The following is a 65236-nucleotide window of genomic DNA, read 5'->3' as shown; positions in this document are numbered from 1 at the left end:
TTATTTAAAGAAATCTGGCATTTTTCAATAACATTTTTTACAATATTATCAGCAAGATGACCTAGCCTTTTATGCCACAAGCTAAAAACATCATCAGTCGGAGAGCAACCTTGAAGAACAGTACTGTGAACAGAAGAGAACAAATTTCCTAAACCTGCAGAGAAATGGTAGAGCCCATCACGTACTTGGCCCCGCATTAAGATTTCCTGTGTCTGGATTTCCTTAATCACATAATACGAGGGGTGAAATTCAAAAAACACATTGTTATCAGTAGCAAACTTAGATATAGATAGTAAATTCTTTCGAATGCTTGGCACAAACAGTACATTCGAGAGACATAGTAATTTCTGCTTCGTAGGTATAATTGCACTCCTAATAGAGGAAATTTCAGTGGATACCCCATTACCCATTAAAAGAGAGGATTTACCTAAGTACGGGGTGGAACTATGTAAATCTGAAGTATCTCTGCAGACGTGATGAGTAGCCCCTAAGTTCGGGCACCATTACGTACTTCCTACTGGCAATGGAACATAAGAGTCAGTAGTATTAAAATTGGAATCATATGTTGTAGCATCAGAATAATCCGAAGCGTACAACTCAGGAAGCTTGGGGGGAATCCCAACAAATTGAGATGAATCATATGAAGATGAATCCATATTAAAAACGCGAGCACACGGTTTTGTTCGCCACGGAGCCTCAGGAATAGTATGCTAGGATCTATTAACATTTACACAATTAGCAGAGGGCCCAAGAAAATTTTGATCATCATTTGGAAGAGACCGGACTGACCCACTAGGCCCACATGATATGGAAGCCAGCCCACCATACGGGTGGCCCAAAAAATCACCACCAAATTGTGGACCAAGAGTACGTCGTCCAACATTAAAATCACGTCTATAAGGTCCAAAATTTAAATTTGGGCTATCAATATTATTCTGCCCATTACCATATTGGACAAACGGATGGAAACCACTATTTCTATAGCCTACATGTGGCCCACGTGGAACAACATTATCCATTCGACCAAAATTGAGACTTCTAATTTTGACCAAGAGACCCCCAATTTTGACCATACTTAGGAGGTCTGTTCTCACGCTCCAACTCTCCCCTAACCGCACCAAACACAGATCTGCCATGTCGCACCACCGGTGCTTCCAACTGCGACTGCTTATCACGATCATATATGTAGTAACACCGCTGCGCGAGATGACCGAACTTACTGCAAATCTGACATTGGTTTCATGGACGGAAGTTTCAACCATGGCCACGAACAGGTGAGCAATCACCACGAAAGGCCCCGTCTGTCGGCTACAACCGAGTCCCCTCAACAACATTCGCAGCAACTAAAACATCCTGAACGGACCGAATTTGTCGAGCTTCATATTCAAGCAGAGCATCGACAAGTCGTTGAAAAGGTAATGAGACCGGGGAGAGCGGCGCAGAAGAGATGATGGCCTCAAACTCAGAGGAGAGTTCGACAAAGAGAACCGCCATCCGTTCGGCCTCTGAGGTCAGAGATCTAGATGCTACTAGGAGAACGCATAAGTTTTTGATCTTGTCAACATACAACCGAATAGAGAGATTACCTTTCAGGAGAGAATGAAGCTCATGGCGCAACTGCGACTGCGTCGCACTAGTATCGACCGCGAACAAGCTATTTGCCATGATCCAGACATCACTGGCAACCCGAACGTCCATGAAGGAAGACAAAAAATAGGAGCTTATCGTGGACAATAGCCACGAGGTAAGTAGATTATCTCGTTGATCAAAAATTGATGCAGACGGATTGGTGACAAGAGTACCAACGGAGGACTGGACAAACCTCGGTGGAGCCATCAATGTACCATCAAGAAAACTGAGTAATCCGTAACCACAAAGAATGAGACGGATTTGCTATTGCCACTGAATAAATGAATCAACATCAAGTTTCAGAACCTCATGCCGAGGAAACGAGGTGACCACACGATCACCAAGAAACACTGAGCCATTAGGCTCAACGGAATCAGATTCGGCGGAATGCGTGGTAGCCATGCCCGAGAATCATCGTGCCACTGATACCATGATAGAAACCTAGTAAGCTAATAAACTCTTGAAGAAAGTTTACAGAGAATAGAAAAAGATTTATTCAAAGAATATTATTCAACTTTGCTTGCTTTGTATTGTGCCCATATACACATTTATATACACTTGAGAAATCCTTCAGTGCTGTTAACATTTTACCAGCTTGTTAACTGCCTAACTACCTAACTAATCACACATTAATCACATATGTAGTCTCATACTGTAACAGATGGAAAGAAATTACTTTCATGTGAATTTAACAATTGGAAAATGATTATAATATTTGATATATCAAATTTTATTTACTTTCATTAGAATCTAATTTTCCCTTATAAGTTACTTTCCCATGAACATGACAATGTAATTCCCATGATAAAATGTGAGAAAACTACTTTCTCATGTAGATTGGAAAGTTTAAAAAATTAAGACAATATTAAACCTTAATTTATATTGGTTCAAGGTATTGGTCCAGTAATAAACGTAAAAAAAAAAAAGAAGCTATCATCTCATTTCTATTACTTGATTTTTCCCATTATTTCAATAGATTCTTCGTAAGTAAGTTTTTCTCCGATTTTATTTCTTTTGCATCTACAAATTTGACCTAACACTTTTATTTGCACGAAATACATATATATATATATATATATATATATATATTATAAAACATGGGTAGAATTGCTTCATTTAAGTTATATAGAAATTGTAGATTAAACCACCTATGGGTTAGCCTTTAGTTAACCAAAACATGATTTCAATTTTTTTAATTTATTTCAAAACAAATTTTACATCTCCATGATTTTACATATGCATTATTATGTTTACAAAATACATGCAAGATAAATTTAAAATAATTTTACTTTAAATTAAAATGATAAATTAAAAATAATTTAAATTTTATCAATTAAAATTTATTATTAAATATTTAATCTAAAAATTTGTCAAGAATAGTTTTTATAAATAAATACATATTATTTTTAGTTAATAAAAATAAAATCATAAATTATTATTATATTATTAGGAAAGTATTTAGTCAACCTGTGATAATATTACTTTTCTGATATTGTAATAAATATTTTTAATATATACTAAATATTATAAAGTAATTTTCTGACAATTATATTATAATAAATTACATTTGAACGAAATCAAAATACGATAAAACACCAAATATTACCTAATTATCAATGAGTGATTCACATTGTTGAATAAGGTTGAGACTACAAACCTTAAAAATACGAGTATAAAATTTCTGAGTTATATGCATCTCTCTAGAACACTTAAAAATAAAGAAAAACCAAACCTATGTGTCAAATGATGGATTAACGTGGAAGGAGTTAAGTGTCAAACATTCCAATCTGCGCGAGTGGAAATAGTAATGAGGGGAAATTTTGAATAAAAAAAATATTATTTAAAAGTGGAGAGATCAGTGATGAGGTCCACCTACAATGCAAAGCGCGTAAAAGTGGAGCCCACGCCTATGATTTTAGGAACATGAGATGGCGCGGGAGTCGCGGCCTAAAACTGGTTTTAAGCTTTTTCAATTTTCACATTTGCTGACCTTTTATCTTTTTTTCCTAGTTTTTATCCAATTCCTGGTTGATTAATAACATTACTTGCGCAAATTGTAAATAGGGTAGCTTGAAAAATTCAATTTTTGAATTGGCCTACCTTTAAGCATTAGCTCTTTAATTTTATCAACAATTTAATTATACCTTTATTGACATCTTCTCTCTTGTTCCTATTTATTGACATTTTTTTTAATTTTATTATTTTTTTCATAGTTGACGACAATAACATAATTTTATATTTGTTCCTATTTATTGACATTTTCTTTTTGTTCAATTTTACTGTCACTTGCCATTTAACAATACCATGGAAGTGGTACCACCGGATCTAGCGACCAAATTGCTAATTTGGAAAGTCATTGATTAGTAATTTAATATCGCAGACAGGAACTTGAGAGTTAAAAGATTCACATTGGTGGACCATGCCCTTCGGCCCACCAAAACTTTGTTTAAAGAAGTTGTTCCGCTTAATTTTGAAATTTGAATGAAGTTAACATTTGATTTGATAATTTCATTTTTAAAAGAAAAGATTAAAAATAAGCATTGATTTAATCGGATTTAAATATGATATTAACATGTTTTATGTAATGCAGTAGAATTATTGCAAAAGATGTCTTTCAGCAAATGAAATTGGATAATGATAATTGAAAAAAGTTAGTCCCATATATAGGTTCAATAAATCAACTCATCGAAGTAAAGTGGTCAATTACATTACGAGTTATCATTGAATAAAGAGAGCACAATGTCACAATAATGATGAAATTTCAGGTGGTCGACCAACCGTTAACATATAACATCATATTTGGTCAACGGCTGATGAAATAACTTAAGGTGACTCTGACTATATTTTGCACGAAAACAAATATTCCCACCCTAAGGGAAATTGGGACATTGTAAATGGACCAACGTTCAACAAGGTAATGCCACACGATGTTGTTATGAACAGTGTGACTCTTAATTACAATTGTAACAAATAGAGAAATACCCAATACCCTTCTAGAGAGACATGCAATATGAAAAATATATACAATTAATAAGACATTGATGAAATTAAAAAACTAAAAAAGTTTGGGCGATAGAAGGGAGATAAGCTAACATGAGAAAGGCCTCTAGATGAGGCGTATCCCTAGTAATGCATTCAAGTTGATTGCTTCAAGGACAGTCACCAAGGTCAGCGACTGATAAGTAGGTAACGTTGAAGGCGGAGTATCAATAGTCAACATAATCAAAACATAATGAGTTGCGACAACTGGCATAAAAGTAATTAGGGGAGTAATCCTTGGAGTAGGAGTCAGTGTTGTTCTGCTTGGTGTAGTAATAGTGCCAACCTCCCCACTAACCTTTTGGTTTTTTAAGAACAGGGTGTCCTCCCTACAAACATTTGCAAAAATATTGTACAAGTCAAATCCACTAGATGCTTTCAAAGATAACCGTCACATATGATACAATCTTATTAATGTTTCTGAGTTTCTAAGCTCACCAAACTCATGTTAGAGTACATCTAGGCTATACCCTAACTTAAAATTAAATTGAATTGTATTAAGAAAATATTCACAATATGAGAGATCCTATTTAAACTCGCTCTTATAAATATATTGTTTTCTATGATTAATGGAGATACAAATAAAGCTATTAGGCATCGCTCTACTAAAACCATCACATTAAACCTCCATCATTAGTGGCTCTCCATATCAAGCACTTTGTGATCCACTACCATAGTCTCCCCCAACACCTCATGTAATTTAATTGTTATAAAAAAGTCCGTTATAAATATAGAAAAAAAAATAGTTATATAATAAAATTTAAACTTGAGACACTTAAGCTTCATTTGTTTTTTTATATAATTTTTTACTCACATCATGGTGAGTTATAAACTAATAACTTATAAAGTTCACTTGGATGAAAATAATAATGTTTGCACGCAATGAGGGGGATGCTAAGACTCCGATCTCCTTCATTCTTTGTCTTTTTTTTAAAATTGATTATATTTTTAATGCTAATGTATTTAAAAATAATAAATGATTTTTATTTTTAAAATCATAATTTAATATATATTTTATTTCAATCTAATATAAAAATTTTGAGTTTGTTTCTACAATCTAAGCTACCATTTAAGTTTCTAATTGAGTTAGTGCTACGAATCAATAGAGCACTAGCTCAGTTAGGAATGTTATGAAAATATCTTTTGTATTTAAAATAAATTATATCATTTTAGTCTTTTTATTAAAAAAACAATTTGGATGTGATGAGATTTAAATCCATACCATTTATGTTGATAAAAACTTAATTTGACCACTTAATAAAAGTTTTATTTTAATTTATTTTATAGACTCTAGGTTTATCTTGCATATATTATTACTTCCATCAATTGTATTTCTATATTATTAGATAAACCCATGATTGAGTCAACTGAACGCTGACTCGATTGGAAAAATTACAAAAATATCATACTATATTTAAAATAAGTTACACTACCATGAGAACACTTTCACCTTTTTTATTTAAAATGAATAACTAGCTCACATATGATGTAATTTGAAGCTATGACACTTTATTTGCATTAATACAACTTTAGCAACACTACTTAATCAAAACTTTATCTTAAAATGTTTTGTAAATTTTATTTTATTATGTATATTTTATTATTTCTATTAATTGTATATATATTTATTTTTTATTTTAATCCATAGATATTTTACATGTATTATTATTAATTAATTTTAAATCATAGATTTTATTATTTATTATATGTTATATATATATATATATATATATATAACACGTGAACTAATTAATATTTTCAATGAAATGTTTAAAAAATTACACGCTACATTTTGCAATGATAGATGCCAAAATCTCACATGCCAATTACCAACTCAAACATTTGCTACTTAAACATAGTGAGGTTTCAGATGCCAGTGAAAAGTATATAGATATGTGGGGGGAAGAAGGACCAATAGATGACACCTAACATGAATGGAATGACTTCCTTCGAAAGTAAACCAAATACGTGGCGCTGGAATTTAAGTTGAAATACTTAATTTGGATTAGCTTTTTTGTTTTTGTTTGTTGGGGAAAATGAGATAAAAAAATTCACCCATCATTTAAAAAAAGAAAAGAAAAGAGAAATAGAGGCATCATGTTGCCCTGCCTTGCTCAGTAGGCTCAACTTCCCAGTAGACTATATATATAAAGGCTATACAATGCACCTGCAATCCGTGGCATTTTCTCAGCGTCTTTTGTCGTAGCAGTAGAATAAAAGGGTGAAATTGAAAAAAACTTGTTTGTTTCATGCGCAGGGCATAATTATTGCATACTTCATCATTGACTTTTAATTCTCGAGTGATCTCCAATGTTTTATTTACTGGTATAAAAACCTCAATATAATAACATATTGAATATCATAAAGTTGGGATTCAGTTCTAAGCAACTGTCAATGGAGCTGAACAAACATCGACTGTAACCAATGTGAACCACGCTCGAAGCAGCCATAAACTACAAGAAAAAAAAACTTGTGCTTTCACTTGCTGTATTCACCAACACAACAAAGAAACGTATGTGATGGTAGAAATTGAAATAAATACCAGAAAAAAATTATACCTGGATTTGGTTGATTTAATTATTAACCAAAACAATAATTTTTTTAAAAATTTATCCATATCTGTAAATAGTAAATAAATCTTATTATGAAAAAATACTACAAAGTCGTGAGTCGTGATCCGGTTCGGAGTGGGACCATTGAGGTCTCCTTTGGGCAAATGAATAGCCCATGAAAGGCCCAACAAGCCCAAATAAACTGAGCTGCTTTTTACAATTCAATTACAAGCGAATCTACTAAGACCCTGATGAAAGCTTTTGACTCAGTCAGCAGTCAGTGCTCCAACAGCTAACCCGAAACTTAAGGGTTAAAAAGCTTGTTTTGTTCTTCGCTATGTTTGGTTTCTTCTTCTTCTTCTAGTTTCTGCTAATTATGCAGTGGCATTTATTTCCACTTACTGATTTGTTTTCGTTTTTGGATTGGATGTGTTGAGGAATGGAAACTGGAAAAGTTGCCTCCAAGTGGAATCCTTCTAACGGCGGCCTTGGCTTTAGGAGGTTCTCTTTCAGTCTTTCCTTCTCCTTTTTTTTATTTATAATAATTTAATTTTTTTCTTTTAGAAAAGTCTGGAATTGTTTTGTTAAGTTTCTCTTCCGAGTTAAAACAATGTCTATTCTAAGCTTCAAAATTATGCAAGTGAGTTTGAACTCCAAAATGGCTATCATTTCGCGTTTGTCGCATATACATCTATGATTAGTCAATTAATAGGTTTTATTAATAAATAAGAGCTCATGAATAATTTTGATTGCCATATTTGAAACTTGGCTTTTGGGATTCAGTTGTTGTTAATGGCGCTGTGCAATTTATTTGATTAAATTGAAGTGCTTATTGTATTATTTTTCTTGTTTATGAATAGTGATTTAGGAGCGTGTAGGATCATTCATGATGTAGGATGTTAAAGGTGTCACCTACTCGTCTCTGTCTCTTTCTAGATATTTCTCACAAGTTCTATCATTTCTATATTTATCCTATAATTAAAATGATAAAAAATCTATTGTATACATCTCTCAGTTCATAAGTGTAGTTTGGAAGCAGCCAATCAAGTAATTAAGTTTATGTATTTCAATTACTTTCCTTGTTCACTCTCTTGGTAATATTATCTTTTTGGCATCTATATTTAGTGACAATTATATTTCATCCCATATAAGTTCACGTTCTTTCATTGTAGTTCTCCCTTAGTTGTTAGTTAAGTTATTATTATTTTTATCAAATGCTCGTTCAATTGTTTTAACAAGTAGTATCATAGTATGGACCATATTCAAGTGTGCTTCTGACATACCTCATTATTCAATGTACTGCTTCTAAGTGAGGTGTCTTTGGTTGTCAGGGTGAGATATATCAGACTCTCACCGGTTGTTTGTGTATATCAAAGATAGTGATTTTGTTTAGCCTCAAATAACGAGGTGTGTGAAAGGCACACTTGATTATGGTTTATACTTTGAGAGCAAGGTGTCGTGTGAATTAGTAGGACATTATGATGCAGGTTTTGCTTGGCAATCATGACACAAGACCATCAACCACAAGATCTGAGGTCCATTATCGTCTTTTGGTGCAGTACGAGATAAAATACAGTGTTGCTATCAAGCACAATAGCCCGAATACAGAGCAGCAGCAACAGTAACAACTCAAAAATGTAGCTGGTTAGTACAACTCTTGAAATATCTAAATCAACCTGTTGACATGCAGTAAAAGATGTATCGTGGCAACCAGTCAACAATTTGGTTGGCAGAGAATTCAGTCTTTCATGCACAGACGAAGTATGTAGCAATAAACTCTCAATATTCGCATGAAAGTACATAGCAGTGAAATTTAGATAAAGTGCATTCAGACGGAAACAAAGTTGCCAATCTGTTTACCAAAGGACTCAATGAACACAAGCTTGAAGAATTTTGCAAATGACTCGGAATGACCTTAAGGGCGATAATGAAAGAGAAAAGTCATTGGGGGGAAAAAAGCTCACTGGTTTCTCTCTCTCTTTCTAGATATTTCTCACAAGGTCTATCATTTCTTATTTCTAGATTTTCCTATAATTAAAATAAATAAAAAATCTATTGCATAACCGACTTATGAAGCCTATAAATAGGCCACGCGTCTCTCGTTTATCAAGTGTAGTGTGTAAGCAACCAATCAAGTAAATGTATGTATTTCAACTACTTTCCTTGTTGGCTTTCTTGGTAACATTATCTTTTTGGCATCCATATTTGGTTGCAATCATATTTCATCCCCTATAAGTTATCGTTCTTTCATTTTAGTCCTCCATTATTTGTTATTTAAGTTATTACATATATACCCTCCATTAGTTGCAATCACATTTCATGCCATATAAATTATCGTTCTTTCATTTTAATCCTCCTTTAGTTGTTATTTAAGTTGTTACATGTATATATATTTGCTCCTTCAATTGTTTTAACATAGGGTATGTTGTCTAAAACTGCATTGGTGTTTTATAGTGATCATAAAAGCTATGAGGGTAATTCTTACATTCTATATGCATAGAGGGTTATGATGTATTTTCTCTTATGGATGACAGAACCATGATCATTTTGTCATGTATTATTTATAGGTTCCATAAGCATTTCCCTTTTTTATTGACTTTTGTAAATAGCACGGTTAAAATGCTGACACTTTTTTGCAGCTTTAATTCTAATTCAGAAGAGCATCAACCAAGAATCTAACACAAAGCGATGTGAATCACCTTTTCTAGATGCTGCTCCACGATAAATCTTTTTCTACCTATGTTTTATAATTGCTGAAATCTCTGTTGTTATTTTTTGCAACTATATGTTTTCAAGTTTTCATTAATATGATAGATTTTTACTTGGTACTATTCATCCTTCATTTTTTTTTCTTTCTTTTAAAGCATTAATATGATGGTTGAATTTTTATACTTTTGATTCTTTTTCCAATTATAAAAGATGAGAACAAAGAGAGGGTTAAACTGGAAACTCCAAGGGAGGTGCATTCTATTGATCCACATATTTCCTTCCATCTCTACTGTTTATTAGGTAGCTTCTAAAGAAGGACAAGGTAAGCAGGGAAATTCTGACTGCAATTGCTTGATATGCACAGCCTGCAATTTTGGATAAAATATCCTTCTATTAATTTGCGGATGAGCAATGCGCAAGCTAGATCAAGCACTCACTCTGATCCTCGTCAGAATCTTCAATGTATAGTCTTTGAAAGGAAACAAGGTTTGTTGTTGTTGTTGTTGTCCCCCCCATAAACTCATATTACCCAGCAATGCATTCTCAGCTTTGATATTAGGATAACTGTAATTTTTTCTTTTGAGGGGGGTGTGGGAGGGGAACTGTTTTGGTAGAAAGTGTCCGACAACTGTTTTCTCTGTGACATTGGAAATATTTTTTGGTTTTGGATGCAAAATTCAGGTGTCTCACGTCTGTGGTCTTTTATCCCTTAAGTTAGTTATCCTTTATTCTTTCTTCACTTCTCTGTATGATTATCCAGTGATCTTATTAATTGCTTTCAACTAACATGATATTTGATAATCTTCTTCTTATGTCTGATCATGTTATCTCCAAGGGGTTGCAAGCCACAACATGAATGCTTTTGTTTGGCTTTGACTAGACTCAGTTCAATTTAATTTAAGCATTATCATGGGCATAAAAGTGGATGACAATTGATAATTCATAATGCTTGTGTGTAAGGCATAAGTTGATATGACAATTTCAATTCCCTTTAACACAAGCATATATAGGATGACAAAAAAGAATCTTGACTATGTACTACTGGTTAAAATTTCATTGTCATACTCATAATTTCTAAGGTTGCTTCATAAGAAGTACAACAGATACATAAACCCTAGCTGAGGTGGTTGTTTTCTTTTTCCTCTCTTTTGGTTACTTGTGATGGCCGCGTTGGTTGTTTGCTTTACTTGCACATAATTGTAAATAAAGAAACATGTTTGTGGCTTCAACGTACCTTGTCTTCCTTGTTTGATCCTTGCATCTTTTCTGTGAGTTTTAACAAGCGAAGCATATACTATGAGGGACTGAGGGCATCTGTTCCTAATACATAGTGATAAAGAAAAATTATTTGAAGGTGAATTTTATACTTTTCAAAAGATTTGGGGAACTTGGTAATGTCCTTTTTTTGATGATTTCGTTCAGTAAAGTTTGACTAGTAACTTCACCGTAAAAACTTAAATGTTGCTATTAGTGTTCTAAGCTGCCTGTTTGGTTTATTCTGCAAACTCACCAACCATTATATATTTTTCTTGTCAATATGTTATTGCTCAAGCTCTTAGTCCACCACTAATAGCAGAGTTGATTCGTATATTTCATCTTATTATTTATGTACCAGCTGAATGTCAGAAACCAAGACCTACCTGCCGCCTTACATGCTCAGGAGTCAACCTCACTGTTAAAAACCATGATAGATGTTGCATTAGTCATATTGGCTAATGCACTAAACAGCATTGTTCTTATGTTTTACAGCTTATTCTTTTCTTTTATTGAAATGTAATGTAATCTGTGCTTGTTCAGTTGTTATTTTCTTTTTTAATTTTCCCAAGTCCATCCACAACTGTGTCAAGTATTCCATTTTTGAAACTAGGACAGTGCAAAGCACTTCTCAAGGGTTCTACTGCTATGTGGATAGAGGAGGGGAATCTAGCAGAGATGCCTTGTAAAAACAGTCAATTTCTGATAAACATGCTTTCACCAAAGCAAGAACAGACAAACATGCTGAGAAACCTATCATACGATGTATTTGGTCATTTTAGCTTTTATATTTTCTTTTAATTGATAAGGAATTGAAAGCTACTGATTTATTTTAATTGATAGGAAATAAAAGGTGCTGATATGTTCTGCAGCCATTCTTTGTGAGTTAAACTTCAAAACCTTTTTATCAGATCATGTAAACCATTACTTGGATCAGGCTAGTTGGAGAAAGGAGTTGAAAGGAAAGGAACAACATCATAGCTTTCTTTTGCATGAACTGGCATCCTATGGTCTTCAGGCTCTTCATGAGCTAGTTTCTTTAGTTCATGACCATGTTAATGGTTCTGATAAAAAATCAACCAGTTTTGTCTAATGAAGAAATTTTTTGATGTGGTCTGCTGACAAATGAGCAAAACAAAACTTTAATGACTGAAACATTTTCATTTACAAGATGATCCAGTGACAAAAATTGACGGGATCCTTGAACCAGGCATCTTTTTGGCTATAGTTCTTGCCATGGTGGTGAGTTGTAATCCCCTCTAAATAATATTTACACTTTTAGCATGTGCTTGGGATTTTTGTTAATGCTATTTTGAATTGGTGCTTATCTAAGTGAGGCTTCTGTCCTGTTTTAACACTTCTGAAAAACTAAATATGAGAAGATTGAGTTCTGCATGAAGGAACTTAAAACAATAGCATGATGAATGGATTACAGGTTACCTATTGGTTGCATTTATTTTTCTACCTTTCTAGTTCTTTTGTTGTTCTTACTTTTTTATTAAGGAATGGTAATCCACTCGCGCGCTGTCAATTTCCAGCACAACTTCCTCCTAACTTGGGAAGCTCTAATACTGCACTTGCTTTCACCAATGGATGCAGAAGTCCTTACATATGAGATAGATAAGCAGAACAAGGAAGAAGATTGGTACATGTTGATTTCTTTTCTTGTTTTCTGATGTAATTATTCTTTTCTAAGGTATGTAATGGTTTTTGGCGTCACTATGTTATTCATATTCATGGTTTTATGAACAGACACTATGAAGTGTTCTATGGTGTTTTGATAATCTATTTGCAGCAATAGATGCCATTCTAAATGGGAAAGAGTCATTTGCTTGCCTGGGGATGCTTTAACCTTGAAGAACCGTTTCTTTCAGAACAGAATATCAGTAGTTATGATTTTATGGTTTCTGAGATTTGAGATGTCATCTTTAATGAGATATTCTTATAAGAAAAACCTTTCTCCTCAATTTCGGGTCTAACAAATGTTTCATTTAACTTCACTTTTCAACTGTGGGTGGGGTGGATGGTTGGGTGGTTTGAACTGATTGGAGGAATAAATGCAATCAGCCTGAACTGCAGTTGGTTACTAAAATCAATCCATCATTGTGGTTTACTGTGATGGGCCTAATTGGAGTTGCATAAAGGTTTAGAAAATTGTTTTCAAGGTTAAAACAAAATAGATGCTTGCTAGGTTAATTGTTTCCATTCTTCCAGCAGTTATAATCTCTGTTGTCTAGCTTCTTCAGTTATGAGGAAAGTGTTGAAAACCCTGTAAATTGCGTGTTTCTTTTTGACAAAGAAGTGGTCACCATTTGATTCTACTTTGTACTGCTCTAGATAGATTATTTCAAATAATGTTACTCTTGGACCATTGTGCCTAATCATATTAATGTTTATTTCCATGCATAGTCATCAGAATTTAGGCTCTACTGGTTATTATTTGGGCTGTCTTTCCTTTCTTACAGCTGGGCAGAACAAATCCAATTTATTTTGAACCTTCATCCTCCCCCGCCCCCCCCACAAAAGAAAAAAAAAAAAGAATAGTCTTTATCTTTCCCTATAGCTGCACTTCTTTTCATTTTGTTCTTTATTCTTTTCCATCATTATTTCCCTAGCAGGAGTGAGTGCCTCATTGCTTTAGCATGTTCTACAATGGCACAGATCAAAATTATGCAGGTTGACTGTAAAATTCTTCCAGGCTGGTCCAATGACATTTTAGTGCATACATTTTGAAGATTTGGAATCTTGCTCTGAGAAAATTGGTGATCCAAAATTAGTAAATTTTGCTGAAATCTGATGCATCCAACCCCATAATATATTAGATTTATAAACATTGCATTCTTAGTCTAACACTTTTATAATGCAGGTATTAAAAAATGTTAGGTTAAATATTTGGAGGCTGGATTTTGAGGCACCAAAACTGTGTGTTGGGCGAGACATTTTGACACATTTTTCTTTATGGAATTGGTCCCATGATGATCTCGGGATTGTAGATTGGTGCATACTCATTTCAGAAGCTTTCTGTCGCAATCAGTACTTTTACATGTGAGTCATCAACAATTTTATAGAATATGAACCATCATTAGTGCAGCATATCTCAGTTATGCTTAGATGCTGTATGATTTAAATTACAAAACTCTTTTGTTTCCTTATCTGAATGTTCCATTAAGACTGTATAGGTTGCATAAACAACAATTTTAGGAAGAAACTCTCGTGCATAAACTAGATGAAAATGGTAAGCACAATGTGGGTTCTGTTAATTAGCTTGAGATGAATATGTACTCAATTGATCCTTGAATTGCATTGAGGAGAAGGAAGTAGAGGTAGAGCAGTCTTCCTATAAGTGGTAAACTACCAACACACGCAATAAAACCAATCTGCATTATTTTGTCTTTTAGAATGACCATGGAGATTGCTATAATGCTGGGGAATTAGAAATGAGTATACATTAGTGTCTTTGATTTAGGTGCCTCTCTTATGACAGTCTTTTGCTAAGCTTCTATTAGCTAAATTCATAAAGTTTTTATGGATGAAAATAAAAAAGAATTGATGAAAATGGGATTTAACAGTAAATGCCTTAAGCAGCAGTGGATAAAGATGCTATTATGATTATTATTATTATTATTATTATTATTATTATTATTATTATTATTTAGAATGAAGAAACCATGCAAGTATCTATTTCATGTATTCATTGTAGTGCAAATGTTAATATCGAGGGGGGTGTGGAAAAAGAGGGGATTTTGCAGCAGAAGGTAAAAGAAAAGAAAAGAAAAGAAAAGAAAAGCATAATAAAAATAAAAAAGAGAAGCGTTTGGTAATTATTAGGACTGGAAGGGTGAAAGTAAGGTTTGTTGAGATGAGATTCCCTCATGGAAGGTGACATAAGCAGAGTGGTATTTGAGAGAGGAAAGGGGAATAGAAGAGAAGCTTTTGGTTTGTCTGATTGTGTAGCAGAGTGAGATTTTAAATAAAAAGAAAAAAAAGAGGCAGTCTTTTTTAGTAGGCAAATGGGATATATATTGTACCTTAACCCTGCAACTCTCACATATACTTTCTAAAAGCTTGGGGATAATACCCATAAGCACTGAATTTCCACTTTCATTAATCCCAAGGCTCCTCTCGGCTTTTCTTTCTCTCTTTGGTTGAATATTTTAACATGGATTGTTAGAATCTTTTTTTTTTCCTTAGTAACTGGTTAAAGTTGTTAAAGAGTAGGTAATGGATTCGATTGATTCCCTAACAATTGACTCATACACCATTTGTTACTAAGCAAAAGTTGAGCTTCTCTCTTTAACCTCACTTTGGTGCTTTTACCTATTTGTAGTACTAATAATCTGTGTGTAGACCGAGCCAGTGTAAAAGCAAGATCTCAAACATGCAGATACAGGGAAAGAAACTGAGTTGGGATCAAGCACTTAGATTTAAGTTCTTGAATTTCATTTTTGAACTTCAAATTATATTTGAGATGACTCGATTCAACATTTGATAAAAAAAATTGTTTTTGTTCTCACGTTTGATTTTATTCAAACTCAATTATTTGAATCGAAATTTTTGTATGATAATTGAAATAATATAAAAAACCTGATTTAAGTTCTGGAGTTACTTGTAACAAACATATGATTTTTCAAATTTGATTTGCTCGATAGGGTCAATTCGATAATTGATGAGATCAAATTCAAAATTTTATGTTGAAGCAAAGCAAATGGATTGGATTAGTTTGTGATTCAATCATAGCAAGCAGGGAGAAGAGGCCAACATGTTATAAATGCGAACGTAATATAATGAATGTTGAGCAGCCAGCCAAAAGCTGTTGGATATGGGGACGTGCACAGAAATTGATAAAAGGCCTTCAAGGGAAAAAAAAAAGTGACTGAAATGTTGATCCAAACTTTGAAGGTTTTAGGGAGCATCTTTTTCATAACCGTTGACATTTGTTTCCCTCTTCATCTTTTGGTCATGTAAGTAGCGGACCACCAACACACCAACTGCACAATTTCACACACCACTCAACTTCGCAGACCTTTTCACTCGTCACGCTTGCAACATGTCTTTACACAGCCTCTTTACCAAAAGCCTACTTAAGTTTCGTATTATATTATTCGAAAAAAAAGAGAGAAAGAAATCATTGGAAATTGATTTCACATTAGTATTTAATAGGTTTTCTAAGTGTGATGGCTAGCTGAGGTGGAAATAAGAAAAAACTGATGTGATTGATTTTGAGAATTAGCAAACTACTTCAACACTATAATAATGGTGTGGTCTGTTTGGTTATATTCTATAATTTAATTTAATGTCTAATTTTATTAGTATAAAAATCTACAATTCAAATTCGACATTGATTAAAAATAATTGAATATAAAAATTGGGTTTATTTAGTAGATAAATTAACTAATTAAATTCTAAATGTGAGAATGAATTGAGCCATCCTAGTCGTGGATGTAAATGATGTTCAAATTGGAAACTATCTCTTTAATATAGGTTAGTCAAGAGATATCGGGTAATTGGGTATTATTATTTATCAAGACGTTGCTTTCGTGGCTCCTCCTATTGGACCTAACTTTTGTATCATCTCTCTAGAAAAAAGATGGACAGAACCTGCATTATTATCAGTTAATTAATTCAGATACAGGCTGCTGCTATGCAAATATTAAATATTTAATACTCACAGACATCCAAATTCAGGGTTACGTATCATGGTTCATGTAGGATCACCCAATTTCTTGATGAATGACAAATAATGATTATTCATTATTATACATTACAAACATTTAAACTATCGTTTTCCATTGGGTATTTAAAAAGAAATGGGGGGAATTAGTGATGAGCATTCGTGTTGGTAGCTGTGTCCTCTTTTTGTTGTAAATGAAGGGTACAATTGTAATTGGCGTGCATGCATGACAAGTATGGCAATTTCCATGAAACGTGTAGGGTCGGCATCATTGAGAGAGAGAATAGTCGCATTATCACATGCAAGAAAGAGCAAAGACCGAAGAATATTCTTTCCTTTACTTGGTTTCTTAGGAACCCAAAAGTTTAGTCACCATGTCCCTTGAATATATACATAGCAACTTAAAATATTAATCGTGGCTATAAATCTTAATTTTCAAGTAGTTTCCTGTCGAGAGAGAATCGACAGTCGAACTTATCATTGACTTATCGAGCTAAGAGCTTGTTATCGACAAAATTTCCAAGATATTTTCATAGGATATTCAATTTTTGCTGGTTATAGCTAGTAAAAAATTAAACTTCAAACTTATTGATGGCTAATTCACAAACCATTCGTCTTTTTTCTCCATCTTTCAACCCAAAAAGTCGACCTGACATAGATGCTCAAGATGAATGCAACTTATAAATTTTAAAAAAGAAGAGCAGAAAATAAAATAAAGTAGAAATGGGATTTTTTGTTTCTACCTTAGTTTCTCTCGAATTGGTTATAATAATAAATATGATTCATGTCATGGAGAAGGCAGAAAATAAAGTTTGAGAGGCATTTACATAAATGGTTTTACATTTGACGCACAATTTTTTTCCAACTTGTAAAAATACAAAAATGCCACTACCATCATCCATTCATACACACATACATTTTTTTTCCTAATTAAATAAAGGATTCTGACCTTCATGAAACATGTTTGCCACCATTAAACATTAATCCAAACATCAAGAGAAGACAAAACAATTTAACAAATGCAAATAAATTACTTAAAATTTCTTTTCTTTCCCCGCCCCCGGGGGGGGGGGGGTTTGAAGAGGAGAAGCTGGCTAACTACGTACTCTAAGGATTATACGTCGCCCTTATAGGGAAGGGCATTGTTGTCATTCTAAAGGGCTCTCTAAATTATTATTTTCCCTTTTTTTTATTCATTTTTTTTTAACAATCACCCCAGGTTTCCGAAGTAGCGGCGTAGGGCTCAGGGAATCCAAAACCTTGGGGCCTCAACAGGGGTTGGCCTCTCTCAAAGTGCTGCAACTCCACTCCCCCGGTGTAGCTTAATACATCTCTCGGGTTCATGCTAAGGTTAACGTTCCCATTGCCACCTTGATTGTCCCTGGTCAATCCTAGAAAGTCCCTGGTGAAACGGTCGCTGCTCTTTTGCCACGTGGCCAGGTCTGCAGCCGTGAAACCCGAGAAATCTGGGTATAAATGAGTCGCCATGCTGTAGTAATAATTGTTGTTCTTTATCTGCGTGGCGGTGGCACCAGTGGTGGTAGCCTTTTGAAGGAGTGCAGTGGCTGACAACTGAGGAGTGGCCGACGTGGCAGCAGCATTGGAGGGAGGATTGTTGCTGACGTGGAGGCTTTGGAAAGGTGAGGTGAACAGGGCCTTTGGAGGCGGGAGTGGCGGTTCTTGGAAGTATGGCGTGAGATGGTGAGACTCGGGCTTGACTTGAAGTGGGCCATTAGGGTTAGGGTTAGAGGTTTGAATAGGGTCCCATGGGTTTTGGAAAGGGAAAAGCGAAGATGGGTTGAGAGCTGGATTTGCGGCGGCGGCAAGTTGGTTGGCAGAGAGTCTTGCACTTTCTTCAGCCAATGCATCGCAAAACGCTCTGTGAGTTATGAAGCTGTCCTTCCTGCACGAGTTTCACAAGCCTTCATCCTTTTGACTTGATCATTAATAATATATGATTAAGCAATAATAATCTGTAATTTGCATTAACCAGCAAAGGATCATGTGAGGAAATGAATCAAACAGTTGTGAAACAAAGAGAAAGTGAAGGTGGGATTTTGACAGAAGAGAGGAATAGAAAGAAAGCTAAAAGAAAAGTATAAGCCTAGGATCGTGCATGCGCATTGGATAGACTTAAAATGTCATAAAGTTTACAGAAAGATAAAGGAGAAACTACCTTTGTTGGTCAAATGTAAAGGTCAAGTGAAAGAGAGACATATGGACGGCAGTGAACTGATGTGTATGCATGGCAAAGATGGCTCAAATTTTCAAGAACTTGATAAAAATCATGATGGAAAGCTAGTGCTCTTTCATGCATGTACACAAAGATATGCAATTGAAGCATGAATCTAATAGATGGAGGGGAAAACAAAATCAAAATCAGCAACAGATATTTTTGCAGATTTATCAGTTTTACATCATGATGAAAAAAGTTCAGAGTTTCAGTGATTTCTGCAAGTTAATAATGGCATACTACATGAAAATTTTCGTCACGGATTTCTCAAACTATGAAATCCCAAAAGCAATTATTAAACTTCTTTTGCTTTTTCTTTGGATATATCCATCATTGTTTTTGAGACTGCAGTCCCATTCCATTACAATCTAATCAACGGGAAACACACAGGGTAAAAGATTGCATGAGTTTGGTCTGATAAAAATCCATGTTTATTAGAATGAATAATGTGTAATATTCCCTTTTCATTAAATATAATGGGTGTTCAAAACTAAGATTATCCTACAGAATATGATGAATGTTCCTTATCGTTTAACTATCTAGTTTAATTTTTTTTCAGATAAGAACATGGCATCTGGTTCAGATTTCAGAGATATATTGCTTTCAGTTTCTCTTGCAAGGGTTACCCAGTAACAGACACTTGTCTTTAATGGTGTCCATTTCGATGAAACGTAACCTGGCACTGCATTTAAGTTCCAGATATGTTCCATGCATAGCTTACCGACTCTTGTGTAAGAGAAACAACTACAAGAAAACAAAAACCTCGACCCCCCTCTAAACAAACAAACAAAAACGGCCCTAAAGACACAAAAGACTTCCCACATGAAACTAAAGACCAAGAGTTGTATGAATCCTCCATTGAAGTCCAAAGGGATGAATGGTAAATAAAAGAGATAAAAGAAAAAGTGATCAAACATTTCAATTAAGTGTTTTTTTTTTGTTGGGAGAAAAAAAAAGGATAAAAAGAGATATACCTTGAGAAAAGGGTTCCGCAATCACATCTGTATTCTCTTGTTCCACAGGTCTTAGAATGAGCCTTCCAATCTGATTGAACGGCATAGATCTTGGAGCATTTCTCACACTTCCATTTTTTCTCTCCATGTTTTCTGCAATAGTGTTTCTTGATGCCAGTAAGATCACCTAAAGCCCTTGAAGGATGGTGGTGGACACATGTAGGCTCAGGGCAAACATAGGCTTTCTTTTTGACCTCTTTGCTGTTTCTTTGCTTCAGCTTCCATGGAAGGTTATGTCCTCTTCTATGAAGCTGAAGGTTCTGATCTCTCTGGAAACCTTTGTTACAGATCTCACATATAAATCTGTTGGTAGCCAATAGCGTCTTTGGAGATAAAGCAATCACTTCAGCATCTGGGTCTGTAATAGAAAAAAAACTATTAAAGACCAAAACATGAAGCCTAAATAGAAACACCGGAAGAGATAAGAAGAAAGTAGTACCAGGGTTTCCAGGGAGGCTTCTTTTCTTCTTAATTTTCTGTGGCAGCTGCTGGTGAGTAACAATAGGATTTAAGCCACCAAAGTCTTGAACTCTAGTACCAGAAGAAACATTAGCTTCCTCAGACAAAGAAGTAGAATTGGACATAGTTGCAGCAGGAAACATGCCTGAGAAGAAGAAGAAAACTCCAAAGAAAGAAAAACAAGAGAAAACCCCAGAAAAACGAGTCTGATACCCTCTCTTTGTTTTGTTTTGATTTGATATGTTGTTCAAAGAGTGACCACTTTTGCACCTTTGAAAGGAACAACCAAGAAAGACCAAAGGGGTCGGTCAGAAATATAGAATCCCCCAGCTCTGGTGACACAAACTAAACACATACAGCTTTGTTAATGAACAGGTGGCAGTGACATGTAGATACAGGAAGGCATCACTCGTTGGGTGGCAAAAGCACAATCTCGTGAACAGATGATGATGGGTTATTCTCCAAGTCGCTATCTACCCATGGATTACTCTGAACAACCTGCCAACGCAATCCATATATATATCTGTCTTTCCTGTATATCTATTATCTGTTTCTTAGAAAAACCACCAAGAGCTGAGAATTGCTCTCCTCATGCAATCAAAACATGAGGAAATGAAGACAATAAAAATGGGTTTTTTTTCTATTAACCTCCACTACCTTAGAACCCTCTTCATTTGTGTGTATATAAGGGTTCACAGATATATAGATTGAGGGAGTAAGTAAGAGAGAATATTATAAGAGAGGAAGTTTCAGTGGCAGGGTAGAGTGCAGGAGGTGATGATTAAAGTGGCAGACTAAGGAGAGATTAGAGAAGGGGTGATAAAATTACACCCCAAAAATATTAAAATATATAAATTTCCAGGGTAGAAAAAGCAACCCAAAGGGAAAAAAATCTTAGAACTAATAAAAAGGAAGGAAAGAGAAAAGAGGCAGCTCAAAGCAAGGACTAGGAAGTATCACTCAGCCCACTTGATTCGGATTTTTCTTTTTGGTACTAAAATTCTCTCAATTATTATTTTAATAATAATTTGTTTTCTGAACTCAGACGTCGCATCGGCACTTTCTAAATATTTTTCTTTTGTTCCAATTATAAAATACCCAAACCATTTGAATGGAATGATAATATTAAAACGAGGCATTGCATTACTTACCACAAGATGATCATTTTAGAACAATGATCAGAAATTTAAAAAAAGCTTCGAGGGGGTGATAAAGGCAAAGGGCTAGCTTGAGAAATAGCCTTTTCCAATACCCCCCTCAACTAACATGATTAATCAATTGATTGACTCTCATCACCTTTTAAACCTGGCATTGTTAGTAGATTGAATGGGTAATGTAAAAGCAACTCATATTTTCCAAAAATTAATTTTAGTAGCTTGACTGCATCATGTCCACATTGATGCTCAAAAACTATATATCTTAGATTGAGTTTGTGGAATCTTAATGAATATCTTTTACAAAATTAGTTCCAAAATGCATGTGTTTGATGATTTTTATCCCCTTTTTGTCTTTCTTTCTTTTGTTACATTACTCTCTTACAAAGTGCTCAAGCAAACCCCACCAAAGGGGAATTTGGAAGGCCTCTCTTCTTTTTTCTCCTTTATGTAACTTTAGTTATTCCAAACCTAAATGTAAAGCATGGGGAGATAGCATCAAATTGACCATTCTATCCCCTTAATTAATTTGTCGCAACCAGCTGGTAGTATCTTAGCTTTGATTATTTTGGTTTATTAATGGATATAAAAATAATGCATGTAAAATATAAGGAGGATTCTCTTCCTTAGAGGGCATGCGTGGGCATTGGCAGCAGATCTTAGTCCGAACTATGACTTAGAGACAGGGGCAGAGGCAGAGGGAGCAAAAGCAAACCATGCAAACCAATCCCCATATATATTAATTATCATAAAAAATAGAGACGTGTGTAAGAGATAGGACCCATTTTTGCATTTCGAGAGACCCTTATGAAACAATTAGATATACCATATTATATGCATATCTTCTTCTTCTTACACATTAATTACTTTGGAATACTATGGGCAGGGGGTTGTTCTCATATCCGAACTTTGAGTGAGATTCATAATAATTATTTATATACGCGTGGTCATTGATTCACCTTGCGTCTCTTCTTGGTATGTATCCTATTGCCACAACTTAACAAACTACATGTACTCGTCATCTCTCCAATTAATTAATGTGGAGTTTTCTCACTAATAAAAGCCATCAAGCTAATCTAAAATACGTTAATAATTAGTAAGATTTAAGAATGCAGATGTTATATATCTGAATTATTTTTTGACTGTCCAAGGTAGCTAAAATCTTCCTTCTCGTAAATAAAACAAATAACAGCCAAAAAGAAAAAGGATTTGTTGGGACAAGAAGTTTGGCTTGAATATAGGCTTTATGACTGGTAATTGGGCAAAAAGATATATATATCGAGAGAAAGGAAAATGGAAGCCCCATTTGGCTGACTTGTTATAAAATCTTGAACTGGTAGGTAGAGGACAAAGTTGGAATAGGGTGGTCTTTGCTCTAATGTTAGTCTGCTAGTCTTTTTGGAAGCCTAACTTAATATATTGAAAATAAAGATTCGACTTTAAAATCTTGACTACAAACAAGTGCCTAAAAACATTAATGCTAACGAACCAATTGGACCAATTCAAAGTTTGGGTTTTCAAGTTTTTTTAACAAAGAAAATCCCACCAATTAGGGTGCAGGGATTGCCACATGCTCATAGGCAACTGGCCAAAATCCCAACAACACAAATAAAAGAAACTTTTAGCTTTCCAAGCTATTCTTGTATTCATGCAGAGTTATGATAACCATCTAATTATAGTCTTTCTATTGGCAATTCATTTTAGTAAAATATTTCTACACACACACATATATATATTGCTCTGTTTTGAATGTGTAGAGAATAGGGATTGGGAAAGAATGGCAAAGCCTAGTTGCAAAGGGGGGAGGTGGGGGGGTCCATGCCTGATTCACGGGTTCCTTCTATTACCAGATTCTCGCATGCAGTTTTGGCTCACTTGCCGTGCAACAACACAAACAAGGTTTACTCAAAATTTGAGCTTTCCTCTCCGTTTTCGTGGAAATTTTGTTATCATACTCTCGTGTGTACTCTTTATGTAACCAAGATTCTGTTACCCAAACTCAGCTATTTTTATTTTAACTTATATAATAAGCTCAAAGCATCGAATGTCACATGAACGGGATATAAAAAAAAGGATTGGGATTCAGTAGTCAGCGCAATAGCGTTGGGGCGAGTATGAGGCAGCAGGTTTGTTTGGTGGCATACAAAAAACAGGAGTCCCAAGATTAAAGAAGGTCCCTAAAACCAGTAGGCTTCAGAGGTGAAGTCGGACTGAAAGAGGTGGCCTTAAATTTTAGAGCCCAAACAGAAGGTAGGGCTGATTTATATGGGTACGAAGGCGGGGCCGAGGACGATAGGACAGGGCCCACATTGAGTTCTACTAAATGAGTCAGGTCTCACGAGAAAGCTAAACAGATAGCCCTCTTCTTAACTATTTATTTTTTCTTCTTTTACGAAAAAAAAAAAACGACAGTTTCTGTTGGCAGTCACGACTCACGAGCGCTGACTTTTTTTACAGTTGGACTCCAGCCTTTGTGTTCGATAAAAAGTATAAATAGTCTCATTTTCAGAAAAAAATGAAACCTATATTTTAATGAATCACCACTCGACAGATTAAAAAAACAAAATTAGAAGACAAAAAATATTCTTGCAGTTATACTATGATGGTATAATTAAATTATACAAATAACGTATATTCTTTTTGTCTATTGTCGAAACCACCCCTTGATTTAAAAAATTTAATATTTAAGAAAAGGAGGAAATCGACTTTTGAAAAATAAATGCATGGAGTCGCCACCGACCCTTTTGTTTTGGTGTGATCGGATCACTTAAGAATTTGGTTATTTTAATAAAACATTTTTGGTTTACTAAAATAACAGTTCTGGTCTACGAGAATATGAGAAAACAGGCTTGGGAGTCGGTTACGTATAAGGAAGGATTAGCACCCTCATTACGCCCAAAATTGGTACCAAATTGATTAAATACTGTCCTTATGTCTAAAATTAAAAATATTTTTGAAATGTGGTTCTTTTTTTATAACAGTTGAATAACTCAAGTTGATTGTCAAAATCTTCTTGTTTCGACGTCCGAAAGTTTATAATTTGAAATTAACAAAAGGATGCCCAACTATTTGGTCCAACAAAAGAATTGAAACCTAGCACAGTAGGACACGATTCCTCGAATTTTCGAACTTCGAACATTGCCTCACCTTAGAAAATACGAGTGAAATTCCGAAGGGATCTTCGATTGTTTTGAGCAAATGAATAAGCGCAACCCAGCACAATAGGGCTCGATTCTCACATCGCCAAACATCGAACATCGCCTTCATTTTGAAAAGTTTTTAATAAACATGAATGCAAACCTAAAGGAATATTCGATTGTTTTAAACAAACGAGAAATCACAACCCAGCACGATAGGGCACGATTCTCAAATTGCCAAACACTGAGTATTACTTTCGTTTTAAAGGATTTTTAGAAGACCTGAGTGAAATTTTGAAGGGATATTTGATTATTTTAAACAATCAAAATTGCAACCCAACACGTTAGGGCACGATTCCAAAAATTGCCAAATATCGTATATCGCCTTCGTTTAAGGCATTTTAAAAGACATGAGTGAAATTTTGAAATGATATTCGATTGTTTTGAGCAAACGCGAAGTTGCAACCCAACACGTTAGGGCACGATTTCGCGAATTGTTAAATATCAAATCTCATCTTCGTTTTAAAGAATTTTTGAATGAATGATTATAAAGCTAGCTTAAGACGTATTAATTCGACTCGAAATAAGACGAAATTAATCGTAAAAATTTGGATTTTATAGAATCGCATCTCAAAAACCAAGTGAAAAACGATGATATGAGGTAATAGGTGTACGCATAAGATACGACTATGGAAGAGTGGAGGCAATACGATTTATTTGACCAACTACCAAACACTTACAACTAAGTACAATTAGCTTGGAAATATAGCTCAATCTCAATCATGCATGGAGAATAATTGACATGGCAATAATGAACAAATAAATAATGCAACGACAGCATGCATGGGTGAACAATAAATGGTATAATAATACATAAGAAGGCGAATTAATAATGTGCAACCAATATACATGAAATAATATAAAACAATTTCCCCATAATGTACCAAACAAAATAAAACTAATATGATAGAAGACAATAAAAAAAGATGAATCGATGAACGAATACTACATGCTTGAATTTAAAACAATTTACATAGATAAAATACTATATAAATAATCATTACAAATGATCTTGAATCGAATAGCATGCAAAATAAAACATCTATTTTCAGTTGACAATATACATACAAAATGAAAGAAAACTTAAATAATATACAAAACATGAAAGGTTCTTAAATAACAAAAGAATATGTAATAAAATATGTTTTTGTGTAATGAACTATATACATAATAGGTTCTTTTTAATTTATATATGTATATGTATAAAAATGATTTAAAAGGAAATGTACGATGAAATACATAAAATAATAGAATATCAACAATGCATGTAAAAACATAATGTTCAACCATTCAAAACTGATAATATAGGAAACATTTATGTATATATAAGTATGAAAATAAATTTATAACAAAACAATATAAACAATATACAAAACAATATGGAAACAATTTGAAAACTATTTAATATGAAAAAATTACAAATGAGCAACATATGGGTTTGAAATGATTTGCATATAAAAATAAGACTAATAAATAATATTAAAGTAAACATTGTGGAAGAAGAGATTTGGAGCAAATAACATACCAAAAATATATATTTTTAAAAAAACAAAATATATCTACTTAAAGGTGGTGATATATACAATAATGAAAATCAATGTATATATATAATGAAGATATAATAAAGATAAAGAATAAACAATATACATGATGAATAGCAAACCAATATATGATAAAACAATATATACATGAAATAATTTTAAATAACAAGGAAATTATAAAACATGTTTTAGAGAATAAATTATATACGTAATAAATTTGAAAAGAAATACAAATAAATAGATTTAAAAGAAATTATGTGTAAAATAACATAGAACTAATAATGTGTACAAAATAAACTACACTTATCATAAATCATACATTATTAATATAAATTAAACGTAAATTAAATATTATACAAAATTTTGACACAATATGATATACAAAGTAATTTTAAGATAATAGTTTAATAATAAAAGAGTGAATTATCAAAATAATTTAAAATGTATATGAAAATAAAATAAATGCTAAACAATTAAAAGATAATGAACTAAATTAAAAGGACTCAATTAAAATACGATTAAAATGAATAGGCTAGTTTATAAATAAAATAATCAAAAGAGGGCCAATGCGTGATGCGCGTCAATGTAAAAGGACTAGAATTGGAAATAACCCAAGTTCTAAAACGCAGAGCAGAGACACAGACTAAAGCGCAAACACGCACAAATTACAGGGCTAATTTAAAAAATGAAGCGGAATAGATAAGGCGTGATTGAATGCACACGCAAAAGGAGAGGACTTAATGCATAATTAACCCTCCAAGGCCAAAAGCGCGGGTCTCGTTCGAACGTGGGCCAGGTCATCGGGTTGGTGCTCTTAAACGGCACCGTTTTGAAGCCATAGGAATTGGCCTAAAACGACGTCATTTCCTTCGTTTTATAGAAACCAAAATTTAAACAAACCCTAAACTGATTCTTGGCCATTTGAAAAGAAAACAAAACAGATCCTAAAGCCCCTTTTCTTCCCTTCTCATTCGGCCGAATCAAGAGGCGCCCTTGGACTGCCGTTTGGCCTCCATGTTTAGCCGCCGGTCATCACGCTAAAGCCTAATCAGGCTCTGTCCAATCACGAATCCAAGGCTACGCTCAAAGATCTCAGAATCAACACCCAAACTCCGATTGCAACGAAGCCAGTGAGGATTCGAGGGAACCAAAAACGAAGGTAAGCCCCTTTTTTTTCTTTCGAATATATGAACACAAAACCCAGGCGAACGAAACTAAAAGAAATCCGAGATTTTAATCAGAAAATCACCTTGATCGATTTTATATATTTGATTGTTCTTTTTTTGTTGAATCTATTCGTAGTCTCAATACAATGATTTTTTTAGGCCTTTATAGGCGAAAAAGGAAGAAAATAAGAGAAAAATAATACAATATTCCCTATTTGCTACTGCCCCGCTGTTTTTTTTGTTCGTATTTGTTCTTTTGCCTTGTCTGTTTGCAGGTACGGAGTGCGTGCTTGGCGTACGAGGGTTGTGCTGGCGTACGGAGGCCAGGGTTGGCGTGGATGGAGGCGCTGGGGGGCTCGGACTGCTGCGGCGCAAGTAGACAGCTAGGGCTCTGTCTAATTTTAATATTTTGGGCCTATTGGGCCTTGTAAGTGTGGGTTAGGTTTAATTGTTGGGCTAGGGGTTATGTAGCTGGTTTGGGGCTGTTAGTTTGGGCTATTGGTTTTTATAATTGGACTGTGTTATTATTATTATTATTTATTTATTTTATATATATAGGTTTGGGATTTGTTTTAGCGGGCCCGGGCCAAAATTGGTCGTTACATTTATTATCCACATTCAAATAACTTATAAAAAAAAAGTAATTCCTAAAATACGATGGTATGAGAATTTTTTTTTTTTTTTTTACAAAAAGTATTCTTGCAATTTTCCTTTTATGTTAGAGTCATTTCCATGAAATGTATAAGAACAAATAAAAACTAAATCTATAATTATTAATCTATTAAACACAATTGCTTAATTTGAAGTGGAGATGCATAATCTTAAGACAAGTAAGCTTATGTATAAATTAAAATTTGAAGGACAATTTAAGGTATTTCTTACTCTCTCTCTCTCTATCTTTTTTTTTGTTCAAATAGAAAGAAAAAAAAAGAAAAGAAATAAGAAGAAAAAGGAAAAGAGAAACATGTCTATTATTTGTATCATGTTGGTATTATTTTTAAGTAGTAATAATATTCAACGTATTATATATTTATCTGAATTTATATGTTTATAATCTATTTTATATTAGATTTCTACACATTCATCAGTTGTGTTTTTTCTTTTTCGGTGTATTAGTTCAATAAAAATACCATGGAGGCCTTTATATTAGAAGTTTGATTGTATTTTGTTTTCTTTATTAAAAAAAATTAGCAAATTGATCCTAATACGTTAGATTAAAGAGCAAATTGGGCCTTTTGTTAAAAACACCATCAATTTCTACTAACAAAAATTGGTTTCTACTGCCAGCAAAACGTACATGTGGCACACCACGTCTCATTATCTGGTTATTCCGTCGGGTATGTCAATTTTTATATGTACAAATAGATGAAATTTTTAACAAAAAGGACTGATTTACTCTTTGATCTAATGAACATGGACTAATTTGTCCATTTTTTAAAGTAGATGAACAAAACGCAATCTAACTTTAGTATAGAGATCTTTGCGATACTTTTACCTAATTGTGTCATATATCCGAAATTATCAAGTCTAATTAACATTATTAAAATAATTTTCACTTTTATGTCATGCATCATCATATTCTTTTGCCAAAAATATATTCTAGATATTATATACTTATATAAATTGACACATTAAACTTGCGTTTGGAAAGTCATCTAATAATCGTATTTGTATTCTATTACACATAATAATTATTTTTATGTAGATTTTAACATATTCATGTAATTGAATTATGCTTATGTTATTTTTGGTATAATGATTTATTTGACCCTTCAACTTTACAAAAAAAAAAAACATTTTAGTTTTCATTTTTCTTGTCTTTTAACCATTAAGCTTACATTTTTTGTCAAATCACCTAAAATGAATGAAAAGTTTAATGTTTTTAACTTTGTTAACGTTACATACACATGTCACGTGAATGACATGTCAACGTTTAATTAATTTTTAAAATTTAAAACTCAAAAAATATAAAACTGTTTTAAATATTAAAATCATTAAAATTATTAAAAATATAAAAGTTATATTTTAAATTTTAAAAATTAATTAAATGCTAATGTGTCATCTATGTGGCAATCCACATGTATACCACATTAGCAAAATTAATAAACATTAAATTTTCTATCCATTTTGAAGTGATTTGACAAAAATACAAATTCAAGGGCTAAAAGAGGTGAAAAAAATTAATGGAAGGCTAAATGACTATTTTTTGTAAAATTGGAGGGCCAAAAAATCATTATATCTTATTTTTTTGATACAATATCGGGGTAGAGAATGGAGATTACACGGTTTAAACCCATACCAAACGAGTTCTAGCAAGAGCTTTAACCTTCCATAAAAACCAAGATATGTTTATGTTATTTTTATATGATTGAGTCTTAGTTATTTTTATCATGTTATGTTGATATATATCCTGATAAAATTTGATTGTCTATATTTAGAAAATTCATAATTTTGTACAAAATATTCTATAATGATTGCAGTTAATTATTCATCTGAATTCTCTTTAAAATTTTTTATTGTACAAATTTATTATAAAATATAATTTCAAATCTAATCACATATTGGCAGTGAAGCGAATATGTTGATTGTGGTAAATAATAAGTAGAAAGAGTCACGGATGAGACGAGGGCAGAAGTAGGACCATGCTATCAAGAATTCAAGACTATTATTATTGCAATAACAATAATAATGACATGATTACAAATTTATTTGCTCTTTTTGGTCCCTCCATTCACGGTCTTGCTGGTTTGCACCAATATGATGCATAGAATATATATACATGTTATCTTCATCTTCAACTTCATTATATCTACTTGATCCTAAGATTTTTGTGGACTTCAATCATTTCTGAAAACTTGAATAACTTTTTACCCCCCCGCAGAGAAATTCCACAGATATCCTGTTTTCCATCTTTTAGAACCTATGCTAAGATCAGGCAGTAATAATAAAAGTTGAAGACAATTGTATACCATCATAATAATAATGGTATGGACAGAGAAAAACTTGCCTTGTCCAAAAGACAAAAACTCACATGTCATGCATTGTTTCCTTGGAACAGAACCCCTTTGCAACCCTAAACCATAAAAGAGGTGTCTCCATTTCTCATCTAAAAACACTGATAAAAGGTTAGCAACTTTATGACACAATTAACAAAAATGGCAACTAATCCGGTCGCATACACCATGCATGTGATTATGGTTTAAAATGGTAAATTGTAGCCAAAGGCAAGAACCAACCCTCATGTTAGCACATATTATCGATCATATGATGTTGGGTTCAACATGTGCAAGATATTTAACCTAATGGGACGAAGAAAGTGAATTCGATTTGATAATTTTAGTTCCAGATGGTTATATTGTATTTATGGCTTCATTTTGTTTCTGTCGTTTATGGTCCAAACTCCATCCTATCTTCTCTGAGCCTGGGTAGATAGATATTGTGTTATTGGGCCCAAACAGTACTGGGAGTCACCTCAGTTCTTATTATTCATTTTAATGCCTCACAAAATAATATGATAACACAAATATCTGAATGTGTCAAATTTTTATACTATAATAAGAGTTGTTAATGCATTAAATTTTAATAAGATTTAAAAATTGTCATTCATCAAAATTTACATAAATATAAAAAGGAGGGATGTTTCAACCATGAATTTATTGATATAATTGTATATGTTAAGTCTATCATATTAATTTTAAATATTGTATATAGTGATACTTATTGAACAATTAAAAGTTCTTATATAAAAAATAGTTAAAAATTTTAATTTGATAGAAAATAAAATATAATAATTAAATTATTAAAATATTAATCATACAAACATAGTTTAAAAAATTCTTCGATATTTATAAACTATATTTTATTTTTAAAAACCATAAAGGATAAAATGTGGAAATTTGGCTCTAATTTATAGCAGGAAAAAAGGAGGAGGAAAGTACATGCAATTATGTGATATCAAAATTCAAAGAAAAAAACATCCGTAGAAGTAAAAGTTTCTTTTATTTTTTAAAGCCTATGGAGCTCAGCTAGAAAAATCTACTTTTGTCCTTTCCCTTTAATGAAAGGTGGGCCAACTCTCACATTTTGAATTTTGGACAAAAAATCTGAATAAAATATTTCATTTCCAGCTTTGTTTGGGCAGATTTTTGGGTAATAGCTGATAAACTTGGAGATTTTAAGTGTCTATATATCTATAATAACTTTAATTATTTTAGAGATATTTTAATATGATTAAAATTTCAATTTTAATCTATTTAAATATACTTTGTGTCTTTATTTTGAAATGTCAAAATGTAGTAGTATATTAGTTTTGGTGAGAGTTTTGTAGTAATCATGAAAGTATTTTATATCCCTTTTGTGAATGTCCTTTAAATTTAAGAGTTTTATTTACTGATTTGCTTTTTAAGATTTTGAGTTTTGTATTCAAAATTTTAAATTAATTTTGGATTTTGAATTTTGTATTCGAGTTTTAAATTAATTTTCTCTATATTATATTTTGATTTATTTACTCATTTAGTAAAAAGTTGAAAACTCATTTACTTATAGTTTTTCACTTTAAAATTTTTTCATATAAAATATTTATATTCATTATTCACAATTTTATAATGTAACTAATGACTTTATATTGTAATTATTTCTCCAAGTTCTTTTTGTTTGCTTTGGGATGCTATGGCTTCAATTTCAAAGTCAGCCTTGTTTGCTTCCTGGGTTTTTATATGCTCGGTTTCTTTTCTTTTCACCAAAAATATTAGTATTAATATTTTTAAAAATCCTCATTCATAATATCATAAAAATATAATAAAATGTATGAATCATGTGCAAAAATAAGTGTGTAAATTTAAAAAAAAATCAAAGCTAACACTGTTATTAAAATAAAAATATTTCACAAGTGACTTACAAGGATGTTATATGTGTTAAATAAAATAAGATTGTAACCTAATACATATTCATATTCTGTACTCATTTGATCCTCAATCTTCTTAAAATGAAAAAATTTTCATTTTGACTACTTAAAATTTTAAAATTTTAAATTAATAAAGATAAAATTATATTTTAACTCCGTTAAAAATAATAGATTTTAACTTAATATTTTAAAATTATATTTTACTATTATAAAATTATAATTTAATTTCTATCCCTAAATAAAATTTTTACTTTACCCTAATACATATATTCCGAGATTCAAAAGTAACAAAAAGAAAATGTCATTCAATACGTGTTTGGAATCCCAAAATTATTTTCAAAAGAAATTACGAGGACGAATCAGTGTGACTCAGCGGAAATCATGACTCCGATCGTTTCACTGTTTATTGCAGGGACAATTTTTAGCCCCATTTTGGAACACTTCCAAATTTCAATGGATTTGTGGCGCAAACTAGTAGCCAACATATCCGCCCATGCAATTTTAGCCACAAAAAATGAGAAAATATTTGACACCATGAAAGTCACATTTGAGCATATGATCATGTATGTTATTCTTTATAAAGATACAGACAGCACCTAGACGAATCAACAAAACCATAATAATAATAATCTCAAGAGTTTATCAGGGAACTCTGGGATTTTATCTATATTAGAGGAGAATTGAGCAAAAGCAAGCAACGGATTCACTTGTTTGGTATTTGTAGATATGTATATTACCAGTTGAGAGCTCTGAAAGTAGGTGAAAAGATTGGAAAGCGACCAATGAGAATCCAATAGCCGTTGCCATGAAAATATCTTCGTTGGTACAATTGTTAAGACCCCATGATTGTTCATTATCACCGACCACGTCTCTCTTTTACTACTGTCTCATAAGAAAGAAGACACCAATTTAAATACATGAAATATGAAACCGACAAAAAAGTTCAAAATAACTACCAAGTGATCATTGCTGTGTTTTCTTGCAACTGGCTCCTAATTTTGTCCATTTTCAACTGCTTCAGGAGAACAATCTACACTCATTTAAGGCCAAGAAAATAATTAAACGAGTGTAGCCAATTAAATTAATGAATTAAATATTTTCTGGATAGTACACAGGGTGTTTTTCATGGGGTTAAACGAAAGAAGGGGGAAAAAAACCAAGAACCTTGAAACCAAGTCATGACGGTGACCACCATAGGTCCTATAATCTACAGCTGCAAAACCTAACCAGAGATGGAGAAAGATAAGCAGTGAAGTTATTATTAAAGTGGGGAAAAAATGGAATGGCAGATGAAGAAAAGAGGTTAGAAACACCAGTAACAAGAGTGATTTTCCACGGGCACGGTTCTTGGTATGCAATTCCCCCTATCCTGTCAATAACAAGAAAGCATAAAAGCAATGATGATGATGACATATCTCTTTTTTGAAGACCCGTTTGATGAAAAATATTAGGGATGAAGTAAAAGAAACATGCTGGATGTGATAAGACCTCCCACCAAAGAGAATCTGTCACCGAGGGAATGGCATTCTAGTGCTTATAAGTAGCTATACTATGGAATCTAGGTGTTTATTTTCTGTACTTCGGACTTGAACACAAATAGCCCAACCGGTCAGCCAACACATTCACATTCACATCTTAATCTCTAGCAAGTTCAGTTCCTGGTATATCTAACTCTAAAAATTTCTCATTCAATAATTCTTCCCAAAATCCTTCATCAAGTTCTTTGTCATGGCTCTCTCGATGCTCATGCCCATTTTGGGATTCCTCTTGCCCCCTTCTTGTCCTACCATAACCTTGCATTTCCAGTGCAAGTGCTTCCAATTCTGTTACTTGGTATCCATAATCACCAAATTCTAAAGGTTTAGTTTTAACAGGATTCGTCCCATCGCTACCGCGGCTTGATTCACCTACGTCTACACCAAGAGGTAGTTGAACGATTGGCCGCATCCTTTTCCTAGACATCGCTTCTTCAAGGTCCTTTGTTCTCTCCTTTTGTTGCATTAACTGCTGCAGAAATGACGGATTCTGTATTGCTCTTGCCAAGAAAGACATCATTTGCTGCTGCTTCTTTTCTGTGCATTGCAGCCTTTCTTCGATGGCCTGAATATAAGCTCGAGTGCTCAGTTGCTGCTGTCTTAGCTTCACTAATTCCATCGTTAAGACCTGATTGTCACGCCTCAAACGATCAACTTCTCCATCTAGTCCAAACCTGCCAACTTCAACACAAGGACCAAGAGATTGTTGAGATGTTGGGAGCTGAGATGTTGTGGTCTTCCTTCTCCTAATACTCTTTAGAAGATCCCTTTGGCCTCTGACAAAACCTTCATTGGCAAACTCCCATTTGTCTGAATCAATCTTTCTAAAACCCTGCAGGAAAATGAAAAATTCCAAACTATCAACTTATCAACCATCAAAGATTCAGGGCAAATTAAATCACACAATTACCAATCAAAAACTTGAGACAGAAGAAACAAAAAACTTGTTTTTAATTTCATTGACGACAGAGATAGACTATGTAAACGATTCAATCACTTGACAAAGAGCATGCAGACAATACACTTAATAAACAAATCCTTTATTTCCGAGTCTTGCCATCCAAGAATAATTGGGCAAGGTCCCACTTCCAAAAGAACTATTGGGGGTGAAAAAATAACAACCAAAAAGACCAAGTGAGCAACCATTTTTGCTCCAGAGTTTGGACTGAAAACAGGCTTTAATCCCAGAGCAGTTATGAATTAATTCGCGTAAAATGAAAGATATCTGAAACAGGGAAATTTTAGAAGACACACACACACAAGAAGAAGAAGAAGAAGCAGTAATGCAGTAATATTTGGGAGAAATAAGGATTTAAAACAGAAGATTCAAAATTGAGAACAGAAATTAAGGGATAAGATAAGAAACACTTACATAAGTATTGAGCTGCCTAACAAAACTAGAGAAATTATTGTGCTTGAAATATCTAGGGAGGAGATTAGTGGAGAAAGAGTGAGGATCCCATACAATAAAGCTGCTGCCTCCGCTGCTCCAAGAAACTATGTAGTTAGTACTAGGATCATCCACCATGTCGAAGGTCTTGGTAAGGAATGGCGGCGGCCCTGAATCGTGGAGACCCTCTACCGGTTGCGGCAGCTCCATCATCCGTGGCGCATCATCGTCGGACTGTGAATAACTTGAACTCGGGTACTCTTCCTTTACCGGAAAATATGGATTCATGGTGTAAAAAGAAACTTTCTTCAAAGAACACGACTTGATGTAATTCCTTGTTGAATTTGATTTCTTGTTTTGGCGATTTATAAGTTTATCGCTGAAGTTTTGTTTTGATCAAACGCAGAGGGGTCGAAAGGAAAGAAAAAAATTGGGAACTTTAGAACAGGGGACGGTTCCTATATTCCAAACTAACGTCTTGAAAGAAAAAGAAGAAGGTGTATCCAAAGAGAACTGATACGATTATAGATTTTATTGTGGTGGACGGATTCTTGTTTGGGAAGGTAGTTTATGCCGTTATAGTCCAGTATGGTAGTTATATAAAGAAAAAGGAAAGAAAAAAGGGAAAAGCTAATAAATCCGCGTAAATAAAGGGATTAAGTACAGATATTATGTAATATAATAGATTAGATATGTCATATGTGTATAGACTCACACCCTTTTTTTTATTGGTTTTATCTGTGTGTAATTATAATAACGTGATGAAATTAACTTTTTTTTAATTAAATATAAATAAGCTTCTTCTTCTTTTTTTTTTTAAAATGAATTTAGATCGTGTATCATTCTCCTTCATTGGATTTGGGCTAGCAAGAGTCAGCCAGATTTTGTGTGGTCATTAGAAAGTTCTGGAACTTGAAGGGCAATGTGTGGTGCAATACCCATTTTTAATTTGAAATTACTTGCCAGCAACCCAATTGAGGAGGTTAATTGAAGGTTTTTTTTCAGTTAAACGTTGGTTGTTTTGTGAATAGAGATGATCATGAATTGGGTCGATTTTATGTAAAGTAATTAAATTAATTTTCTAAGTTTGAGTTTGAGTTTGAGTCGGTCTGAAAAATGAGTTTATTTTTTTGTCCAAGTCCAACTCAATTTAAGAAAAGTAAACTTGAGCTTAATTTGACTTGTACATATTTGATTTTTAATATTAGTTTTTATTTAAAAGGGTCAAATATAAAATTGGTACTCGAATTTATCCACTTCTCCTAAATTGGTACTTATAAATTTTCTTAGTCCCGGATTGGTACCTGAACTTTTTTTTGTCAACTGAATTGGTACTCGAGTCTAACGCCGTTAACTTTTTACTGACGTGGTAGCGCTAGCCAATCACGCGCTGCCACATGGTGTCCTCTTGTACCTCTTTTCTTTTCCCTCATTTTCTTTTCTTATTTTTGTTTTTCTTTTCTGGCTACTTCTACACTTCATCTTTTTTTCTTTTGTCAAAAACCTTCAAAATTTTCCCTCATTTTCTCACCATCCGATCACCACCAAAATCACATCTTCTAAACCCTTTTCGTCTTCATTCTCATTTCCCAGTCACCTGTTACGGGCTAGAAAGTAAGTAGGGAAAAAGGAGAATAAAAGATATAGGAAGAAGTTAGTTATTATCAGTTAGTTCATTTAAGTAAAAAGGGGAGTTTTAATTCTAAGAAGTGAACAACAAAATGGGGCATAGGAGGTAAGTTAGACGGTGCATTTGGATTCAACAGAAATTGCCATGTCATTTTTCTAGTTAGTTTTCTCTTTTAAGCATGGGTTGTATGGGAAAAATAATTATCAAATTACGGAATGAAAAACTCAGTATTCTTCCTCATCTAAGTGACTCTCTCTTCTTTTCTATTCTCTCTGCCTTCTTCGTCTCTTTTCTAATTCAACTTTGAGCACACAACAAAGGTATCAGAGCTTTCACGATCCCTGTGATGGCTGTTGACAGTGTTTTAACACGCCTACAAAAGGAGGTTGGTGGTATGCAGTAGGAGATTTCCAAAATTCAAGAGGAGATGGTTCGTTTAGAGACTAAGATGGAGACTCGGTTCCAAGAATTCAAGGATGAGTTCCATGGGGACTTCCAGGCCTTGCTAAGTCAGTATTTCGGATCTCCACCAAATGGACCTCCAGCTAATGGGGCTACGGACAAAGAAAAGGGGGTCTTAAGATCTCCTCTTGGGTTTTTGCCTAAGGACAAGGAGTTACCACAGGCTCTATTGGAACCAAATGCTGTTGATGCGAGTAGCGTGCATCTAAGGAATCAGGCATATGTGATGGGAGCATCTGCGAAGGACAATTACTTGGAAGAAGCATTCAAATTACGTAATCTTTTGGTTGAATTTAATGAGGTTATGGAGTAAGGCCACCTACAATTTTAGGAGTTCGTGAGTACATCTTTACGAGAAGTGTTTCTTCTTTAGCTTGGTTCATGTCAAATCAAGAAACAAGCCTTGTCACCATTGGTCAAAGAGTTCTTGCAAGACCACTCAAGGTTCATTTTCATTATGGTTATCTAGATATGTTCGATAGTATCTTTCAGGCATCAACAAGGGTTCTTGTGGCATCAACTTGAGCGAGGACATCTTTGCTGGTTTTAACTCAACCTTGAGACGAGGGAACATTACTCATCATGAATATATTCAGGTTGGGAAAGGTAGGGATGTTGGGTTAAACCAAATCTCACTTTTTGAAGCGAAAGTGGCTCGTGGTAACGGAGAGCAGACACTCAGCAGAGATATCTACAGATTAGGCCATCGTTTTGACTTTTTTCGTATGTTGTCCGGCTACTTTACCATTGTTGGATTTTATTTCAGCTCAATGTTGGTTGTCTTTACAGTCTACTTTTTCCTGTATGGAAGACTTTATTTGTCATTGAGTGGTTTAGAAGAGGCAATACTAAAGTATGCTTCAGCCAGGGGAAATAATTCTCTAAAGGCAGCCATGGCTTCACATCCTATAGTTTAATTAGGTATCTTAACAGTACTATCCATGGTCATGGAGATTAGATTGGAGAGAGGATTTAAAACTGCATTAGGTGATATCATAATTGTAATGACCCGAATTTTACTGTTACCGAAAAAGTGTATTTTCGGGTCTCCGTTTCTGAAAAATGGATTCGTAAATATTTATTAAAAATATTTACGAAGTAAAATGAGTGGTTAATTAGAGTTTAATTAAGTGAATTTAATTTAATTAAGAGTAATTAAGTAAAAGGACCAAATTGAATAAAGTGTGAAAGTTGAATTATAGATTAAAAGAAAATAAAAAGGACTAAAAGGGAAATTATACAAAAGTATAAATTGAGGCGGTTTATCGTGAAGAAAATCTAAGATTTTTTTATGTTTAGTATATTATTATATTATTATATAATAAAGATACTTTATGTTTTAATTATATTATATTATATTATATATATAAACTAAAGAAGCAAATGAAAGGAAATAGAAACAGAATGAAACGAAACAGAGGGCACGGGAGAAAAAGAAAGAAAGAAGGGGAGAAAAGGGAAAATTGAAGGTTTGAAGCTTTAAGCTTTAATAGGTAAGTCAATCAAGCCCTTTTTACTTAATTTTGATGTTTTAGAAGTTTTAGAACAAAGTTTTGATGAAATTAAGTTGATATTTTGATAGTTATTAGATTTATAGATATTTTCCATGTTAAATAAAATGATGAATTAAGGGCTAAATCGATAGAAATTCAAGTTAAAAATGATACAAGGATTGAATTGTAAAGTGATTCATAAGTTTTATGCTTTAAGGACTAAATTGAAAGAATTTTGAAATTATGGTTTTATGATGAAAAATAGATAATTATGTCTAATTTTGGTTAAAATTGAGTAGAAATAAAGTATGAATTAAGATAGAAAAGTAAGTGAATTTAGTTAGAATTAAATTGAAATTAAAGTAAATCAACATTTTGTACTAAGACTATTTTGGACAGCAGCAGTAGTCTAAGTTTGAAAAATCATCAAAAATTGTATAAATCGAATTAGAGGATGAATAAAATATGGAATTAAATATTATTGAGTCTAGTTTCTTATAGAAGAAACTATATAAGCAATTGGATTTTAAATTATGAGATATAATGAATTTTTGAGACAAGGTCAGAATGAATTCTGGTTCCCCTGTTTTGACTTTGGAAAATCGCCAAAAATTGAATAAAAATAATTAGAGGCTTAAAGTTATATTTTTAGAATCCCTAATGAGTATATTTTCAGGAGAAATCAACGGGAATATTATCCGAGTTCTTTACTATGAGATAATTAATTTTTAGTGAAGAAGGGATGAAACTGTCAGACAGCAGAATAGGGGTGAATTTGAAGAATAAACTGTACTTAATGGCTAAACCAAAAATTCTGAAAATTTTATTGTAAGAATATTTGTGAGTCTAGTTTCAGGAAAAATTAGCGGATCTTAATTTAGAATTCTGTAACTCAAGATATGAATTAGTAATGTATTAATGGTTATGAATTGTATTAATTTCGTAGTCAATGTGGTACCGGAAATCTCGGCTAAGAAAGGACAAGACAAAGTCAACGAGAGTTAGCTCGAAAATTACGGTTTGTATTTCTATAATCTGAACTTAGTTATTATTTGTTATATTTATATACATATGGCAATTGTTAGTGTTAGAATTATGATGTTTTACAATTGGAGCGAATTAATTTTGGTATGCGATGAATTTATTGAATTTATATTGATTGAAATTATTTTGATTGAATTTATATTGATTGAATTATAGAATATATATGATTTATGTAGAAATTTGAATATTGAATGAATATTATATTGAAAAATATATTGATTGGAAATATGAGGAAATTGATATGAATATATAAGATTGTGATATTTGAATATTTGATATTGAAAAGTGAATTGAATTGTATTGAATTATGAATTAATGTGAATAATTGAAATATATTGTTGAATTGAATGAAATTGTATGGATTGTGAAAATGGATGAACATATGTGATTATCAGAATGGTATATTGATGAAAGAATTATTAAATTGAGAAAGTGAATGAAATGCCCTATTAACTAGTCGGGCTGAGTCGGATATAATTGGCATGCCATAGGATCTGGAAGTGTACGGGATTTGCCGGCTTTATCGATCAGGCACTTTATGTGTCGTGTATCAGGCACCTCGTGTGTCATATCAGGCACCTCGTGTGTCGTTTTAGGCACTTTATGTGTCGTATACTGACCAGGTACTATGTACCGTTTTAGGCACAATGTGCCGTACTGGTGTATTTGGGTTGGAATCCGTGTATCCGTCAAAGTCCGGGTTTGTTAATAGGGGTAAATAAGTGAAAGATAAATCAAATAAATTTGATTGATCAAGCTATTGAAATGAAACGAGAAATTGAATTGAGAATTGAAAATTTAGATATGAAATTGAAAATATGAACCAAAGGTTCATGAAATGATTGGAGTTCGCATTGATGATATATGATGCCACTTGATGAATTGAAATGTGATTTGAGATATATGAATCGTATGTATATACTAAAAGCTATCAGGGATAATAAGTTGATATGATATAAATGAAATTGACTGTTATTGAAATGAATTAAAATGGAATATGATTGATAAGTGTATAGTTGAATATAGTTTAATGATATTGAATTGTGAGTAAATTAAGGAAAGCTATACCGAGTAGTAAGTGAAAGAATGGAGTAAATAATAATGGATTTAGTTAAGAATTGAACAATTATGTTATTGTGTTTATTATATGATTTGTATAAAATTTATATGGTAAGTAGTTGAAATTTATCTATGAATAAATAATTGAATAATTGTAATTGTTATTATGATCTTAAGTATTTGTTATATTATTAATTGTTCGGATTATAGAAATACCATTGAGTATACCATACTCAACGTACGGTTTGTTTCAGTGCGCAGGTTAAGTAAAGATAGTACGTTGAATCAGCATCCCAAGACGATCCCGAATTCATTAAGGTAAAGTATGTTGAGTATTGATAATGGCATGTACCCAGGATGTTTAATGAGAGTCATTTAGGTTGTAAAAGTATTGATGAAATGAGTAAATTATGGTTGGCAACGGTATGTAGTATGAATTTTGAAATTTACTAAAAATTCGTAGTAATTCTAAATTAGTCCCGAATTGAATTTACTGTTCATATTGGACCGCGAAGGATCTTAAAACTAGGATGTGTGTGAATATTTATTTTAATTAATGACCGAAATTGGACTGTACTAACTGGTAATGTCTCGTAACCCTGTTCCGGTGACGGTATAGGGTTAGAGGACGTTACAATAATCATGCAGCTTCAGTTGCCATCCGTGTTCTTCACTTTCTCCTTTGGAACAAGAGTCCATTATTTTGAGCTCATTATTTTGCATGGTAGGGCTAAATACAAAGCAATAGGGAGTGGTTTTGTGGTGCGGCATGAGAAATTCGCAGAAGACTATCGCTTGTACTCAAGAAGCCACTTTGTAAAAGGGCTGGAGCTAATGGTATTGCTTATATGTTACAGGCTGTATGGTTCTGCAGCAGATGATGGTATCTCTTATGCACTCCTCTAATTTTCAATGGGGTTCTTAGTTTTATCCTTGCTGTTTGCTCTTTTCCTTCTGAATCTATCAGGATTTGAATGGCAACAGATAGTAGAAGATTAGGAAGACTGGTCAAAGTGGATAAGTTGCAGAGGTGGTATTGGAGTTTCCTCCGTTAAGAGCTGGGAATCTTGGTGGGAGGAAGAACAGGAGCACCTGCGCCACACTAGATTAATAAGACGTCTCTTTGAGATTATACTTTCAATACGCTTCTTCATTAACCAGTATGAAATTGTGTATCATCTAAACATGACCACCAGTAACAAATAAGGTATTCGACAGAGCATTGTGGTTTAAGGTTTTTCTTAGCTGGTCATTGGTACGGTGTTGATTATTTGGAAGATAGTGTCGATGGGGAGAATGAAGTTCAGTGCAGACTTCCAGCTAATGTTTAGACTTCTTAAGCTACTACTGTTTATTGGGTGTATAGTCACCATTACAATGTTCTTTTATTTCCTTAATCCCACAGTTGGAGATATCTTTCAGATCATACTAGCCTTTATGCCTATAGGATGGGCTCTTATGCAGATATCACAAGTATGCCAAACACTGGTGAAGGAAATAGGAATGTGGGGGTCAGTGAAGGCACTAGCAAGAGGGTATGAATACATGATGGGTGTGTTACTGTTTGCACCAATAGTTATAATGGCATGGTTTCCCTTCGTCTCAAAGTTCCAGACCAAGCTGCTATTCAACGAAGCTGTTACTGAAGTAGTAGTCAAATGGGTTGACTCTTTTCCTGATGATGTAGCATGGGAATCTTTAAACTTGCTTCAAACCAAATTTCCCCATTTTCATCCTTGAGGACAAGGAACATTTCTTTGGGAGGGAATATTGTTATGGGCTAGAAAGTAAGTAAGGAAAAAGGAGAATAAAAGATATAGGAAGAAGTTAGTTATTATCAGTTAGTTCATTTAAGTAAAAAATGAGAGTTTTAATTCTAAGAAGTGAACAACAAAACGGGGCGTAGGGGCTAAGTTAGACAGTGCGTTTGGGTTCAACAGAAATTGCCATGTCATTTTTCTTGTTAGTTTTCTCTTTTAAGCATGAGTCGTATGGGAAAAATAGTTATCAAATTACGGAATGAAAACTCAATATTCTTCCTCATCTGTGTGACTCTCTTTTCTTCTCTATTCTCTCTGCCTTCTACATCTCTTTTCTAATTCAACTTTGAGCACGCAACATCACCATCAACCAACCCCCACCACTTCTCCTCCCCTTTTCAAACTAACCCACAAAGATTGGCTTTCTTAATCGAAATCTTCAAAATCTTTGACAATCTTAAAGACTCAAATTTTCTCATTTCAGTTCATCATTTTTCTAAGGAAAAAAATAGAGAGAAAGTGACGGAAAAAAGAAAACTGATATCAAAATTCAAAAATCAACCCCAACATCCAATTTTCCATTTTTGTTTCTTTTTCTAGCTCTTATACAATTCAAGATTTTGAGGTAATGTGTGCAGTTTTTTTTTAAATGTTGCTCTGTGTATGATAAAATGCCTACCTAAAATTATCAAGTTTGTTTAACAGAAAATGGGTATTGATTTTTCATGATCATTTGGTGAATTTAGCACTAAAATGGACAATGATAGCTTGGATTCAATTATTGAAAACACCACTTAAGATTAAGAAATAGCTAAAACACTACTTAGATCCATCTATTTCAAAATCTCAGATTGAGAGCCAACTATTTTAAAATCATGTGGTTCTCGGAAGATGATGTTGGAAAGATATGTGATGGGCATCAAAACCACCAAATATAAATTCCTATGACAAAATAACATAAATAGCAGTATAAAGCAGTAGGGTCAAATCCACAGGGACAAGCTATCTAATTTTGCCTTTTTTCGTGACTAGAATCGTTGTCATGATCACAATCGTGCCCACGACCTGTGCGTAGCAGTGCTAAAAAAAAGGGGAGGGGGTTTAAATTGATAAAGATAATAAAATAAGGAGATAAAATAAAAACATATTTGAAATTGCAAAAAAATAAATTTAAGCAAATAAAGTAAATTGGTAAATAAAATAATTTTAAGCTTAGCCTTAGCTTCGGTATACTTCAATCTTGAATCGATCCTTGAAATAGATTTTTCTTTCCAAGCGATAAGTTGGTTATAGCAATCGAGGATCCCTCAAATTGCCAAGTCTTCCTCTCGTAGTCGATCCTGGTATCACCTGCAAACTGACCCTTGTCGAATTTCCAATCATGTGGCACGTACCTGCAATTTAGGACTTCGACAGCCTTACAATCTGAAAAGCCTAACTCGAATTAACGGCCTCAACCGTGTGGGTTGTTTAAATCCAATCATTATTTCTTTTAACGGAATCCAACTAGCTTTCTCCAATTGAACACACCAATTTGTTGACGGGATTTTAAATACAGCACAGCCGACTAACTTCCCAACTATACGCCAAACAATTCCAACCCAACATGCTTTTTGAATTGAAGTCGAATCACCTTTGAGAGACGAATTTGTACTATCTCATATACCAAAGAGATAGCGAATACCGAATTGCAAAATATTTAGTGTGCGTTCTCATCTCACAATTACTTTGTCAAAGTGATAACCCGACTAAGGCTAAATAGGGTTTAGTTAATTATGGAAAGAATCATACTTAAAAATAAATAGTTTAAATGAAATGATAGAAGATGGAAAAAGGAAGGGCATTGGAAGGTAATTAAACTAAAAAGTTGAAAGTAAAAGGAACATAATTGAAATGGCATAATGAAAAGTGATGCAGGAATGGAAAGAAAATAAAGGAATTTGATTAATTCCAAAAGCCAAGTGTGTGTAATTGGCTGTAGTTATTAGGTATTTATACACAATTTTAGTGCTAAAACTTAGCTAGATTTTTCTTAAATATTATCACTAAATAAATACAAAATTTTAAAATCAAATTTAAATTAGAAATTAAATTCAAACTAATTTCAAAATTTTAATAATATAAAAATCTCCCAATCTTTATCCAGCCACTTAAAAAAAAAATCTTTAACCTTTCGATCTTTATCTAGTTATCTTTGAATCTTCAATCTTTCAATCAAGCCCTTCTCTTTGCTTTGTGTTTCAATTTAATTTAGTACACCAACTTCATTCTTGATAAGAAAACCCAAATTTAATAGCATTTTATTCTATAATTAGCCAAAAATAAATATATTAAAAATACAAATTTATCTTGCTATCAATATGTTAGTTTTAAAGGCAAAGATTTGGAGGAAATAATGAATTCCGCCATTGATGAAGCTGTAGCAAGCTCGAAGAGCAAAGTAATGGATGTTGTTGAATCTTTAAACCCAAATTTTTCATTGGAATCTGTAATCTCTCTCACACGCACTTTTTTTAAATACTTTATATTCCTCTTTAATTTCTTGATCAAATTAATGGGTTTGCACGATTTTATTTGCTTTCTTTTTTAGCTATAATTTCTTCTCAAATAAAAATAGCTCTGGAATACATTTTGTTTTGTTTTGTCACCGGGAAGAATCAAATGATAAAACTGAAATATTGAATCTTGGGACATTACTTTTGACTGTTCACAAAATGGAAAGTTCATTTAATTTTTTTTCTACTATTATTATTATGCTTCGATGCTCAGTTGTATTCAATTTCTTCGTGGTCTCTGGGTTATTCATTGAAAATTTTAATTTCAAATGAGTGAAAGTGAGCTTAACTCTGGTGCCATTTTCAGGCCGAAAAGGAGGCCAATTATTGGCAACGATGGAGGTAGCAACTTACGTTGAGGAAGGAAGAATAAAGAAGAAAAAACAAAAAAGGAATTCCAAAAAAAAATCATGTCATTTATGTCATGTGTCCTAAACTTGACAGCGTTATACTCAGGTACTGATTTAGTTGATGGAAAAAAAATCAGATACCATTCAGGGACAAAAAAAAAACCATAAGTACCAATTTGAGAGAAATGGACAAATTCGAGTACCAATTTTATATTTAACTCTATTTGAAAATAAAAATTTTAAAAATATAATATACTAAATGCACTAAAAATGTTAAAATAAAAGTTTTCTAACACATTAAGAATACATAAAAAATTTATTTTTATTAAAAAGACTACCATAAATATAATAAATATTTTATTGTATTAAATATAATTTTAAAATTTTATATTTTGGATTGAGTTATTTAGTTGGGTAAATTTTCTTTTAGGGTTTGGATAACAGATTTAATTGTTATTTAGTTAATAATTTAATATAAATATAATTATATAAAAATTATTATTTAACATATATAAATAATATAATATTTTTTAATATCATAATATATTTAGATTGGGCTGTCAAAAGCTTTTGCTCAAGACTAGACCTATATAAAAATAGCATATCTAGTTATGAATACATAAATTGTAATTGTATTCTTTTAGGTACTTTTAGATTTTTAATTTTTTTTTTGTTTTTAAATATTGGTTTAGAGATTCGAATTCATATATTAACATATTCATGAGTGGATTTGTATATAAAAGGATAATTTAATTTTATGTACAAATGCAATATATTTATATATTGAATTGCGACAGTTATCATCTTGAATGTATTTGGGATTTAATTTGAAAGCACTAAAATTTAATTTTATAATTATTTTATATCTTGTTAGTAAAATAAAAATAAAAAACTTTGTAAATGAATCTTGCTGTGGTTTTATTATTTTTAATATATTATAAACGCATAGAGTAGCATCTCAAAAACCACTGTAATTATTTTAACTTACTGGTGTATAAGGGATAATATAAGGTAATCATCCTTCATGTGTTAGTAGGTTGACTAAGTAAAAATAATTGGTCAAATAAATTAGAACTGAGAAATGAGCTAGTCATTGCTTCTGTTTTCTGCTTGTTGTTTGCAAGGTTTTTTATGAGGAGGGCTTAACTCCTTGGTGTCTCCTGCAACAAACTGAGGCCTCTTTGGTTGGTGGTTATGGCATGGTGAAATTTTTCATCTTATAGTTATAGTAACTAATTTCACTATCATCGCTGTTTTTAATGTTTATGGTATGGTGAAATTTTTTATCTTACAGCTATAGTAACTAACCTCACCATCATCGTTATTTTTGACCTTATCAAAGATAAATGCACCACTTATTCAAACTAATCCTAACTAGGGGTGAGCATTCGATCGAATCAAATCGAATCGAATCGAAAATTTTCGAGTTAATCGAGTTTTCGAATTTTATTTTATCATCCTAACTTTATTTGAAATTTTCTCGAATCGAGTCGAGTGAGATGGAATTCGAATCGAATCGAATCGAATATATTTGTTCGAGTTAAATTTTAAAAAATAATTTTGGGTCCTTATAACTCACATCACCTATCGTAATAAAATTTATCCACCTTAATTAAATTTTTATTAACTTTCATCACCTCATAATTTATTTATTAATCTTTTATATACGGGTTAGCTTCTTTGTTTGCTTAGTTGCTTCAATTATCCTCGATTCTTGTCACTATGTATTTTGAATTAAAAATATATTAGATGTAAAATGTGATTTTTAATAAAAATTATTTTAAAGATAAAATGTGAAATTGATACCAATATAAAATTTTAACATGAATATTTAATAGCATAATTAATAATTTAATTTTAATATAAATATTCAATATGACTAAACAATCCAATAATATAAATAATATAAAATGTGAAATTTAATTTAATAATATAAATAGTAGATATAAATAAAATTATTACTATTTATGTTTAGTGATTTTTTTTAGATAATTTTAATTTTTTATTTGAGAGTATAGGGTGAGAAGTAAAAATTTAGGGGGCAAATAAAAAGTTTTGGGAGATAAAAGTTTTGAAGGAAAGTAAATAGGGGAGAGTAAAATTTTGGAGGGAAAATATTAAAAAAAAATTGGGGGTGGATTTGGGGTAGATGGGAGGTGGGATTAAAAGGAAGTAAAAATTTTAAGAGAAAAATGGGAGGGAGTAAAAATTATGGGGGAAAATAAAAAGTTTTGAGTGTTTTTGGGAATAAAATTTTGAGAAAAAGTAAATGGGAGAGTAAAATTTTAGTGGTAAATGGATTTTGGGTAGATTGGGGGGTTGGGATTGAAGGGGAGTAAAAGTTTTAGGAGGAAAGTGGGAAGGAGTAAAAGTTTTAAGGGAAAAGTAAAAAGGTTTGGGAGTTTGGGGTAAAAATGTAAAATATTATAGTTTGATATTCGAATTATTCGAATTATTCGAGTTATTCGAATTCGAAAACTCAACTCGATTCGAACTCGAAATTCGAAAAAAAAATTTGAGTTGACTCGAATAACTCAATTAACTCGAATAACTCGATTCGTTTAACTCGAAATTTGAATTTTTTTTCAATTTTTTCGAGTCGAATCGAGTTTTGCTCACCCCTAATCCTAACTATTTGTGAAGGTGGTGGTGGGATGACACCAAGTGTAGGAAAATTTTGTCCAGAGTACGTAGATTTTTAAGAAAAAGAAATAGATCATAATGATACTCTTAAGTACCAAATTTTTCTTATATAAAATCATCCCTAAATAGACATGCACTCATTCTTGGACATTGGACATTTTTTGAAATTTTGGAATATTTTGAAGGAAAAGTGAAAAAATATGGACATCCTAAGGAAGGGTAGGATGTTGGTGGGACAACACCAAGTGTTAGAGAAATTTTTGCACCAGATAAGTTTCTAGGAAAGAGCGGTAATGATAGGATGCTTGTTGGACGACACCAAAGGGGTGTTTGGTTCGCCGAATATAATATTATGACTCATAATGTTACATTCTAGAATGGGATTATGATATTTAGATTTCAACATGCCAGCCATCCCTTAATCTCACATTACGACTATCCTATAATATGACCCATTTATTAGGTAATTTTAAATTACGGGCGTAATCTTAAAATTTGTACCAATTTGCTTTTTGTTTTTATTATTCTAATCAATTTAAGTTTTTTTCTTAAATAAGGTTTAAGACTAATTTAAAAAAATCTTAACAATAGGCCAATAGACACCATAATTACAATTATAATCATTATATTTTATTTCATAATTTATTTATTACTATACTAATTATGGTTAATGTTACAATTACTTTTTATGAATTATTATAATTATAATTTATAAATTTATTCAACACAATATATTTACTTATTAATATATAAATTGCAATAAAAATAAAAATTGTAATAATTTATCGTAATTTTATAAAAATTGAGACTAAAAATATTAAAATAACTAGTTAATTTTTTTAAAGACAAGTAAAAAGTACTCCCAGGTAATCTTACATTTCATTAACCAAATATCGGAATCTTAAATTCATGCTAAATGAATCAAGTAAGGTAATCTCATATTCCACCCGTAATGTCACATTCTTGTAAATCTATTACGGAACGTAATTTAAAATTTTGCAAACCAAACCCCTCAAATGTTAGAAAAATTTGTGCAAATGAAAAACTGAGTGGACATTTTTAAGAAGACAACACTTAGTGTTGAAGAAATTTGTGCATCAAATAGGTTCTTGGGGTATTGGTGGGACAACACCAAGTGTTAGAATGTATGCCATATAGGTTCTCAAAAAAAGAGAGATGAGCACCAAGAGTTAGATACAATCATATAGGTTCTGAAGAAAAAGAGGTGGGTCACAATAGATACTCTTATATGCTAAGTCTAGTCTTTTTTTAGACATAAAAAAAGTGAGTGGATATTCTTAGGAAATTTTAAAAGATTTTAAGAAAAAGTGAAAAATACAAAAACTAAGCTTAAGCCATGTTAGACATTAGACATCGTCTTTAAGAATAAAATTCAACAAGCTTTTTAGAAGAATAAAAAGAATAACACCAAAAGAAAATACTCATTAAAGAGAGAGAAAGTGAAAAGCATGTTAAAACTAACCAGTTCAATTCTTATATAGGCTTTTAAAACCTTCTAACCCCTTTCTCCCTTAGCGACGTGAGATATAATGAAATTTCTCATTTTTGAGGGAGGTTTTTTAAAAATATTTTCTGCTTCCAAAAACCAAATACTAAATAGACATTTTTAGCTGCTGGCCTTTTTATTTATTAATTAAACCATTATTCAGAAAAAAATAGTACTGAAACTTCCACAATTTTTGGCGTACGCAAACTTCATATATAGAATCAGAGTCATGAACTCCACATTATTAACGCGTCAAATTGTAAGCCTTTTGATTTTTTGGCAGAAGAAGATTAACATGGCATTGACCAAAAATTCTTACAGGATAAATTACAAAGTTAACATATCATGTTATGATGATGATAATAACTATAATGATATCATGCAATTCAAAATCTCTTCCCCCTTCCCTGCTTTTTCCATATATAAGTTATAATTTCCATTTTTTTCCCCTTTTGCATTTTTACCAAAAAAAAAAAAAAAAAACAGAGATTCATGGTTCATGGCTGTTGACACGGCTGTGAAGTTCCAACATTTCTTGATGGTTAGGATCAACAGAGAGAGCTGCTCGACAATCTCGAAGGGCAGCCAAGACATCACCAACATGCTCATGGAAGGCAGCTCGTAGGTGTAGAAGGTGAAGGTCTGCTTTAAATGTAATTGCCCTTGACAGTTCTGCAATGGCTTCCTTCTCCTTGCGGCTATCCATTAACACTGTTTGATAAACACAACCAAAACAGCCTTTAGTTCGAAAATTTGCTAACATGGCCTTTATAATAATATATGTATATGTTCTGACCTGCAGCTCGATACCGGTAAGGATATACCCTGAGTGGATCTATTCGAGTGACCATCTCAAGATCTGCCTTTGTGAGGTCACGGTCACAGTACTCGGACCTCTTCTCATATGCGGATGCATTATTTTTAGCCTTTTCAATAAGTTTGGTCATTTCAACATATGCGGTGGCCTTATCATTTTTGAGAAAATGGACACGTGCAAGGCCTTGATGGGCTCTCGTGTGACGTATTTTAAGGGCATTAATGTAGCAGTCGGCTGCTGAGTCTAATTTCCCACAATCAACCAAGACACTTCCCAGATTATTAAGAGCCTGAGAAAATAACTCAAACCAAGATTAGACATGCTGAAAACCCATGTTTTTCAACACCAAAATTGGAACCACGGACCACTAACAAGCACAACATTCGAATCTTTGGTAGAATGTGGTAACCATTTACCATCATTAGGGCAAACTCAACCAAGTTAAAAGGGAATAGGTTCCTAGCAAAACTACATGAAATTTGTCATGATGTAAGCCTTGCTATATATCAAGGCAAATATGGTAAAGTGTAGTTACATATAGCATATTTTCTGATGAAAGGGGTAGGGAAAAGGAAACCTTACTTGACCTTTCCGAAGATTATCTGAGGGGCATTTCAAGGCATTTTCAAGCAGTGAAATAACTGTTGAAGAACAAGATGAATCGAGACTAGAGTCAGCCAATGCATATGCTTTAAGGAAGAACGCCTCAAAGGATCTACTAATTTTAATAGACTCTTCTGCCTTTAGAAGCCCTTCCTCACAGTGACCAGTATCATATAGGATCCATCCCTCGTAAACCAGGCGTTCATGCTCACTGGATGCATGTCTACGAGCTAATTCTAAACTTCGCATCGCAGCATCAGGACAATTCAACCTGATCAAGTGAAGCCACAAGTTCTTGCAAGTCATTTAAGCATGACACAGCAAACCATACTAACGGCAACGGGGAGAAAAGATGAATTGAAAAGAAGGAGGGGGGGGGGGTGAGCATATATAGTGGATGCTATAAAATTGGGGGAGTAAAGCTGCAGACCTTTAAATTAAAATATCTTCTGTCAGAAGGTCCATAAAAGACTGGAAGTATGTGCATACCTGAGGAGAAGCAATGATTGTCTGAAGTATAAAACACCTTTTGCCCCACCAGATTCTAGCATCTGATAGATTACGGAGAGAGATCCAATATCGTCAACAGAAGACCACCTATCATACAACTGCATCCAACAATCTGCAGTTGTCCAACTGCCAACATGCTCACGCACAAGTGTACGGAGATGGGATGCTGCCACTCGTCCCTCAAACATTCTGTAATCTGGGGAAAGTGTTAGAATTGCCTGAACATCGCGAATGGCTGCTTTGTAATCCTCGATAGCTAAATAAAGACAGAATCGGAGTTCCATGCATTCTAATGCAAGTTTAAACCCAAGAACACGATTGATCTCAGCAAGAGCAGCTTGAACATTCTGTTTCATCATTAGGGAAGCAGCCCGATACATGTAGGGGTATGTGAGAGTTGGGTCAAGTTCGGTTGCTTTCTCAAGGTCTTCTGACCTTTTATCACCTTCACAGTATAATGACCTTTCCTGATACATCCACCCCAGTGGGTTAACAGAAGAAATCACAGAGCTGAGCTTCTCATAAGAAAAGAGTTTATGACCCTTAATGTAACCCAGTCTAGCCAAACCGGCAATGGAGTAAACATGACCCAAACTCACAGCTTTCTCAAAAAGACCTTCTGCTACATCATACTCTTTCCTCAGAAGCCTTACACATCCCAACTGATGAAAAGCTAGCAATTTCTCTCTATCAGTTTCAGCTGATTCAATCAATTGTTCTAGGAAACAAACAGTTTTATCAGATCGGGGATCAAGGTTCATAGCTACTTCACTTAACAAACAATACAGCGAAAATGAGGCCAGTCCAACCATGATTGATCTCTGTTGTCTATCTGCATGGCTAAATATTTCCACCACCCGTTCATCATTCAAACAATCAGGCAGTTCGTGTAAGAAAACTTGCAGACATGATGCTGCCAGGACAGGGGAATTCTGTTCGATGGCGTATTCCATAAACTCCACAGCATCATCTTTGGTGCAAACCAAAGATGCAAGTTTCCTATCACAAGCATCTTTGAGTCTTTCGCAACAGAACTTATTTGAAAAAACTAGTATTTCCAATAAAAGATCAGGATGAACTTCACTCAAACTGCCTGTGATGCTGAACTCACCAATTGTCCTCATACCCAATGGGGAGATATTGTTTTCAGATAAATCAATGTCCTGAGAAGACGACTCAGTGAAGTACCCATTAAGCATAGCATGAAATGGGGCCGAAAGAGAAGCAATCTTCTGCCTATCACAAACTATTATCTCATCACCAATCTTAAAGTTCACATTTTCCAGGCTCTTGTCCCCCTTCATCACAACAGTCTCCTTCGAACAGCCATTCACCTCGACTTGAAGCTGAGAAACATCTACTGGCCCAAACTCTTGTGCGCACTTATTGCAAGTCGCAAGCAAGTCAGCAATAAGTTCTTCTCCTTGCTTTTCATATCTTAACCATGCCCCAAAAACAAGCTTCTCATGGACAGTGCCAGCCCTCTGCCAAGCAGAGCGGAGGCTTCTTCGCATCAATTTGGTTTCTCCAAGGCCCCTAAAGATCTGAAATTGTAATAAATAAAGAGTCGACCTCTCTTGAGGAGAACATGACTCCATCTCTTCATGAATTTGAGCTAAAACCTCTACATAGTCAATAGGTTTAAAGAAGGGCAATATCGGTGGCTCAGGAACCTTGATAAATGATTCTCTACAGCAAATTTACGAAAACAATCTCAATTCAACTTCCAAAAAAAATAAAAAATAAATGGAAACTAGAAGAAACTCATTAAATCAAAACAAATACTTACATGGATGAAGAATTGGTATGAGAAGAAGATAATTTTGAAAGCTTCCCTCTTTCAACTTGGAGCCAAGACTGAGGGTTGATAGCATTAAGCTGTGACTCTTTACATGAATCAGAGGGAAAGAAAGTCCTCATTGGGCATAACAGATTAAACAAGTCCCAGATCTCCACAATAACCAAATAGGGTCTTCTTGCTCTTCTCTCTTTCCAAAACTCAAAAAACACACTCAAAGAAAATTTTTGAAGAAAAAAAAAATCCAGAACAGTTCCCTTTCTTATTTATAATCACACTACTACTACTGGGCTAAAACACCCTTCCCTCCCATCTCACCAAGCAATAAAACTTCTATTAAAGACATTTAATACAAGCCAACAAAACACCAGAAACAAACAATCATTCACTATATTTTCAGTATGGAGGATCTATTAAACAAACCGGTACAGTCTATAATTACACACAAGAAATTAAAGGAGAAATTGATTCTGTCCACTGTAAAAGAAAAATCAACTAGTCGAGGGTGTTAAGACACATCCAAACTTAATCAATTACCCAATAACAATTAATCGAAGATCTTTACCTCAAAGCAAACCAAGCCCAAAATAAAGCCAAAATGCCTTGAGAAACACACTCTTAGTTATGGAGAGTGAGAAAGAGATAGAAGAGAGTTGGACGAGGAAAAGCTGAGGTGAGGCTTTGGAGAAGGCAGAGGCAGAGGGAGATCAAAGTTTGAATCAAAAGGGAACAAAAAAGAAAAGAAAAATAAAGATAGAAATTCCTGAGTGTCCACTGCCTCCACTTTCCTATGCTGTTTGTAACGTTTCTTTTGTTTGGCAAAAGGGAAAGTTATATCTTGTTTTTTCTTTTTCTTTTCTCACTCATTTACATTGGACACCAGAAATACAGCTTGGAAGAAAATACCCCCCAAAAAAAGAAAAGAAAAACATAACTACGCTTAAATAATTGTAATAAAAAAATTGAAAGGAAAGAAAGTGGGATGGTCAGAGAGAGACTGGCAGATTAAAATAATTTTAGTAAAGGATTATTGTATAGTTGGCTCATGTACATCAATTTTATGATAAAATAAATGAATTTTAGAATAAAATAATTTTAGAATAAAAAAAGAATAAATAATTTCAGTACAAGTTTTTGAGCCGAAAAATATGGAACTTTTAAAGAAAATAAATGTCATTTAGTAATATCTTAAATCAATTTTCAATAAAATTAGATTTGTTTTTTTGGAAAATTTAGATTTATTTAATATTAAATATTATAATAAGGGTTAATATTTTTAAAGATAAATTCATTAATTCATTGAATGAATGGAACCATATAGTTTAATACAATAATAACAAGCATTCGTCATAGATGGTGAATTACAAGCTTCATCAACACAACAAAAACTTTAGCCTCAGCATCCACAAGCACGACATATCTGGAGTGATTGCAAACACCAAATACGATAAGGAAATCAGCCCCGGATGGTCCAAAGTGGTTAGCGAAAATCGACAAAAAAATCGAGTATTTATCAAACTAGAGAGGACGACAACAAAATCATCCCTAAAATCACTTGTAAAGCTAAGATTACATGCACAAACAAGACTAAAAAACGTGTTACAAGAGCAAACAAAAACTTTTAAAATTGAAGACTTATTAAACAATGGACACTAATATTATATTTTCTTTATTCCACAATTACACACGATTGTTTTTTAAATATTTTACTTGTCAACCTCTCACTTTGTTTGTAGAATCTAAAAATTTTATTACTAATATACCAAATTTTTTTCTTTTAATAATATAAATTTATAAAAATAATTTTATTTTTTAAAATAATAGAAATTTTAATTATTTTAAAGAGGGTTTTAGAAATGCTTCATAGCAAAATAATTTTATTTTTAAAAAGTATGATTGAAAACAAGAGGTAAAACTACTATTTTTAAAATAATTTTATGAGGTTTCGATCATATTAATTTTTTGATAAAATATCTAAAATTATTAATTCTTTTCTCAATTCATAAATAGGAGTACAATACATTTTAATACACTTGAACTCATATTCTTTTGTATTAACAATAATACTTATACTAATCGAACTAATTGTAAGTGTGATTAAATAAAAATAATTATTGTGTTAGGCGAAATACCAAATGGGTTGCAATTTATTTATTATATAAATCAGGCTGGATCCTATGATTAGAGCTTAAAATTCAAGTAGAAGACATCTCAAAGTTGGCAATGGATTAAACAAATCACAATTTATTGGTGGATTGAAGATTTGAATTACGGAAAGCGGAGATTGTTTTTTCTTGCCTGAATAGTAAGCAGAGATTAAGTACTCCTTTTTTTTTTTTTTATTACTTAAAAATGAAAAACAAATTGATTACTAGTTTTGAAAATATTTCATTTTGGGAGACAGACAGAACAGACCCACTAAAATTTTGGGCCCCACGTGGATCATATCTAATAACCCAAAAAGCCATTTAGTCAAAAGCTTTTCTTTTTGCTTTTTCTTATTTTAAATTAATAGCGCTAATCATTACTTAAAAATTCAGTACTTCTTTCGCTCTATTTTATATAGAAATTTTTTAGGGTTTTTTTTTTTTTGTTTTTGTTTTATATAATATACATTTATATTTCATTTATAAGTAATTGGTTTGTCATTTGCTATTGCATTAATGGTTAGCAGAGTTAAGCGATTGTTTTTAATTTATTAAAATAGCATAATATATTTTCATTGTAAAAATATTAAATTAAGAGGAGAAGTCCTAAACTAATTAACTAGCAACTAATCAAGGAAAAGGTAATTACATAAAAAAATTAGGGTAAATTATATTAGTAGTCACTTAATTATTATTTATTTTTTATATTTAATTATTAATTTTTTTGCCATCAATTATGAAAAGTTATAAAATGAACACTCAACTATTTAATTTTGTCTTTTTTAGTCACCATATGACGAATGGTATAAGCTTTTAAAATTGACAAAATAACAACTTTAACATTCAAATTTGTATAATGAGTCAATTTAATTTTGATTCTAAAAATCTAACCTTAATATTTACACATTGTGCAATTTAGTCTTTTACAAATTTATTTTTCTTTGTATTCCTTTCACTTAAAAAGCTAAATCAACAAATTTATTAGCTAAATTTGACTGCAAATAGACAAAAAATGAAAACACCAAAAATTTAAGATTATAATTTATATCTTTTCTCATTCTTTTAAGATTAATCCTTAATATAACAAAAATAAAAAGCAAAACAACAAAAAAAGAGACCAATTTATAGAATTTTTAATTGTCAAGGGTTAAATTTTTTTAGAATTAATATTAAAATGACATAATTTATAAATATTAAAGATTAAAGTTGTTATCATGCCCATTTTTAAAGTTACCGTCATTAGTTAATTGGTGATAAAAAATGACAAAATTAAATAATCAGATAACTATTTTGTAACAGTTATAATTGGGAAAAAAATCGTAATATAATTGAATGGTTATTAATATAATTTATTAAAAGAATTGCTAAGATCCCCTATATGCACAAAGTCTATTCGACGAATACCAAGTTTCTATTGGCCAACCAATCAGCAATAGAAACATACTTTGTTCTCCTACGCCAATATCCGGGGAGAAGAAAATAGCATGTGAAAGCAGAGATATGTGTGTTTGACAAATGCTGGAACCAACTCATTTCGGCCAGGCAGATTGACCCACTCGCTACTCGTCACCACCCACCCTACGTCTCAATTTGGGTTTTCATTCCAATAACTTCACTCGGTTATTTTGGACAATTAATAATATTATAAAAAGAATAAAAAGAATAAAAGATCTATTTTTCAAGCATAAAAATTAGAGTTAAACTTATTTTGAATGCTCTATATTTAAATAAATTCTTATACATACTAATAAATGATATTATTATACAATATATAATAATATTGTGGTCTAAAACTATTAATTCTAGAAAAAGAAAATTACTTCAAAGAATTGAATTTGAACATAATCATGATATTGATTCTCAAATATAGAGCAGAGTAATGGGAAAATGACCCCAAACCCTTAAGTGATCAAATCTGAAACCAAATCCATTGACAAGACAAAGCTCCAATCTTAAGTTGACCTGCTGCAGCTCGTCGTTTTAATGAGCAGTAAAAGCATGCATAATAAGATAGGAGGAGATGATGAAAATAAATGAGGCATGGTTCAACTCATGGACGGTGGCTAAGCTTTGAGGTGTAGACTTTAATGACTGAATTGGTGGGACATCACTCCCAAATTATTTGATCATTACACGGCGTCTGCTGGTGGGTCGTCGCCTCCTGGCCGTGTTACGGATTTCTTTTTCTTTTCATTTTGGAGATTAACCACGTTAAATCGTAAATTTGATAAGTTTAAAATATGCTATAACTCTCTAAATTTAGAATTTATTCTTTATATTTTTATTATTAAGAATTTAGCCCTTTAATTTTCAGATTTTAAAATTTAAGTTCAGCTATTGGCATTATTAATTTTTTATTAAATTTATTGATGTGACATTTAAAAAAATACTTGTTAGCTATATAACTAAAGAATGACTTTATAATGAACCTGATTTGTAAAATAATTTTAACAATATTAATAGTTGGATCTGAATTTAAAATTTAAAAGTAAAAAGCTAATTTTCTAAAAATAAAAGTATAGAGACTAAATTTTAAATTTACAAAATGTACATAGACTTATGGCATATTTTAACCAATTAGATTATTATTAGGAGATTGATGGCTATCAATGCCACCAAATATAAATTTCTTATGCTCTAATTAAACTAAAAAATAGTATAGAGAAGCAATGTCGATCCCACAGGGATTGAGATTCCTAATATCATTTTTTTTATTGACAGCAGTTATCATACCTGTAACATCCTCAAAACCCCTGTGATCATAAATAATATAAGATAAAATTTTAACGAAATAAGGTATAAGATTAAAGAAAATGAAAGTTACAGTATACCAAAAGAGAGTTAAATCAAGAAGAAATGAAAGTTACAGTATACCAAAAGAGAGTTAAATCAAGAAGCATGACATGATGTATTAAAGAAGGGACTAAATCATAAATATGTGAAAAGTTTTTGACTTAAGTGTAAATATTCAAAATTTAGGGGATCAAAGTGTAAAAATGAGAAATTTGAAGGACCAAAAGTGAGAATAATCTAATTTACTAAGATATGAAATTGTCATGCAAGGACCAAATTGAATAGGTAAAGAATTGTGAGGGACTAAATTGTAATTTTACCAAATTAAGTGATGAATTAATGATGGAATTTTGAAAGATCATAAAGGGTAAAATAGTCAATTAGCAAGAGGGAGAATTCTAGAATGTAATGATGATGTTGATGATATTTTGGTGATTTTCTAAATTAATTAGTGAAATATTATTTTATTAATATTTTACTTAGATATTTATTATTATTTTATTTAGAAAATGGTAGAATAAAAAAAAGAAAGGATGAAGGAAGTTTATCATCCTTCCAATGTGAGTGAAAGGGTGAGAAAGAAAGTTTTTTTTTTATAATTTAGTCCTTTGCCATGAAAACCTACCTTTTTACCTAAAATTTTTGAAAATTTCCTTGGATATTAAAGAGAAAAGATGAAGAAGAGATTCTAGAGGGTATGGTCATCAATTTAGAAGCAAGAAAATAGTAGATGAAAGTAGAGAAAATGAGAAGAAAAATGAAGGAAAGTGGTGAATATGAGAAATGCATGGAAATGAAGAAGAAATTTAGAAATTCTTGACAAATGAGGTAAGTTTCATACTAAACCTACTTGTATTTAAATATATTGAGTTAAAGATATTTTGAGTGAGATGTATGAAACATGTATTTAATCTAAATACTAGAAATAGAAAGTATTTGATGAAGAATAGAAACCTAAAACACTAAATTGGTAAGAGAGAATGTGATTAAGAAATGAATATGTAATAAGTCTCTATTCACCATACAAATCATATTCTCCCTTACCAATTTAGTGTTTTAAGTCTCTATTCTTCATCAAATACTTTTATTTCTAATATATAGATTAAATACATGTTTCATACATCTCACTCAAAACATCTTTAACTCAATCTATTGAAATACAAGTAGGTTTAGTATAAAACTTACCTCATTTGTCAAGAATTTCTTCATCTCTTCTTCATTTCCATGCATTTCTCATCTTCACCACTTTCCTTCCTTTTTCTTCGCATTTTCTCCACTTTTATCTACTATTTTCTTGCTTCTAAATTGATTACCATATTCTCTAAAATCTCTACTTCATCTTCTCTCTTTAATATCTAAGGAAATTTTCAAAAATTTTGGGTAAAAAGGTAGGATTTCATGGCAAATGACTAAATTGTAAAGAAAAGAAAACTTCTTTTGTCAACCTTTCACTCATGTTGGAAGGATGATCTATTTCTTTCATCCTTCCTCTCTTTTTATACTACCATTTTTCTAAATAAAATAATAATAAATATCTAAGCAAAATATTAATAAAATAATATTTAACTAATTAATTAATTAAAAAATCACTAAAATATCATCAACATCATTATTATATTCGAGAACTCTCCCTATTGCTAATTGACCATTCTACCATTGATGATCTTTCAAACTTCCATCATTAAATCATCACTTAATTTGGTAAAATTACAATTTAGTCCCTCACAATTCTTCACCTATTCAATTTGGTCCTTACATGCCAATTCCATGTCTTAGTAAATTGGATTATTTTTACTTTTGGTCTTCAAGTTTATTATTTTTACGCTTCGATCCCCTAAAATTTGAATATTTACACTTGAGCCAAAAACTTTCCACATATTTACGATTTAGCCTTTACTTTAAATCAATATACTAAAGCCTATTTCTTAATCATTATTATTATTATTATTATCATTTTAATACTCCTCAATATTCTCTTTTATCCGTTTTATATCATTTTCTCATTTTATCGAAAAATCAATTATACATTATTCAATTTTTACTACTTTTATTATATATCAATTATAGGGATGTTATGTAACACTCCTAAAGTTGCTACTGAAGAAAGTGAGATATTATCTTTGATACAGTAAAATAATGAAATAAAATGAAAAAAAGGGGGGGGGGAAGTTTGAGTTATGTCAACAAAATCTGTTTAGGAAGTATATTATGATGTGTTAATTCAAGAAAGGACTAAATCACAAAAGTGAGAAAAGTTTTGTGACCTAAGAGTAGATACTCAAAATTTAAGGGGTTAAAGTGTAAATATAAAAATTTTAAAGTACCAATAGTGTAAATATTTTAAGGGTGGAAAGATCTAGAAACTAAGGAAAATGGATGAATTAAAACCAAATTGAATAAGTGGAAAAAGTATGATGGGTTAAATCAAAATTTTATTAAAATGAGTGATGATTCAATGGAGGAAGTTTGAAGGATCATAAGGGGCAAAATGATCATTTAGCAAGGAAGATAATTTTGAAGAGTAATGATGATGTTGATAATATTTTAGATTAATTAAATAAATAAATATTAGTTTATTAATATTTTGATTTGACATTTAATTATATTTAATTATTATTTTTTAGCATATAAGGAAAGAAAGATTAAGAATTCTCTTTGTAACGATTTGAAATTTATGGTTACCGAAAGTGTATTTAAAAATATTTATGAAGTTAGTTGTGTGATTAATTAAGTTTTGGCTAGGTGAATTAGTTGAAATTAAGAATAATTAGGTATAATGACTAGATTGCATATAGAGTAAAAGTTGAATTATAAAATAGAGAAAAGTTAAGGGCTAAATAAGTAAATAAACCAAATTGTGACAATTGTATAGTAATGGTAATATACATGTGTAATAAATACATACATACATTTGTAATACATATATCTATTGATTATTTAAGAAAATATTATATTATATTATATTATATTATAATAGTTTAATAATAAAATAAATAAAAGAAATAAAACAATAGAAAAGAAACAGAGAAGCAAACGAAATAGGAAAGAAAAGAAAGAAAGAAAAGAAAGGGAGAAATTAGGGTTTTGAGGTTCAAATTCAAATTGGTAAGTCAATTTAATTCATTTTCTTGAAAATTTTATGTTTTTGAAGTCATAGTATTAAATACTATCTAGTTCATGTCAAAATTTTGGAAAATATTGGATTTTTAGATGTTATTCATGTTGAATAAATTAAAGTTTAGGGATTAAATTGATAGAATTTCAAGATAGAATTGAGAAAATGATTGAATTGTAAAATAAATTATAAGTTTTGAAATAATAGAGACTAAATCGTAAAATTTTAGAATTTAGAGTTTCATGGTGAAATTGGAGAGTTAAATTTAGTTTAAGTGGAAATTGAATAAGATATGAAATTAGTTTTATAAGAAAAAAAGTTAGTTTTGATTTAAGGACTAAATTATAATTTATGCAAAAGTTGAGTATAAAATTAAATATTCAATGTGAAATTGTGTGTATTGATGATTTTAAATTATTTTAATTTCCGTAGCTGACGTTGTGACGGAGACCTCAGCTAAGAAAGGAAAAGAGAAAGTTGATCAGGAATGACTCGGAAAATTACAGTTTGTATTTCTATAATCTGAATTTAATAATTAATTGTTGAATTTATTATGTATGACAAGTAGATTGAGGTAAGTAATTGATATTGTGATATTGAATTGAATAGAATGAATTTTATGATTATATGTAAATAACTGAATTGAAATTATGAGAATTTGTGATTGGTGTGGATTTTGATTGAAATTGAATTGAGAAATTGAAATTGAAAACCCTATTAACTGTATCGGGCTGAGTCAGATATAGTTAGCATGCCATAGGATTGAAAAGTTCAGGGATACTTCGACCATGAGTCGAATGAAACATTGGGTGTCACATTATTACTTCGGATAAAATCGATGAGGTACTGGGTACCAACTTACTTCGGCATGGCCGATGAGACACTGGATGTCAATTTATTACTTCGAATCCGATGAGGAACTGAGTGCCATACTGGTGTGTTTTGGTTGGATCCGTGTATCCATTCGAGTCCGAGTCGTGTTAATAGGGGTAAATAAATGAATTGACAATAAGATTGATATTGAATGATATTGTATGTGAATTTGGAATTGGACATTAGGTTGAATTATACAAGTGAAATGCATGAACCAAGGGTTCATGAAAAGAGTTTTGTTATTATTAAATAATATGTCAATCGAAGTGAGAAAAGCTATTTGATTTAGCTTGATGAGAAATGAAAGTTAAATGGATGGATTGAATTATTGATTGGTTAATGTTCTTATATGGTTTAAAGTGTATGTTTTATAATGTTATTTCCTTTTAAATATTCGTATCATAGAAATACCACTGAGTTTATACTCAGCGTACGATTTGTTTCCGTGCGCAGGTTAGGTTGAAATCAAATTGTCGAATCAGCATCCATCCGAGATCTCGAACTCAAGCGTGGTGAAATATGTTTCTTTTTGGTAATGACATGTACCTAAGATGTCTTATATTTGTCATTTTAAGGAAAATGATTGTAAATAATAACATAAGTTGAATTGGTTGGTTATATATGTATATGAATATATGTGTTAATGTTATGTGATAAACCGTAAATTATACATATTTTTACCTCGTGTTTAATGCATTTTATGGATGATTTTCCATAAGAATTGGTGAATTCGGTGCTCCTAATGCTTTAATTTCATAGTTTATACTTAGGAGAGCACAGGAGAGCGAAAGGAACGAGAAATGGGCCAAAAACGGAGAAAATGGGCCAAAGTACGAGATCAACACGGCCTGGACCTCCTCACACGGGTATAGCACACGCCCATGCCATTCTAACAGGCTCGAAGACGGCCTGAAGTAATCACACACGGGCCTGTCCCTGCCGAGCTGAAGTTAAGTCCAATTCGGAAAAGGCCACTTTTGAGGGCTTCTAGGCATTCCAAAGCCTATAAATACACCCTAGAGGAGGAAGAAATGAAGGGGGAGAAGAGGGGGTAAGGAATTACACGAAGGAAGCCGATCGATCCATCTCGGAAGCCGGATTCATCATCAAGACTGAAGATCTTTCCTCAAGTTCCCTTCAGGAGTTTTGGGTTTTCTTTATGTTTTGTATTCTTTATTCTTCTGAGATGTTTTCTTATTTACTTATGAACTAAAACCCCTAAATACCTAAGGGGAATGAAACCTAAGACGAATCTTGTTATTATTTTCTGAATCGTATGATAAATATTTAACTTGTTCTTAATTATGTGTTCTTAATTCTTGTTTTGATATCCCAGGATACTGATTCAAGACATGCTCTTATTCAGAGGAGAAATAGACCCTGTCTAATAGTATTTTTGTCATAATTAAGCGGAGTTGATTACGTGCCTAGAAATAGGGTGACAAGATTTTGCCGGATTAGGGTGAAACCTAATAAGGGGATCCATAGATCGATTTAATACAACTCTAGAGTGTTAATTAGAGAAAAGTCTCGATTATTCAATCTAGGGATTTGACGTTATTAGTGTTGAATAGGGATAATAACATAACTTAGGGATCTCTATGAAACAAGTTGAATGAATAAATCGTCCGATTTGGAGCCAGAATAACAAGTAAAGTCTTGGTGGATTTTTCCTTAGGTATTGTCTTAATTCAATCGATTTTCCCAAAAGCAATTCCCCAATTCTTTTCTCTGTGAGTTCTTAGTTTAGATAATTAGTTAATTAAAACAAAACCTCTTTACTCTTAGGCTAGATAATAAAAAGACAGTCATTACTAGTACTTTTAGTTCCTTTGGGTTCGACAATCTGGTCTTGCTAAAACTATACTACTGTTCGATAGGTACACTTGCCTACATCGCGATAATAGTTAGTTCAAGAGCGAGTAATTATAAATATTTAAAACCTATCACGAAACCTCGCGATCAAGTTTTTGGCGCCGTTACCGGGAACTGAAATATTAGGAATACTCAATTTTTATTACTTTAGCCATTTCTTTTTCTTGCAATTTAATTTAATTTTATTATTATTTATTAACTTCCTTTTTCCTTCTCTTGGCAGGTTTTCATAGTTTATGACTAGAAGAAACCTGTCGGGACCATTACTGTTTGACGAAGAAATCGATCGCATAGTTCGTAGAAACCAAAGAGAAATAAGGCGAAACTTAAGATACATGGAGAACGAGCAAGAAGACGATACTCAACCCCCAACCGAAGAGATGGCTGAAAACCAACGCAATCAGCTGCCTCCTGCAATTACGGTTAATCAAAATCCTGCTCCACGTACTAGGTATGACTATGCTAAACCTTCTTTAATAGGAACTGAATCAAGTATAGTTAGACCTGCTATAACTGCAAATAATTTCGAACTGAAACCTAACACAATTCAGATGATACAACAGTTTGTTCAATTTGATGGTTTGCAGGATGAGGATCTCAACACTCACTTGGCGAATTTTCTGGAATTTTGCTACACTTTCAAAATTAATGGCGTTTCTGATGATGCCATTCGCCTTCGGTTATTCCCTTTTTCACTGAGAAACAAAGCTAAACAGTGGTTAAACTCGTTACCATGAGGGTCTATCACTACTTGGGA

At 32.4% G+C, this 65236-nt stretch overlaps 3 protein-coding genes, 4 long non-coding RNA genes and 1 pseudogene across 9 annotated transcripts; 4 read left to right on the top strand and 4 right to left on the bottom strand.

The window, feature by feature from the left end:
* The first annotated feature begins 7453 nt into the window (after positions 1-7453).
* On the top strand, positions 7454-14583 carry LOC108471177 (uncharacterized). 2 transcript variants are annotated; one of them, XR_008274708.1, is made up of 3 exons: positions 7454-7721; positions 8708-12425; positions 12722-14583. It is a non-coding gene; the product is annotated as an uncharacterized LOC108471177 (long non-coding RNA). The 2 variants fall into 2 exon arrangements; XR_001869465.2 differs by lacking the exon at positions 12722-14583 and having other exon boundaries at positions 8708-8864; positions 9860-10051.
* Positions 14584-17676: 3093 nt separating this feature from the next.
* LOC108470795 (protein indeterminate-domain 12-like) lies at positions 17677-21562 on the bottom strand. Its single transcript, XM_017772270.2, has 3 exons — positions 20540-21562; positions 20062-20458; positions 17677-18757 (listed from the first exon to the last, which is right to left on the bottom strand). Exons 1-3 carry the CDS (start codon positions 20700-20702, stop codon positions 18058-18060), a joined length of 1260 nt encoding a protein of 419 aa, XP_017627759.1. The 5' UTR covers positions 20703-21562; the 3' UTR covers positions 17677-18057.
* Positions 21563-27365: 5803 nt separating this feature from the next.
* Positions 27366-28161, top strand: LOC108473220 (uncharacterized). Its single transcript, XR_001869689.2, has 2 exons — positions 27366-27610; positions 27893-28161. It is a non-coding gene; the product is annotated as an uncharacterized LOC108473220 (long non-coding RNA).
* Positions 28162-30114: 1953 nt separating this feature from the next.
* On the bottom strand, positions 30115-30887 carry LOC128283505 (uncharacterized). Its single transcript, XR_008273866.1, has 2 exons — positions 30649-30887; positions 30115-30542 (listed from the first exon to the last, which is right to left on the bottom strand). It is a non-coding gene; the product is annotated as an uncharacterized LOC128283505 (long non-coding RNA).
* Positions 30888-33045: 2158 nt separating this feature from the next.
* On the bottom strand, positions 33046-36112 carry LOC108472786 (heat stress transcription factor A-6b-like). Of its 2 annotated transcripts, none has more exons than XM_053020910.1 (4): positions 35521-36112; positions 33685-34887; positions 33477-33550; positions 33046-33402 (listed from the first exon to the last, which is right to left on the bottom strand). In XM_053020910.1, the coding sequence occupies exons 1-2, from the start codon at positions 35731-35733 to the stop codon at positions 34156-34158; spliced, it is 945 nt and encodes a 314-aa protein (XP_052876870.1). In that variant the 5' UTR covers positions 35734-36112; the 3' UTR covers positions 33046-33402; positions 33477-33550; positions 33685-34155. The 2 variants fall into 2 exon arrangements, with proteins under 2 accessions (XP_052876870.1, XP_017629830.1); XM_017774341.2 differs by having other exon boundaries at positions 35428-36111.
* A 1390-nt stretch (positions 36113-37502) lies between these two features.
* On the top strand, positions 37503-42873 carry LOC108471471 (callose synthase 5-like; annotated as a pseudogene).
* Positions 38902-41589, top strand: LOC128283515 (uncharacterized). Its single transcript, XR_008273876.1, has 2 exons — positions 38902-39030; positions 41395-41589. It is a non-coding gene; the product is annotated as an uncharacterized LOC128283515 (long non-coding RNA).
* A 7316-nt stretch (positions 42874-50189) lies between the features above and the next one.
* On the bottom strand, positions 50190-54721 carry LOC108473732 (ETO1-like protein 1). The gene is made up of 5 exons (XM_017775460.2): positions 53668-54721; positions 51858-53567; positions 51348-51639; positions 50745-51054; positions 50190-50659 (listed from the first exon to the last, which is right to left on the bottom strand). The coding sequence occupies exons 1-5, from the start codon at positions 53796-53798 to the stop codon at positions 50439-50441; spliced, it is 2664 nt and encodes an 887-aa protein (XP_017630949.1). The 5' UTR covers positions 53799-54721; the 3' UTR covers positions 50190-50438.
* Positions 54722-65236: the final 10515 nt, after the last annotated feature.

Source organism: Gossypium arboreum, chromosome 11 (assembly GCF_025698485.1).
Source record: "Gossypium arboreum isolate Shixiya-1 chromosome 11, ASM2569848v2, whole genome shotgun sequence".
Classification (NCBI taxonomy): domain Eukaryota; kingdom Viridiplantae; phylum Streptophyta; class Magnoliopsida; order Malvales; family Malvaceae; genus Gossypium; species Gossypium arboreum.
The sequence above is the reverse complement of the archived record's forward strand: the minus strand, read 5'-3'. Positions and strand labels throughout refer to the sequence as shown.

Coding starts and splice junctions, on each gene's coding strand:
- LOC108472786 (XM_017774341.2), bottom strand. CDS start 35,733: ATGAATCCATATTTTCCGGTAAAGGAAGAGTACCCGAGTTCAAGTTAT. Junction 34,888..35,427: donor TTAGGCAGCTCAATACTTAT/GTAAGTGTTTCT, acceptor ATTTTCCTGCAG/GGTTTTAGAAAGATTGATTC.
- LOC108473732 (XM_017775460.2), bottom strand. CDS start 53,798: ATGAGGACTTTCTTTCCCTCTGATTCATGTAAAGAGTCACAGCTTAAT. Junction 53,568..53,667: donor CATACCAATTCTTCATCCAT/GTAAGTATTTGT, acceptor AATTTGCTGTAG/AGAATCATTTATCAAGGTTC. Junction 50,660..50,744: donor TTACCGGTATCGAGCTGCAG/GTCAGAACATAT, acceptor TTTATCAAACAG/TGTTAATGGATAGCCGCAAG.
- LOC108470795 (XM_017772270.2), bottom strand. CDS start 20,702: ATGTTTCCTGCTGCAACTATGTCCAATTCTACTTCTTTGTCTGAGGAA. Junction 20,459..20,539: donor AAGCCTCCCTGGAAACCCTG/GTACTACTTTCT, acceptor TTTCTATTACAG/ACCCAGATGCTGAAGTGATT. Junction 18,758..20,061: donor TGCGGAACCCTTTTCTCAAG/GTATATCTCTTT, acceptor AAACTCGTGCAG/GAAGGACAGCTTCATAACTC.